A 72,089-nucleotide genomic window follows, 5' to 3' on the forward strand; every position below is an offset into this window, starting at 1 on the left:
AAGAGAGAGGTAGAAGAAAGAGGTGTATGGAGAGTAGAAGAGCTAATAATGGGTGTTAATCTTTTGGGGGCGTTGAGGACAAGAGAAACTGAAGTAATCATTATTTAATATTATATGATACTGGCTATGTATAGTATACATGTGATTGTATGTTATGAAAATGGAAATAAAAATGTATATACGAATATGTGAGATATCTTCCACTTCTCCTTTACCACATATACAAACCCATTCTGTTATTGTGTTTTCTTATACCTGCCCTGGTGGAGGTGCTGAAGGAAGAATGTTAAATCTGGCTCTGAAGAAAGCTATTCTTTGTTTTGGGAAGATCAGGTCATTTAGATATCTTGCCGATTCCCACACACCCTGTTTGATTCCGTCCCTACTGTGGAGAAGCAACCTATTTAGTTCTTCTTGGAACTCCATGTCCTTCATTCTATTGATTACTACTTGCTTTGCTTGATCAAAGCCTAGAGACATTAAGAATACCGGTGAGAGCCCATAAGAGCCCAGCTTGTGATCAATTGCCTGTTTCCAGGGGAGGGGAAGTTGTCAGTCAACACTAGTGGGGACATCTTGGTCCTCTGCTGAAGACCAACAGGTGGTCCCTGGGGGGCTGCGATCTCGTCAAAGGGAGTTCAACAAGGCTTGAAGAAATGTTGATTTAAATCTTGAGTTTTGGGAGTATGTGGCCATGGTATTTAAAGAAGTCAGTGGTGAAGAAAAGGTTAAGAACCAGTGGTAAAATCTTTTTTTTTTTTTTGGCCACCGGTTCTGTGGGCGTGGCTGGGGGGTCATGTGACTGGCTGGGCGCGGCCAACTTTTTTTCACCTTTTAAAGCATTTTTTTCCTGTTTATTCACCTGAACCGGCAGAGGTGGAAAAATGCATTAAAAAGCTGGGGGGAAAAAAGCTTCCGATGATTGCACGGATCAGCTGTAAGCCACACGATCGTTGGAAGCTCCCCCACCCGCATTTTTTAAAGCAAATTTTTCTTGCCTATTCGCCCGAACCGGCAAGAAAAAAATGTTTTAAAAAGCCGGAAAAAAGGTTCTGATAATCGCATGGCTCAACAGCTGCGCTGTGCAATTTTTTTTTATTTTTTTTTACTAACCGGTTCACAGAACCAATGACAATCACCCGTACCGGTTCGGCTGAGCCGGGCCGAACCAGGAGGCTTTCACCCCTGTTAAGAACCATGGATGTAATATAGGCAAGAGGTACAACATTTGCTTCAGATGCTTAACACCTCTGAACAGGCCATCTTTATCTTAGAAGATATGTTTTATTCTGAGGCACCAAATCTCGTTAGTACCTTGAGTTGCTTCTGCTGTCTCTTCTGATGATGATATTCCTCTTCCAATTTATTGAGGAGGCTATGTAAGAGAAACAATTCGTGGACTACCTTACTGAGCACTGTCTTCAAAGATGGATCTTGGTCTGCAAATAAAGAAGATTAATCAAAACATGGAAAAAGTGGAATGGAACAGAATAAGGGTTGGAAAAGACCTTGGAGGTCTTCTAGTCCAGCCCCCTGCTCAGGCAGGAAACCCTATAACTGTGATGGTGAACCTATGGCACACATTTCCGAACTTCCAGTTGGCCAGTTGGGCCTGTTTTTGGGGGCCCCCTCCAGGCTTCAGGAAAGCCTCTGGAGCCTGGGGAGAGTGAAAATTCCTCCGCTGCTTGTGGGTCACGCGTGCATGTGTGTGGGGTGTGGCTCTCTCTCATGCATGCGCAGGTGGGGTGTGTCTCACGCATGCGCAGGTGAGTGGGCACTTAATAGCCCCAGTAGGACTGGACCAGCCTACCTACAAGACAAAAGATCTTCAGCTCCAGGATGATGGGATTAAGACATGGCCCTTCAGGACATAATAGGACCATTTATCAGTAGACACAGAGCTCACTACATTGCATAATCTGCTAAGGACATTGCATCAAGAGTCCAAGCTTCAACCAAACTTATCTCAGACAAATATGACCCCATATGGGCCCTTGGAGTCTGACAACAGCTAATAGAATAATCTGAAATCTTTCATTCTTTCTACAACTGTAGTTGGCTATCCTCCAAACTTACGTCAGACTTTCGCTGAAACTTTTACAATATGGGTTTTGATGCCTGTCATTGAAGAAGAGCTTTATAGAATTAGCCAAAACATGAGCCAGCAATTGAGAGCCAGTTTGGTCTAGTGGTTAAGGCGTCAGGCTGGAAAGCAGGAGATCCTGAGTTGAAGTCCCATTTTAGGCATGAGAGTCATCTGAGTGGCTTTAGGCTAATCACATGTCTCAGCCCAAGACACCTCACAAGGATTTATTTAGTTATAAAATTTATAAATCAGAAATGATTGTAGCATTAATTCTCCATATAATTTTTCGGTCTCAATTGGCAGACACCACAACCTCTGATGCCAGTAAATTGCATACTTTTATGCCTTGTACAAAGGGAATGAAATAATCTGCAAGTATAATATTTATCAGAGTGCAAACACCAGATCTACCCTTAAAAAAAATGAAAATTTCTTACCTATTTTTCTCAACTGAAGTGACTTTTTGATATTTGAGATCTTGGAGTTGAGATGAAAGCATAAGTCATTTAAGTTCGAAGAAATTGTATCCCATTTTCTTGCTTTAAGGAGGAAGAAATAAAAATTGATGAATGTTCAATTTTAAAGATTACAATAGCTAATGTTTTTCTTACAAAGTGAAAATGTGTAAAACAAGTATTTTTATCCATCTGCAATAAATACAAAAATATTTACTATCATAGGTAGAAGGAACACACATAGGCAGAAATTGGAAAAATATTATACATTAAAAATTATTAGTATTAAAATAAAAACATTATAATGACATTTTACACATTTTCACGCTTTTCTAAGGATACAAATATTTTTACAAATCTGCCTACAAATAGATAGCAGAAATACTTAATATAATAAGACCAATTCCAAAATAAAAATGAAAGCTTTCTTTAGTTGACAAGGAAGAACAATTGGGCTCTTTACTAACAATAAAGTAGCTATATTTTACTACAACTATTATTAAATAATTTCCCAAAAGAATCATGGCCAATTCCAAAAATGCTAAAAGAGAACTATGCACACACACATATAATTAATTCCATATTATAAAAATAATGTGCTACAATAGCAATATAAAACGTAATGCAATAATTTTATAATAATGCAAAATATAACAATCATTAAATATTTAGTTATTTCAGTTAATGTAATATTAAACTTTATTATAATTTTGGAGTTTGAAGCCTCCCAGAGTCACTGATTGAGATGGGCGGCTAGAGCAATGAATAAAATAAATACAATTTAATATTATTTTAAACTGTGTTCGAAAGAAAGACTTAAAGGGCATCGTGATCTCACCGTCAGCATCACCGGGAGAATCAAATGCCGCCTCGTCCTCTTCCATATCCACGATCACCGTCTACACAAAACAAAAAACTTCCTTCCAGCGGCGACTCGCTCGCATTCAAACGACCCGCCCAAGCGGTTGAATATTTCAAATCGCGCGAGAACTCGGTCATCTCGCCGCGGAAGTTCGCCTGTTCATTCCCAATCTCGGAGGGAGGGACGAGTTTAGCAAGATGAGAAATATAGAACGGCACACAGTTCATCCATTTACAAATAGTGAGTTTAGCCATAGACGAGTAATACAGAGCGGCACACAAGTGTTGGGAGATAGAAATGCAGAGTCGCGCAGCACCGTCAAGGTTGAGGAATGCGGGGGAGAATAGAATCTACCATTGGAGAGAAAAGGACTAAGAACTAAATTTGAACTCAAGGGGATTGCCTCTGAATTGACAGACGTAGTGGAACTTTATCAATAGGATAGAGTTTAAAGTTTGGCTCGGATGGAGTTTTTCTTCCTGCACTTTGCAGACAATCAGTGATAGGACTGCCAAGCTTCAAAGATTTAAGACAAAAGGACTTCAGCTCCCAGAATTCCTCAGCAGAATTCTGGGAGTTGAAGTCCATACATATTAAAAACAACAACAGAGTAACAGTGTGGGAAGGGAGCCTGGAGGTCTTCTAGTCTAATTCCCAAATGCTGAGTTTGAGGAACAATAAACTGGACAACAGCAAAGAAATAGGCAATTCCTGTTCTCATACGGTTGCCCACATTTCTGCAGCCCAGAGTTAGACGACCTAGATGAAGGCAGAAAAAACCACCCAAAAGCCAAAAGTCTATTAAAAAGTATGGCTAAATAAAGTGTTTTTCAATCTTGGTGGCTTTAAGATGGGTGGACTTCAACTCCCAGAATTCCCCAGAGCCATGCTGGCTGGGGAATTCTGGGAATTGAAGTCCACCCATCTTAAAGCTGCCAAGGTTGAGAAACACTACCGTAATGAATCTATGAATTCTCTACACAAGGTGCTGGTCCTCTATGCTAATTGCTGTATGGTCAAAGTCTTGAATTCCATAAAGTGGAATGCAAGTGCGGGTAGTCCTTGCCTTACGACCATTCGTTTAGTGGACCGTTCGAAGGTTACAACACTTTAAAAAGTGACATATGACCAGTTTTCACACTTAGAACCATTGCCGCATCCTCATGGTCACGGTCAAAATTTGGCTACTTATGTGTTTGACAGTTGCAGGCCTGGAGACATGTGATGGCCAGTTGTAGTCAGATTTGCTTAATGACTGCATGATTCCCTTGACAACTTGACATAAAAGGCATAAAATGAGGCATAACTCACTTAACAACTGCCTCTCTTGGTCATGGTAAGTCAAGGACTACCTGTACTTCATGGCAGGAATTCTGGCCAATAACAGAATATCAGAGTTGGAAGGGATCTTGGAGGTCTTCTAGTTCAACCCCCTGCTGAAGTAGGAGACCTCATACCAGTGATGGCAAATCTTTTGGGCACCAGAATGTGCGTGCATGCGCTCACTTTTGCATGCACTGGAGCAGCAGAACTCCGAAGACCAGCTGGCCAGCGCGCATATGTGTCTGGCCAGCTGGCTTTTGGGTTTCCGGCACACACGTGCTCTGGCCAGCTAGTCTTTGCACACGCCAGAGCACCGGAAATATGACAATCAGTTGGCTGGTACATATATGCCTGTTTTTGGGGCCATTTTTCGGCCATTTACAGGTTGTGTTTTGGGCTTTGGGGGCCCGTTTTCCAGCCAGAAGAGCAGCTGACAAAGGTTCCGTGTGCCCACAGAGAGGGCTTTGTGTGCCACCTTCACGGTCCTATACCATTTCAGACAAGTGGCTGTCCAGTCTCTTCTTCTTAAAAGCCTCCAGTGATGGAGCATCCAGGTTGCTTCTCTCCTCAATTAATTTCTACCCACCATTTCTTGTCTTGCCTTCTGGTGCTTTGGAAAAGAGGTTGCCCCACCCACCCCCCTTCTTTGTGGCAGCCCCTCAAATATTGGAACATTGCTATCATGTCATTCCTAGTCCTTCTTTTCACTAGCCTTAGCCATGCCCATTTCCTGCAACTGTTGTTTATAATGGCAGCAACACTCAACTGGAAGTCTGAGCAGTAAAACCTGTGTTCAGCCTTAAATTCAGCCTTACAATGCAGCTATAGCTGAATGGAAGCCTCAAGTGAGCGGTGAAACTGGGAACACAACGATTCCAGTATTCAAGCAAAGGGAGTGCTGAAGTCTAGTGATCAATTGCTCGCAACCAGTTTTCAAGTTATTTGGAAAGCTTAGCAAAATCATTTAGCAGTTCTTAGGTGTAAACTGGATTTATCCAAACACATATAACGTAAAAAAAAATCTAGTCTTGCATTGAAACAATATTGTTCATTTTAACTGGGTCTTTTGTGTTTCTTGTGCCTTTGCAATTCATTGGATAGCTTGTGGTTTGATGTTTTATGCATAATACATAAGGACTGGTTCAAGCATGGGTTGTATGAATGCAACCTTAGCAAATAAATGAGAAGATCCAGGAATTTGCTGTAATATGATCATCTTGCTTCTCTTTCCTCATTTTCATCATTTATCCCTGGCAGATCTTGGCTGGATTCTGAAACTCTGAGGGATGGATCTGATTGGCACTTGGATGGGAGACCACCAAGTGATTCCAGAATTCAAAATTAGACTAGGATGTTTAAAGAAAAAAAATCAAGAAGATAGCAATTACATAGTACCACCATACTGCCAGCTCCATGGAAGTGTAAGTGGAGTCATGAGGACCTAAATTCATCTTGGAGACTTTATTGCATGTGGTAGGTGAATTCCACAGCAAATCGTTAAAAAGCCATTGAATATTTTGCCCTTCTATGTATGATAGAAACCCAGAAAATGCATTAAAAATTGCGGGGGTGGGGTGGGGTGGGAATAATTCCAGAACAGGACACTAGCAAAGTCCTTCTATATTTTCCAAGTTGCCTGTGAAGTCATCAGAAGTTTAGCTAAAATATCTTAGTGTCCTTGTTGTTACTATTTTACACTCTGGCTTTCTCAATTTTCCTTGTAGTTTCAAATGAAATAAAATACTGCACTTTTTTTTGAAATTTTTATTTAGGTTTTAGGAGGCTCTTTATGTAATCTAAGTAGCCATACAATACTCAAAATTTAAATATAAATGGTTTGAGAAACAAAAACTGCTGCTTTTTGCCCCAGCAACACATATGCTATGTAAGACGACAAAAAAATGAAGAATACATGCCCCAGCAAGTCAACATCCTTCATCTGGAGAAATTGTTTTAATGCCATCCAAAAACGCAGAATAATAATCAGCTGCTATTGGAATGAAAGTAGCATCATGTTTTTAATATATTTCCAGGCACATCCTGAAATTTTACTCAACTGCGTTGCATACTGGATTATTGGGATCAAAAATAGACTGTATTTAAACTGGACCATCCAGTGAATAAAGACTAAAAAAGTAAACCACATTCACCTATATCAGCCTTCTGTAACCTGGTATCTCTGGAATACATAACTACTCTGTGCAGATATGGCTGAGAATAAGTAATTAATTCATCACTTCTGAAGGATTCCTGCATTTCTGATTTTGTTCTGTAGCTCAACAAATTTATAGCTGGGAATTGTACTTAGTTTTGACAGAGCAGAACTAAGGATGGTAACAAAGCGTATTTTCCCCCCTCCAGAGATAAGGCTATGATTGATATTTAGAGCAGAGTAACTTCCTTTGCTTAAAACAGGGGTGTCCAACCTTAGCAACTTTAAGACTCAAGGACTTTAACTCCCAGAATTCCCCAGCAGGTATGGATGGTTGGGGAATTCTGGAAGTTGAAGTCCACAAATTTGAAAGTTTCCAAGGTTTGGACAACCTGAAGCCTATTTTAGGGATTATGTTATTGTGCTTCCCCTATATGAATTGTCAGTTTGGGGAACCCTTACGACCAGAATTCATCATCATGAGCTAAAAAATTGGAATCTTATATTCATTTCTAACCTAACACAACTTCTGAGCAAAAGAATTCATACAGTCAGAAATTTAATGGATATTCTGTTAGAAAAGCTGGTCCCTCTGAGATGAACTCTGCCTATGTCTAAATCTCCCAAGTTACTCTAGAGAATGTCAGTCTAGAGTAAAAGAAATTGTCAGCATTCAAACCTGCAATTTCTCTTGGGAGAAGAATCCAGCTTCAATCCAAGGCATGCTATGTTCTCAACATTTATCTCTGAGTAGATTTCAACATGTCTAACATTTAGCCATTCCCGCTGGATTTTTAGAGGTTTGCTATAAGCACCTAGCCCTTTACCATATGCCAATGGCCCAGCCAATCAGGGAAAAAGCGTGCTGTGGGTAAAAAAATAATTTCTTTAAGTCTCTTCAAGGCTGGATTCACAAATTATATCAGACACTGGAATTGCAAGTGTTGGTCTGCCTTTTCTGGTGAATGTCTCCATCTGCTGTTTAAAAAAAAGGGCACCTTAATTTCAACTACCTCAGACAAATCTCAGGTTTATCAGGATGTTAATGCCAACTATTTCACCTTTAATATTACTTATGAAAGCCAGTGTAAATCTCCTTTGGGACTTCATAAAAAGTAGGCTCAAAAGATCTTTCCATTTTTTGTTCATGGAGATCCCAAAGGGAAAAGTCCTCTATTTCTTGGTCAGGCAAACACTCCGGTGCTCAGGGACTGATACCCTTGGTTTTCCTTCTTGCAGGCTAACACGCAGATCCCAAGCATTCCAAAAAACTGAAATGAAAAAAAACAACAACAACCTTTAATTAATCTTTCAGTCTGCGTACATAGCATCGAAGAGAATATGTGTAGGTCAGGGTTGAGCTGTGAGGTCCTTGATCCTTTCTGTCCTTGGCAGCTTTTCTTGCAGACGTTTCACTGCCAAACTAGGTAACATCATTAGGGCTACTGGCTTTAAATATTCCTTCTAGAATTTTAGTGGATTAGCATCACCTGTATTGAAGAAGAAGCCTCTCTGTAAAATTTTGTGTTTTGCAGTAAATAGTGGATGACTGGACATGTTGATCATCCATTGAGACTCCTGTGCTTCTTCGATTCTGGGATTTAGTTTTAGATAACACTGATGATGTTACCTAGTTTGGTAATGAAACGTCTGTAAAAAAAGCTATCAAGCTCAGAGACCATAAAGACCCCAAACTTGGCAACCTTTACAGAATTTAAAGTTTGAAAGTAGACTGATCTTCTCTCAAATCTGAATCTTAACACTCTCTCCTCATCTATTAATTTTCATTTCTCGTATCAAATTCAGTTCTGCTCCTCTGTCCTCTAGATATTCTGGATTATAGGTAGTCCTCAATTTATGACCAGTTGCTTAGCAACCATTTGAAGTTCCAACGGACCTCCCTTGTGGAGATACTCACAACCTACATTCAAAGTTCCGATGCTCCCCTGAGGTCATGTGACCGCATGCTGGGTACTTAGCAATCATTTACTTCCAGTTTGGGGCTAAACTGGTTGAGAGCGAACCAATGGTTTGCTAAACCACCATGGTGTTCACTTATCTATCTTTGCATAAAAGATTGTAAAATCAGGCTAGTCATGTAAGTGACCTGTTTTATGACTATCATGACTGACAACCGTGATGGGCAGGCTCCATTATAGTTGTAAGGCAAGGACTCACTGCATATACAAATACAATAGCAGAGTTGGAAGGGACCTTGGAGATCTTCTAGTCCAACCCCCTGCCTAGGCAGGAAACCCTATACCGTTTCAGACAAATGGCTATCTAACATCTTCTTAAAGACTTTCAATGTTGGGGCATTCACTTCTGGAGGCAAGTTGTTCCACTGATTAATTGTTCTAGCTGTCAGGAAATTCCTCCTCAGTTTTAAGTTGTTCTCTCCTTGATTAGTTTCCACCCATTGCTTCTTGTCCTGCCCTCAGGTGCCTTGGAGAAGAGTTTGACTCCCTCTTCTTTGTGGCAACCCCTGAGATATTGGAACACTGCTATCATGTCTCCCCTAGTCCTTCTTTCTATTAAACTAGACATACCCAGTTCCTGCAACCGTTTTTCATGTTTTAGCCTCCAGTCCCCTAATCATCTTTGTTGCTCTTCTCTGCACTCTTTCTAGAGTCTCCACATCTTTTCTACATCGTGGCGACCAAAACTGAATGCAGTATTCCAAGTGTGGCCTTACCAAGGCATTATAAAGTGGTATTAACACTTCGCGTGATCTTGATTCTATCCTTCTGTTTATGTAGCCTAGAACTGTGTTCTCTTTTTTGGCAGCTGCTGCACACTGCTGGCTCATATGTTCTTTTTGTTTTCAGTTAGCATTCCAGTTAGAACAATCCTGGGTTTGCAACACATCAAGTGGAGAATTGAGTGGAGACTACCAAGGTACCGGTAGTTATAACTCGGGGCTAAACAACCTGGTGCTCTCCAGATGTTTGAAGCTTCATAATTAAACAACAGAAGTGCCCTGGAAATGCTCAATAGGATGCACAGACCAAAATGTCTGGAGGCGCGAAGGTTGTCTACCCCCTCTTCTTTAGAATCAATCAAAAGGCACTAAATTGGACTGCAAAATATTATGCAGTCATTTATTTATTTTTTGCTTGCCTGCAGGTCCAGGTTAACATCAGAGGATTGATGCAAAGAATATAATAGTGGAGTTGATTCCATAACTTGCTTAGCTTTGGCTTATTACATAGTAATGTCAGCTTTGGAAGTCATATTAACACCGGAAGCTTCCACGCTGCCACATTCTTGTGCTTGGGAAATTAGGAGTGGGGATTTAATAGAGGGAATGTAGTTAGACATAACAGCATTCTTCTTTTCGGTCAAAGTCATGGTATTCCTGCACTTGGGAGGAGGAGGGGCTGAAGTGATATCTCGAGTTGGGATGGATTGGACCATGTGATCGACTGATGGATGCAGGGGATGGTTTTAGACTTACTGAGGGAAAGCCCAGAAATCTGATTCGGGTTTTCCCAGATGTGCCTGTATGCCTGCTCTAATAAATGGGAGCTTTGAGAAAATGCCTGTCTTGGAGTTTTTCATTGGAGTTGGGGTTTTCCAGAACACTGACATAGTGTAGTTTCTAAGCAAGGTTTGTGGCCTGATGTACTGTTTGGATTCAGTCCATTACAGTTTACTCAACAACCAGGATTACTACCAGACATTTACCGTGTTTATCAGAGTATAAGACGCACCATGATTTTGAAGAGGCAAATTTAAAAAAAAAAAGTTTTTGCACTCTGCAGACTTCCCCCAAAAGGCCCATTTTTCTCAAAAACAGGCCTGCTTTTTTGTCAAAAAAAAAAAAAGGGAGCATGCATAACCTTTAGGAGGCTTATAAAAATCTCCTGGGGGCTGGGCAAAAACAAGCAAAACAATGACCCATTTTTCACTCATTTTTGCCCTCCCTAGCCCCCAAGAGCACTCTGGAAGCCTCCTAAAGGCTATGCACGGCCATTTTTGCAAGGGGGGGGTGGGGTTTCAGGAGGCCAAATATGCTGTATTCAGTATATGATGCACCGATTTTCCCCCTCTTTTTTGAAGGGAAAAGGTGCGTCTTATACTCCGAAAAATACGGGAGTATTATTCTGGGTGGCATGGTTTGTAAATCATGGTTTATAAAGTAAATACTGCATGAACCCTGTGCTTCTGGTTTTTTTAAAGAAACCACTGGCTATTTGTAGATTATGGCTATGTGTTATTACTCATAACGGAGGATCCAAGGAAATGATGAAACAATTTCCTAATTGGCCCTGAAAAGACACCTAATAGGTTAGAAAAGGCAGGGACAGAAATAGAATTGCATGATTGCTTAAACATACAAAGGGAAGAGAAGAGCCCTTGGAATGTTCCACTTAATCTGGAGCAGTTGTCTGAAACCTGAGGCTCTGGAACCGCATGTGGTTCTTTCATCCTTCCTCTCTGGCTCCCTGTCGCTCAAAATATGTGTCACAACCGCCAATGTGCGACACCCGTCAGCATGCGAGATTTATTGAGCTTTTTGACCCATCTTTTTTTTTCCCAAAGTGCAAAATGTTTTTGTTGCACGCAGAAATAAAAATGTATGTTCTCTGTAGCAGTACACTGATTTCATAAAATGCAATACACTATAGTTTTTTTTAATAAATAGCATAAAGATAAAAAGCGATTTATGAAGTGTTGATTTTAGATGGCAAAAGGGTTTTGTGGTTCCCGGTGTTTTCTTTTCTGTGGAAAACAGGTCCAAATGGCTCTTGGGTATTTAAGGTTGCCGACCCCCGATCTGGAGGGTGGATTTTTGTCTTTTCCAAAGAGCAAATGAAACGACAAAAACCTTTAGAATCAAAAGAACATTAGAGGACATTGGTAGGATCAGACCATGTTTCTTTAGTGACCATCAATGAAACTCTTGAGACTGCAGGAAGCCTCCAGGACCACTACCATTTGGACAGAAACAGCCAATTTTGGATGTTATTGTTTTTCCTTTTTTTAAAAAAAGAAATCAGGATGGGAACGGGGAGAGGAGGCCATTCGGATTGAAAGGTGGATTGGAACCATTTGGGGTCCGTCATGTAGTCATTTCTTTCCAGTCCCTGGAGGTCCTTTGAACAATAAACACAACTGAAAAACAGGCTCAAACTTGGCAATCACACATACCTTCACAATAGCAAAAGCCAAGACAATGAGCATCGCATAGTTGAGCAGCTGACCGAGATCCATCATCTTTTCACAGCCCTGAAGTGAGGGGAGAAGATGGGGAAGAACTGATTACATAAGTTCAAAGAGTGTTGTGTAGAAAAGTTCAAGGGTTTTGTACAAAACAAGAACTTGCTTTGCTTTGATAAAGACACAAAGGCCTCTGGAACTGCTCAGAGGTTTATCTAGTCTGGGGTGTGTGAAACTGGCGGCCTGTGGGCCAGATGTGTCACGCAGAGGCCATACCCACCCCAGCTCTGCGAAGGGGGGAAACATCACGTGATTACATGATGCTGTGAGTTTGACACCCGTGATCTAGTCTAATGTTTTCATCTTTGGCAACTTTAAGATGGGTGGACTTTAATTCCCAGAATTCCCCAGCCAGACAGGAATTGAAGCCCACCCATCTTAAAGTTGCCAAGGTTGAGAAACACCAATCTAGTCCATTCTATTCCTTTCAAACAAATTGGATGGAATCCTATCCTGAGGCAATGAATTCCACCAGTTAATATAACATACATTGGTTTCATCAACTCAATCTATAAACATGAGAGGACTGGTAGACAAGCGTTTTCCTCGAAGTAAATGTAGGGAGAGGACTCTCAAAGGTGTTTTTTCAAAAGGCAACTGGACTGTGTTTTTTCCTCTTGTGGAGGAAGACGACGTTTTGCTTCTCATCCAAGAAGCTTCATCAGTTCTGGCTGGATGTTAGGTGGGGGAGGGAGGGGAATGGAAGAATTAGTTCTGACATGAGATATTATACTTTGTACTCGTATATATTATATGACTGCAAAGAAATATAATCCTTCCACACACACCCAACATCCTGTTGGAACTAATCCTTCCATTTCCCATCACCACTGTCTAGCCAGAACTGATGAAGCTTCTTAGATGAGAAGCAAAGGGAAAAAACAGTAATAGCACTTAGATTTATACATCGGTTCACAGTGCTTTACAGCCCTAAGCAGTTTGCAGAATCAGCGTATTGCCCCCAATAATTTGGGTCCTTGTTTTATTAACTTCAGAAGAATGGAAGGCTGAATCAACCTGGTCAGAATCGAACGCCTGGCAGTGGGCAGAGTCAACCTGCAATACCAAATGCTAACCACTGCACCACCATGGCTCTTAAAAACATAGTCCAGTTGTCTTTTGAAAAACCGTCTTTGAGACAACCGTGGCTTGGATGACTGAGAATATCCACATACATAGGAAACAGGAAACAGAAAAAGTAAAGATAGCCAGCAAAGCAAAATAATAATAGTGGGAAGCTGGTTCATACAATTTAAATTCTCGTTTCCTACAACTTTGGCCAAACTCAAGCAAATTTTGAATGCTCTTACTTGTGTGTTGAAAAGATGCTTCTCACTTAGTTGTCCTGTGCAATTCTTGAAAGCCGGGCCTTGCTTGCAGCAGCTCAGAGGAAGAGTGTGGTTGCTGACAGTGTTGAACCACCGGGTCCCAATCCAGTCAGTGTAGTTTTGGACACCGCAACACTGAAGCTGAAAGAGCAACAATTGTGACTGAAGGAGGCTCATTCAAAATTCAGTTCATTTGTCTCTGCGACTTGGAGGGCTTATCCCTCAAGGTCACCTTCTCCAGAATGTGATGCCCTCCAGATGTGCTAGGATGGCAAATCCAGGAATCCCCCAAAATTCCATGTGTCTGGATAGTGCTAGGTAAAGAATGCTCAGTAAGAGCTGTAATAGCAATAGCAATAAGATTTATATACCACTTTACAGCCCTCTCTAAGCAATTTACAGAATCAACCATTTGGGTCTTCATTTGACCCACCTTGGAAGGCTGGAAGGCTGAGTCAACCTTGAGTCTGGTGAGATTCGAACTGCCAAATTGCAGGCAGCCGGCAATCAGCAGAAGTAGCCTGCAGTACTGCACTCTAACCACTGCGCCACCATGTCTCATAAAATAATATATCGATTCTCTTTCTCCTTGGGAAAACACTGCAATCAAGTTCTGAAATTGCCAACTATATGTTGTGGACACTCCTGCCCAGATACAGTGTGATGGAGAACTTTCCGGAAAAATGAAACTGGTTGATGGTGCTTTACAATGAAAAGAAAAAAAGTGCTTCAACTTGATCTTCCCTTGTGATGTTTATGTGGCCACAATTATGTAGGCAGCTCTTTTTTTTGGCAATAAAGTAGTTTTTCATTGCCTTGTCTAGCTTTAAAAAATAACCTTTATTTTCCAGGGCGTGACCCGTCAAAACCGCGCTCAACTAAACCGCGCCCGACTAAACCGCGTCGCTGACGTCATCAACAGGGCGACAACAGCCAGTGCGGAGAAAGAAGGGCGCTTTAAATAGCGCTTTGAAAGCAAGCCGATTCAACTTAAGGTAAGGGTTAGGTTTAGGGTTAGGTTTAGGTTTAGGGTTAGGTTTAGGGGGGTTAGGTTTAGGTTTAGGGTTTACAGCGTGCTTCTGTCTCCGCGCTGTTGTCGCCCTGTTGATGACGTCAGCAACGCGGTTTAGTTGGGCGCGGTTTAGTCGGGCGCAGTTTTGTGGGTGAACCTTTCCAGGGCCTCCCATCTAAGGGCCAAAGAGACATTCATCTTTCCACAGTTTTCTTAAAAGAGTCTCACCAGATTCTTTGTTATGTTCTGCGAAAGATTAATCCCTCTGGTGAAAACTCACTTCATACAATGACCATACGTTCTTTATTGTAAGGAAAGACCTTTATTTCAGAAGGCTGTCTTTTAGATGCTTATTTTTCACAACATCGCTTTTGTCCTTCCTTTTAGTCACTTATTGTTTACTGTACAAATGGTACCACAGTGCACAGTTTTTCCATATTCATGTGGGAAAATATGGACACTGAATTGCCCTTTTCATACATTTTATACATAGGGCTCAATTTTAGAGATCTTCATTACAATATGCATTTTTACAAAAAAATTTCTTGGTTTCGCTCTTGAATTTTCCTTTGTAAAGCAAAGTTATGAACATAAAGAATGAAAATATTTTATCCGCATGAATCTCATATTTGTCTCTTTTTCTGGTTTGTCCTTTTTTTCAAGAAAATATAGTCACCATAACAATAGATTACATTAAAGATATAGCTAATGTACTCCCATCAACAATCATAATGTAATGTTTCTGGGTTTTTGACAGCAATAACCCTTCCTTCCTTCCCTCCCTCCCTCGCTTTAGGCGAACTGAAAAAAGTGAGATTTAGGAAGAGAACTGGTGTCTAATCTCTTTAAATATAGAATCAGCACTGTATAACTAATTTTTGGAACAATTATGTACTGAGAATGTTGTGTTTTTTCCCCACATGATCAGGAAATACTTGTTTAAATGCAATCATTACTTAGGAAGCAAAATCATCTGCTTTGCCACACTAACAGATATGATCTTTCATACCGAGCCATCATCACGACACTGATGTGATCAACATTTCTGCTGAAAAAAAAATCCTAAAATGGAATATATTAGTTTTTAAAAATTACAAACAAAGCTAAACCTTATTGAATATTTTATACTGTTAATGTCAGGTGAATGTTGCCAAAATAAAGTGAAAAAAGTACCGTACTTTTCAGAATATAAGACACACTGTTCCCCCCCCCTAAAAGAGGGTGAAAATGTTGGTGCGTCTTATATACAGCCATTTTTGGCCTCCGGAAACCCCATCCCGCATGTCGCATTTTTGCCAAAAACAGGCTTGTTTTTCGCCAATACGGGGCGCGCAGAGGGTTTGGGAGGCCTGCGGAGTGCTCCTAGGGGCTGGGGAGGGCAAAAACGCAATGTGTAGGGGGTTTGGTAGGTGAAAAACAGGCCCATTTTTCACAAAACAGGGGCATGTTTGCCCTCCCAGCCCCCAAGAGCACTGTGCAAGCCTCCCAAACCCTCTGCGCGCCCCGTATTGGCAAAAAACAAGCCTGTTTTTGGCAAAAAATGCGACATGCGGGACGGGGTTTCCATTTTGGAAAAAAATGGGCAAAAAAACGGACCCATCTTTGGTCTCCCAAACCCCCCCCCCCGTGTCATTTCTGCTCTCCCCAGCCCCCAGGAGCACTCTGCAGGCCTCCCAAATTGTCTGTGCGCCCCATTTTTGGCCTCCCAACCCCCCATGTCACATTTTTTAAATTTATTTTTATGCCACCAATCGTATCTCCCCTACAAGGTGACTGACTGACTGACTGACTGACTGTCTGTCTGTCTGTCTATCATCTCTCTCTCTCTCTCTCTCTCTCTCTCTCTCTCTCTCTCTCTAATCTAATCTAATCTAATCTAATCTAATCTAATCTATCGATGGCAGGAGTGTCAAACTCTATTTCATTGAGGGCCGCATCAGGCTGTGCTTGACCTTGGAGGGCTGGGCGGGGGAGGGGGGAGGCATGGCCAAGGTGGGCATGGCCAGCTCCACGTCACTCATGTCAGGGGCTGGGGGGGAGGGGGTGTTTTCACCATCAGAGGCACAATGGGCCAGTCCTTTGCTGTTTCCAGGCTGGCCCTACGAGCCAGATCTAAGCACCCCGCGGGCCAAATCTAGCCCGCAGGCCTTGAGTTTGACACCCCTGACATACGGCATCTACCTACCTACTTACCTACAGCTGTTAAGTTAGTAACTCAGTTGTTAAGTGAATCTGGCTTTCCCATTGACTTTTGCTTGTCAGAAGGTCTCAAAAGCTGATCACATGACTCTGGGACACTGCAACTATCATAAATATGAGTCTGTTGCCAAGCATCTGAATTTTGATTACATGACTGTGTGGATGCTGCAACGTATGTAAGTGTGAAAAACGGACGTAAGCCACTTTTTTCAGTGCCACTGTAACTTGAAGAGTCACTAATCAAACTGCTGTAAGTCAAGTACTATCCATATTACTTTCTCCATTCACTTTACAGTAGATTTGCTCTTTTTCTTTCATCTAGGGATCACAGATCTATGTTTCTCTGCTATTGATGCTGATTGGCCACAGTTCAGTAATTCTTTCAAAATGTATATTCTAACCCAACTCCAATTCAAAATCCTGTTTTGTTCTTAAAAACAAAACCACCACCAAGGAAGGAAATCACAACCAGAATTAACGTACAGCAGGATAAAAATACACGCATGTTTCCAAAACCAATATCGTCGTTATCGGGAACCGAGACACAAATGCTAGCTCAGTTTTCCTACCTCCTGCTGCAGGTAATCTACCCTATGAGAGCTTTTCGATTGTCCATCGTAGGCTGCAAATTCTTTCGACATAGAGTCATGGACCTCAGTTATTATCTGTGGCAAGAAAAGAAAGCCACAGATTGTTATTACATCGCATCTTTTCATCCATCTGAAATGCAATGGAAAGCATTAAGCCTTAAAAAGGCAAGATTTGTGTTATCAAATAACAGCATCACTAAACAATGAGGTTTTGCTCTCCTTCTCTGCAGCTGCAAATAAAAGGGTTTAAGCACTGGTGACCCAATTTAAAAAGGCAACAAAAGATTATTTAACAACGAAGACTTAAGGTTCCAAAGTTTTCTGTTTGTTTGTCCATTTATGCACAGCATGGTGGCTCAGCGGTTAAGACACTGGGTTTATGGCTGGAATGCTGGCAGTACTGGTTCGAGACCTGAGCACCACGCAATGTCGTGAGATCCCGTCCCTGCCCCAGCTCCTGCCATCCTAGAAGTGTGAAAACATGAAAATGCGAGTAGATAAATAGGTACCACTTTAGTGGGTACCACAGGGATGCTGCAATGGTCAAGCGAGGACCAACTGCAAGTCACTTTTTTTAAGGGTCCTGATAACTTTGAGCGATCATTAAATGAATGGTTGTTAAGTTGAGGACTAGTGGTGTTGTTTCATTACCTGGATGATCTTTAGGTATTTTCACTCACCTTTCCTTTGTAAACAAATCCAAGCACAAAGGCTGCCATTTCTGCACTGAAGATCAGCACGATAATGACCAAGAACTGAAGAAAGAAAAGAAGATTTAAGCAGAGAGACACGTTTGATCTTCTTCAGATGTTGCCAACAAACCAACCTTTGGAAGATTTGACTGTTCTGTGGAAAGATCTACCCTCTTTCAAGATGTGTGGAATTCTGGGAGTTGAAGTCCACATTTTCAAATTGCCATAGTTGAGAAACACTACTGTAAGCAAAAGAGGTTTTTAGATATCTGTGGGCATGATGGGATCAACCCTCAAGCAAGTTACAAGTTTCAGGATCATTTGAATCCAATAATTTACTAATTATTACTAAATATTACTAAAAATAATTTACTAAAAATTATTATTATCCCTTCCTACTAGGCAACAGCAAGAGTCCAGGAATGGGGGACTGGGAATGGGATATTTTCTTTTGGACTTCAGGCCTGACACATTCTCTGCTGTCTACTTTATATTGTGGAAAAATGGAAGGGGTTGGGGTTATATGGAGTTGGGTGATATGTAGCCATAACAACATTCTTCTTAGAAACTCAAGGTCATCTTTGTCTCTGCACCTGTCCGGCTTTGTGGCAGTGGAAGATTGGACGATATGATGAACTTGTGGGTGTTGGGGCAGGATCTTGAATTTTCAACTGGGTGGGGAAAACCTGGAAGCTTTCAGATTTGGGTTTTCCCAAATGTGCCAATGTGGCTCTTTTAATAAGTTGGAACTTTGAGGAATCCTTTGCCTCGGACTCTGATTTAATTTTGGACGCAATTTGGAACCATGACACAGATATTTACTCATTGTGCCCAGAGAGAGAAATATCTGCCCCTACCTAGGATCGAACTCACACCCCGATTGTGAGGTGAGACCTACACCTCTAGGCCACTGCACCAATCTCCAGCATCACCTCCATATAATGATATTATTATAAACAAAACCACCAGCCACCAGGTCCTATTCTTACCACTCCGAGGCCAATCTTGGATTCACGAAGGGTGGCACAGCAACCAACTATGCCAAAGACCAACAGGACCACAGCAACGGCAATGATAATGATGGGAGGCAAGAGAGCATCTCGGTTATGAAGAAAGGGGTCGTATTCCTTGTAAACGTTGAGGACGTGTGCGCCAACATAGAAGAGTCCAGCTGATGCACCCTTTAAAAGATAAGGAGATGGTTTCAAAGTTTAATTCACTCTATCAGCTTAAGTTAGGAGATCTACCACCCTACCTCCTCTATAAACCCAATGGACTCCTTCCAACAGCGTCTGGTACAAGATTCACCCCAATTTCTATGTCACTGCCAGCCACCCAAACTGCAAGCAAAATCTAATTTATACTTATACTATTACGTCTGGTTTGGAGGTATTACTGTTTCGGAAAGGAAGGTTGTGCAGAGAGTGGTGAGGATAGCAGAAAAAGATTATTGGAAGTTCACTTCCTTCTATCCAGGACGCAGCATATAAAAAGATGCTTGACCAGAATCAGCAGTATTGTCTGGAGCGCTACAAATCCTCTCCATAACTGGTTTTCTTTGTTACCTTCTGGGAGGAGACTTTGCAGTATCTGAAGCAGAACAACTACATTCTGTAACATCAACTTTCAAGACTCGCTATGTATTCTAAATGTTCTGTGATTTATCCATCCATCCATCCACACACAAACACACACACATCCTGTTTCCCTGAAAATAAGATCTCCCCGGATAATAAGCCCAATCGGGCATTTGAGCGCATGCACTAAAATAAGCCCTCCCCTGAAAATATTGCAACACAGTAGCAGCCATGAAGGTGACCACGCTCACCTCCTGTACCCCAAAAACAATAAGATCTCCCCAAAAATAAGGCCAAGTGCTTATTTTGGGGATCAGAAGAAAATAAGACCCTGTCTTATTTTTGGGCAAACACGGTATATATGAATGAATGTGTATATGTATGAATGTATATGGAGAGAGATCATAATTCATTTTTATTGATCTTATTATAAAGAAGATTCTTAGTTATCTGGGTTGAGTTGTCTGGAAGTTGAGTGGACTTCTGGAAGCTAATCATTACCATGGCTCCATTTCCACACCTTGATATGAACTGAGCATGGGAGGAGAGATGTGGGGTTCCAATACATTAGCCATAGATCTCCCCACTTCTCTTGCTGAGAGCCAACACTACCAAAGAGCCACACGGAGCCACGTCTTTTGAATGACAAAGTGGTCAAATGCCCAAAGAATGATGGGACAGCAGAAAAAGGCTTACTCGACAGGCCTTTGAGACAGGAGCAGCGGTGAAATTCATTTTTTACTACTGGTTCTGTGGGCAGGATTTGATGGGCGTGGCAGGGGAAGGATACTGCAAAATCCTCATTCCCTCCCCCACTCTGGGGCCAGCCAGATGTGGCATTTGCCGGTTCTCTGAACTACTCAAAATTTCTGCTAACAGTTCTCCAGAACCTGCTGAATTTCACCCCTGGGCAGGAGGGGTGAGTGGTCTGCCCTTACCTGCTTCTTTCTAGGGCTAAGAGAAACTTACTGGCCCATGAGGTAGGACTCCCAGTCACCCAGTTTTATCAGGATATCTTAACCATAACAAACTGGCACTGCTAAGTTGAAATTCTGCACTTACACTGAATTTAAATCTATAATCCCTTTGTACTAACTCAGGAGCAGTAGGGATGGGCAACTCATGGCTCTTTATGACTTGTGGACTTCAACTCCCAGAATTCCTGAGCCAGCATGGAATTCTGGGAATTGATGTCCACAGATCATAGAGAGGCCACAGATGCCCACCTCTGGTCTACCACATACACTCTGGGAACCAGTTTTGAAAACTGGCAAAGCAGAGTGGAAAATAAAAGTATAAAAAGAAAGCCGGTGATATAGTCAGAATTGAAGTCCTGGAAAAAGGATGGGAAAAAGCCCGTTTTTCAAGTCTCCTCACAGCTATGGAAACTTACTAGGTGACTTTTGAGTCCACCAGAATTACAAGTTGGTTGTTGAGGAGAAAAACTGGTGAAGGGAATGTTACGCTTGTGCCTGATTTTTTTTTTTAACGAAAGGCATGATTTCATCTAATGAGTGAAGGAAGGCATGGATGAACAACAGATAAAAACACTTGACTATGAATCATATGCAAAATCAAAACTGAAAAGGCCACGTGAGACAAACTCATGCGATGCAAGTCGTAATTTGTCATGCCCTTAAAAACAGAACATTTTCCTCCCCTGCCTAGTTATCTTCAAAACTCTAGCAGGGGGTTGGACTAGACGACCTTCAAGGTCCCTTCCAACTCTGTTATCCTGTTATGTACATTAGCTTCACTGAACCCAAGGAGACTGGTACAATGTTTATTTGGCATATGAAAGACCAAATTATACCATTGGTTCTTCTATTTCACCTATCGTCCTTAACTTATGGCCATAATTGAGATCAGAATTTATGTTGCTATAGAAAGCGGTTGTTTGGTGACTTGCATCCAATTGCTTATCATTATTTGGAGAGTCCCTATAGTTGTTAAGTGAGTCATGCAATGGCTATTAAGTGATCCAGTCCCCCCCCCAATTGACTCTGCTGGGAAAGCCACAACGGCAATCACACGATCCCAAATGATTGTAAACACATGATAAACACATGCCTGTTGCCAAGTCCCACTGGATCGTGCCTGCCAACCTAGGGGGCAGGCCAGTGGTGGGTTGCCAATATTTTCAATACTGGTTTGGGTGCGTGCAACATTTCTGCGCATGTGCAGAAGCGTCAGGCGGGTGGAGGGAGCCAGGAGCAACCCACCTCTGGGGTAGGGGTGTGTGTGTGTGTGTGTGTGTGTGTGTGTGTGTGTGTGTGTGTGTGTGTAAAAGAGAGAAAGAAAGAGAGCACTACAATCAATAAAGTTTGTTACGTTAGATTCCCTGGGTCTCCAATGAACCCATTTGTGTCTGTGTTCTGACCCGGCCTTTGCAGAAGCAAGAAACAGAGTCCCCCTCTTTATTTACACCTTGGGAATTCACTGCATTCACCAACAGAAAGTCCAGGGATGAGTCCTACAAAGAGGTAACGTGTTTTTCGGAGTATAAGACTCACCAAGATTTTGAAGAGGCAAAATTAAAAAAAAAAAGTTTTTGCACTCTGCAGACCTCCCCCAAAAGCCCCCCCCCCCTTTAAAAGGGCATGAATAGCCTTTAGGAGGCTTGTAGAGTGTTCCTGGGGCTGGGGGGGAGGGAGGGATTCAGGGAAAAACGGGCCGTTTTTCACTCATTTCTGCCCTCCCCAGCCCCCAGGAGCACTCTATAAACCTCCTAAAGGCTCTGCGCGGCCATCTAGGTGAAGCAGGGTGGGGTTTCGGGAGGCAAAAAAATGCTGTTTCCCCCCAGATTTTCAGCCTCTTTTTTGAGGGAAAAGGGTGTGTGCTATACTCCGAAAAATACGGTAAGTGAAGCAATACTCCTTATCAGCTCATTAAGATAAATGCAGGGCCTGAGCAGCCAGCAGAAGGCTGCAAATTAAATCAGAGAAATAGACAAACCTCAGTTTTTGCAAGGCAGTCAATTGTCCCACGAAACACACAAGGAGTAATTTTCTAGAAATGTGAACGGTTGTCTGCAACAATCAAGCCACTCGCCTTTCCTCCTATTTACTCTCCAGCCAGGGAGGGGCCATTCAGCATCCACATTTCTTTTGCCTCCCAAGCCGACTCATTGTCCTCCATTGTTCACCTCTCCTATCTGCTCTGTGCATACATGCATCTGGAACAGGCTCCAGCTGTTCCTCTTCCTCACTCATCTCTGACTCCAAAGGCAGCTGCCTCTCCGGTGACTGGGAAATGCCGGACAGCCCTGGCTCTATCTCTGTGTCCAACGCTGAGCCTTCCCCAGGCTCCAGAACTGGCCCAGGTTCTTCCCCAACCTCCTACTCATCTGAAACTGATGCCAGCTCTGCTGGCAGCTGGCAGGCCACAACAATGTGTTTGGTTGAAAGTGATTTGAGTATGGCTGTTAACCAGAGCTATGAGCGAGTGACCACAAGCCAAATCGGGGAGCGAGTACTGTTAAACAACAGCTAAAAGATGTGATCTAATGACTGAGCTCACTTACAGGTAGTCCTTGACTTACAACGGTTCATTCAGTGACCATTTAAGGTTACAACGGCACTGAAAAAAACCTGACATGGTCATTTTTCACACTTATAACCGTTGCAGCATCCCCATGGTCACATGACCTTCTGACAAGCAAAGTCAATGGGGAAGCGAGATTCACTTTACAACCGTGTTACTAACTTAACAACTGCAGTGGTTCACTTAACAACTGCGGCAAGAAAGATCGTAAAATGGGGCAAAATTCAATTAACAGCTGTCTCGCTTAGCATCAAGAATTTGGGGCTCAATTGCATTGGTAAGTGGAAGCATACCTGTATTTCTTCTCCGCAGCCTAATTTTCATAAAATCTTACCTGATGGAAGAATCTCATACAGAGCTTGAAACTTGCACATTTCTCTCACTTTATAGTTCATTCAAATAAATATGTGATTAAGATTATGAATAATTTTTGCTCCCGTGATTATGATTGACTATTGGTAAATTTTACTGATGTGTATGTGCCAAAGAAAATGAAGTGTTAATGCAACTGGAGCATTAACATTCTTGACTGAAACAGAGACTTAATCATCTCATTTTTGGTTGCAAGATAGAAAACAATTCAATTCAATTCAATTTATTAGATTTATAGGCCGCCCAATCCCGGAGGACCCAAAACAAAACATCTCTGTACAGATAGTCCTCAACTTATGACCACAATTGAGCCCCAAATTTATGTTGGTAATGGAAAAATGTCTTAAGGGAGTTTGCTCCATTTTATGATTTTTCTCGCCATGTTTGTTAAGTGAATCACCGCTGTTCTTAAATTAGTAACAGAGTAGTTAAGTGAATCTGGCTTCCCCATTGATTTTGCATGTCAGAAGGTCACAAAGGGAGAACACATGACTCCGGGACACTGCAACCATCATAAATGTGAGTCAGCTGTCAATCAACTGAGTATAAATCACATGACCACGGAAATATTGCAACAGTCGTATGTGTGAAAAATAGTCGTAAGTCACTTTTTTCAGTGCTGTTGTAACTTTGAATTGTCACTAAATGAACATTCGTAACCTCTGTACGCTACTGAAATACAAAACTCATTTGCGTTTTATCATGCTACATTTTTCTACTGAAGCTTTACCCAACGTGTTGCAATCCTGCAGACTTTCCCAGCGTCCTTGTGGCTGGTGTAACTGACCGTCCAAACGTCTTGACCACATCAAGCAAAGTGGTCAATTGAACTGTTTGTTCATTTCTTGGTACTCAAGGTATTTCCTTGTGGTTCTTTACACAACTACGCTCAACATTTCTGGTACAATAAAAATGGGATCTTCATATCAAGAGGTTAATGGGGAACAAAGGGTTAGCAGGGCAAGGCAAATTTGATCAAATTTGATCAGGAGCCGAGGTGGCGCAGTGGTTAGGGTGCAGTACTGCAGGCCACTTTAGCTGACTGTGATCTGCAGTTCAGCGGTTCAAATCTCACCGGCTCAAGGTCGACTCAGCCTTCCATCCTTCCGAGGTGGGTGAAATGTGGACCTGGACTGTGGGGGCAAGTTGCTGACTCAATTTGCTAAAAAAAATTGTAAACCGCTTAGAGAGGGCTGAAAGCCCTATGAAGTGGTATATAAGTCTAATAAATAAATAAATAAATCACCCCAAGTTTAGAAAACTTCGTTCCTGTTTAACCCCGGAGATGAAGCAAGAAAAAGAAGGACTCTTAGCCTATCATTTAGCCAATTCCAACAAAGCGTTTTATCAAGTGTTCTGGCGAAAATCCAGACAATATTCTTACCCAAGAGAACTACAGTAACAGCTGTAGGGAGATCCTTGAGCATATGTTGGCGTAAGAATGACTTCAACCAATGGCTGAAATACTGTATTTCATATTTGTATCTTGCCTTTATTATACTTACAAATGCAGGCAAATCCTTGACTTACAACAGTTCATTTAGTGACTGTTCAGAGTTACTGAAAAGTAAGGCACTGAAAAAAGTGACTTATGATCATTTTTCACACGCATGTCTCCTGTGGCATTCCCCATGGTCACGTGATATATATTCGGATGCTTGGCAACCAACTCACATTGATGATGACGGTTGCAGAGTGCTGGAATCATGTGATCACATTTTGCAACTTTCTGACAAGGAAGGGGGAAGCCGGATTCACTTAACAACCGTGTTATTATCTTAACAACGGCAGTGATTCACTTAAGAAATGTGGCAAGAAAAGTCGTAAAACGGACCAAAACTCATTTAACAAATGCTTCACTTAGCGACACAAATTTGGGGCTCACGTGTGGTTGTAAGTCAAGGACTCTTTGTTGTTAATGCTTTAGAAGCCCTATAAAAGTACTCAGAAATCCTATCTTTACCACTTGCAATGAGGCAAAGGGGCTGGGCAGTGGTGGGTTCCGGATCCCGTTGCAACCGGTACGGTTCAACGGGGTCAGTTGCCCACCATGTGCATGTGCGCAGTGCGCACGTACATATGCACTGCCCATGACGCTCCAGCTGCTTGGCGGAGCGTCGTGCAGGTGCCGTATGCTCTGTGCATGTGCGCAAATGCCCCATCGGCTCAAATAGCGGTAAGGAGAGCGGGTGGGCCCTCCGGAGCACCATACCGGAATAGTACCTAGTGATCCCAACAGGCACCGGTACGCCCCTACCGGGGCGTACCGGTGGTATCCCACCACTGGGGCAGGGGAAAAAACATTTGAAGATGCTTACTCACAATTTCCAATTTCTATCGCAAGACAATGCACTGTAGAGTTATCTTCAGGCCACCCGCCAGGTTGAATACAAGAAATTTTTTCCGATTATAAATTAAGAATTTTTCAGCAGGGATAGCTTCCTGCGGTTTATACATTAATGTAGATTCCTCAAAGTCTTCTATCTGTTCTTATAATTACGGAAACTTTATGGGGATAGCGTGCTGCTGTGGAGTAATCATTTAGCTGCAAAAGCTCATTATGCAAATGCATTCAATATTTCTTGCTGTGAAATGGGAACATTCCTATTTGTAGGGTTATAAAATGTAATTTAACTGAGCTATACTACAATTTAATCAAACAGTTAGACAAAATAGAAGAATTAAGAAGAATTCCAATGCTTTAACCAAAAGATACCTTTTAACCGGATGTTGTGGCATGTTGCTTCCTCTCCCCAATCGAAATATTTAAGGGGGGGGGGAAGTAAAGACACCTCCACACATTGCTTTCCAAATGCAAAATAACTAATGCCAATTCATATTACAGGTAAACATGCACAGGTTCGGGCAATCCTCTAGGTAGGATTCTGCCCAATTCGGTGAACCCCCAAATGCCATCCCTGGCTGGCCACACCCACCTTTACCTCGCACCCTGCCCCACCCATCCCAGGAATCTCCACGCGGCCTGTTCAGGGAGGGAAACTGGCCTACTCGAGGTTCCGGGCTTGTTTCTGGCCTCCGGGGGGCCTCTGCAGCCCAGGGGAAGTAATTTTCCCCTTCTCAGAGGCTCCAGAGCTTGGAGAGAGTGAACCCCCCCCCCTGCCATGGTGCAGGAGGCTGACTAGGCCACACCCACCCTGGCCACGCCCGGGACAGCGAACCCGTTGCTGCAATTTTTGAAGCCCACCGCTACAGCTTATGACCATAACTGAGCCCACAATTTTGGTCGTAAGTCATAATAGTTGTTAAAATAGGTTGCCGCGTGTACTGTGTCTAATTTTATGACCTTTTCTGCAACGGTTGTCAAGTGAACACAGCGGTTGTAAAGCCAGCAATATAATCCTTAAGTGAATGCTGTGGTCGTTAAACAAGCAAACACCGCAGTGGTTACGCAAACTCAATGTTCACTATAGGACCTTTTTTTTTGCAGGAAATTGGAAATAGTGACCAGTTTTGGACAAAAACATTGTCAATTGTGGTCACATGACCACCGGGCATTGCAAATGCCTGTAAATGCGGACCCGTTGCCAAGTGCCCAAAATGTGATCATGTGACCACTAGAGTGAGGTCAGATATTGGGACCTGTTTTTTTTGGGAGGGGGGGTGTCCATCATAACTTTGAACTATTGTTAAACAATCCGTCATAACTTAAGGATTACTCATAGTGTTTAGAGCCGAGATGGCACAGTGGTTAGGGTGCAGTACTGCAGGCCACTTCAACTGACTGTTATCTGCAGTTCAGTGGTTCTAATCTCACCGGCTCAAGGTTGACTCAGCCTTCCATCCTTCCGAGGTGGGTGAAATGAGGACCCAGACTGTGGGGACGATATGCTGACTCTGTAAACCGCTTAGAGAGGGCTGAAAGCCCTATGAAGCGGTATATAAGTCTAACTGCTATTGCTATTGCTGCTATTCCAATACTGGGGCAACAGGTTGCCTTACTGTTCAGGCCAAACAATTTTCCTACTCTTAATTTTGATCTGCATACTGCAAATTCCTGCAGGTTTCCAATGTAATATTTTTCCTGTGATTGCCATTTGGAACATGACACCCCAGAGGTCCCAATTAAACTGATTTACTGCTAATGATTTATTACTAATCATTCTGTTTCTCTGTTTCACAATAATGGGTGTGTGGGTATGTGTGGATAAAATAGCCTCTTTCCAAATAGCCCTTCTTTCACAAACACAATTGGGACTGGCAATTGGTTAAACAAAAATGGTTACTAGATGAAAATTGTGACTGCGCTTATGATTTGACCTCAGCTTTCCTTTAGGAAAAGACTTGATAGGTGGATAAAAATGCCAAATCCAGTCAAAACATCTGGTTGGTTGGTTGCGCAACCAACCACAGCAATGTTTATATCTAAGGGGCTGCCATAAAATAGGAGGAGTCAACAAAGCAGGACAAGGAGCAATGGATGGAAACTAGTCAAGAAGAGAAGCAAGCTGGAAATAAGGAGAAATTTCCTGACAGTGAGAACAATTAATCAGTGGAATGGCTTTCCTTTAGATGTTGTGGATACTCCAACAATGGAGGTTTTAAAGAAGAAACTGGACAACCATTTCTCTAAAAGGGAATAGGGTTTCTTGCTTGAGCAAGGGGTTGGACTAGAAGACCTCCAAGGTCCTTTCCAACTCTTCTGTTATTCTATGAGCCGAGGTGGCGCAGTGGTTAAATGCAGCACTGCAGGCTACTTCAGCTGACTGCAGTTCTGCAGTTCGGCTGTTCAAATCTCACCGGCTCAGGGTTGACTCAGCCTTCCATCCTTCCGAGGTGGGTAAAATGAGGACCCGGATTGTTGTTGGGGGCAATATGCTGACTCTGTAAACCGCTTAGAGAGGGCTGAAAGCCCTATGAAGGGGTATATAAGTCTAACTGCTACTGCTATTGCTATTGCTATGGTGTGGAGGTGGGCGGACTAAGAGATTTCCAGAAGACCTTTGCTGGCAAGAATAGTTACAACTTCAGATATGAATGATCATCTTCAATTTCAATGTGCTGGCAATTATTTTAGCCCCACATTTATGAAATATATGCTACAGAGCATCAGGACAAGAACAGCTTCTAATAAACAAACAAACAAACCCTTCTTGTGGTCTTTCTGGAAGAAGCCTGAAAATCTAACCCTTTTGAACTTAGTTGACAGAACCGGAAAGATATGTGCAACTATTTGTGTAACCTCCTCCTCCTGTAGTTTCTTTTGAGTTTCGTTTTGTTTCATGTTTTGTGAGAATCTAGGCACCGTTCTTTGGGCAGGGAGGGGGAACAAAATAGATTGACCTTGGGATGCTGTGGGTATCCTGCCTGTTGTGGTTTCTTCAAGAGCAACTCCAAAGATTGTTTAGTTTTGTGGTGCTGTGATGATCCTAAAACACAGTTTTCTTAAAATTTGGCAACTTTGGCTGGGTGTTGGAAGTCCACACACTTTTAAGTTGACAAGGCTGTGAAATCCAGCCAATATAATAAAAGGGACCTCTGCAAGGATTACTATTATTGCTATGGGAGGCAATTAAACTTTTTCCAATTGAGTACAACTTGTTGTACAGGACAATTCTGTGTGTGTCAACCATTTGGTCTACACACACAAAGCTGGAGGTTGGTCTTGTTCTGGGCTTGGTTCCACTGATAGTCCTCAACTTATAACCATTTGTTTAGCAACTATTTCAAGTTACAATGGCACCGATTCACTTAACAACTGCAGTGACTGGCTTAACAACCTTGGCAAAACGGTCATAAAATCAGGGACAACTCACAAAACCTCCATTCTGGTCCCAATATTCTCCTAAGTTGAGAACTACCCATATTAGACTTATTGCCTTGCTCCTTCATTGTGTGATAATTGTTTAAACAATTATTTAAAATTTTCCTCCGATATAGGTAAACATTGACTTACGATCACAACTGAGCCTGGAATTTATGTTGCTAAGTGAGACATCTGTTGAGTTTTGCCCCATTTTATGACTTTTCTTGCCCCATTTGTTAAGTGAATCACTGCAGTTAAGTTAGTGACATAGTTGTTAAAGTGAATCTTGCTTCCCTATTGACTTTGCTTGGCAGGGGGTCGCAAAAGGTGAACACGTGACCCCAGGACACTGCAACCGTTATAAATATGAATCAGTTGTCAATCATCCGAATTTTGATCATCTGACCAAAGGGAGGGTACAGCGGTCACAAGTGTGAAAAATGGTCATAGGTCCCTTTTTACGGTGCTGTTGTAACTTTGAACGGTCACTAAATGAACTATTGTAAGTCGAGGATTACCTGTATTAAAGTCTTTATTTTCCACTTCAAATATTGCCCTAGCAGTGTCCTAAATCCAAAACAATGATGCAATCACATTCCTGTTAATAGAAAGTACACTTTGCCATTTACTTTTCTATTAGATAAAAGATTACTGATATATGTCACCTGCTTTTAACTTTCAGTGTCAAATATTGAACTATCAGGAATTAATTTAGCCAAAGAAAATTTCTGGATATAGACGATAGAAACATATTCTGGATGAGAAAAGTTAATAAAAAACACTAAACAATCATCAAATTAAATATAAACCTGTTGAATATGAACTATACAGAATCCATGGATTTAATTTCATGTTATGATTTTTTTTTTTTGACTAATCACACCAATATGTCCACTAAACTTACAGAGTCTGAAAGTAATTCTGCTTTTCTTCTAAAACATTTGTAGTTGGGCCATAAAAATTCAGAGTGCAACATGTAAATCACACATTTTGACATTATCAAGTGACATCCATCTGATATTTCTCCCTCAACAAGCAGCTTTAAAAAGCTAATAAATTAGCCAGACCTCTTGTATTATTTGGAAGTACCACTTGGAGAATTCTGATCCACCCAAACGTTGAATAATATGTTTGTTTTTTAGAACATGAATCTACAGAAAAACAAGAATTCTGAGAGCTGCAACTCATCTACAGCCTGCTGAATTGAAGAAATCTGGACTAGATCCAATTTTAATTTAACTTATTCAATTTAGGCACTGTCTGACTCGGGGCAGTGCACAATAAAACCAGAACAAAATAGAAAATAAAATGTAGCATTATAAAAGAAAAGAAAACCCAAAGGCTAGTCTACCTAACAATATGCACACCTTGAAAAAAATCTGACAGGTACCAAACCTAGGATAATGGCCTAGGTTGGGTAATTGATTTCCTAAAATTCCCTTCCTAAAATTCAGATCCTTTCCTTCCCTTCCCTTTATGGAATGTACATAAGAATGTATTCAAAATGCAATTTCAATTAGGAATCTGGGGCAGTTCCAACCCAAGCTAAATTTAACTTGCAAAAGGAGAAGTAGATATGGAAATGGCAGAACAGCTTCATTTACTTCCTTTAACTTAGGCAATTTGGCACCCGGATGCATTGGCACCGGAGAGGGCGGCTGTGCCATTTACACACCCTGACCGGCTTTGAAGATGAAACACTGCTGCAATTGTGAAGATCTTCCTTGCACCAGAATGTCAAGTGCAGAAGCTCCAAGGCCTTCAAAAGCTTTGCTTCAGGTGGTCATAAATCACAGTGAAGATCAGAGGAGGGGAATTTCTGACAGCTTCAGCCCTGCTCAACCTTCCTCTTAAGCGTGAACAATTCAAACCTTCAGGTCTGGCAGACTGTTCCTTCAGAGCTGATCTGGTCCTTCCTCCTTTTAGCAACCCTTCTCCCTTCCTGCCCTGCAGTGGCATCTAGATTAAACAAGATCTTCTTTGTAATGCCAGCCTGGAGGGGGAATTTTCAGCAGGGAAGAAAGAATGAGAAGAAAACAAAGAGGCAGTTGAATAGAAGCAAAGTGTCCCTAATTATGGAAATACAGTAGTGATTGTACTCCATCTGGCATTATCAGCCCTGACCTTGATCTGTGTCCTATTTGAAGCTACATAATTTAAGGAGGTCTTAGATAAACTGGAACAGACTCACTGAAAGAGAGAAATGAGAGGGACAATAGCAGGCTGGAAATTGAAAGGGGAGGATAGTTATCCTTGAGTAAAGAAGGAACATGATAGTACTTCGAAATTCCCTGAAGGGGTGTCCAGTTACAGAAAAGGTAATTCCCAGAGAAAAATCCAGTTCCTTAGGGAGGTGGCAGCTTCCCTAAATTTGGATTTCCTACACTGAACAAAAAAATGAACAAGAGGGAGTAAAACTCCATCCTAATTTTAGAACATTTATATACCCCAACCACATGTTGTAAGAGAGACCCTTCATAGCTAATGAACACAAACTTTCATTGACACCGTAGAGTTGTTTTTCTCAGCCTTAATTCTAAAACGAGTGGACTTCAACTCCCAGAATTCCCCAGCCAGTATGAGTTCTGGGAGTTGACCGGTGCATGAATTCTGGGAGTAAGATCCATGCAAGTTGCAAGGTTGAGAAACACCGATATAGACAAGCAACAGCAAATATGAGGTTCCTTTCAGTGTCATATGAAAAATAGTCCACGCACGTGTGCCTTATTAACCCAGTACAGGATTAAATTAACGTGTCCTTGGTCTCAATTCCAGAGAATTCATTCATGGAAGTCCCATCAATTCCCTGGCTCAGCTGATAACAGATCAGAGCCTGTGGCTTTGTGGTTAACACATCTGCCTAATATGTAATATAGCTCAGGTTCGAATCCCAGTAAGGGTATGGCTAGCTGATGAGAGCTAAATAGCTTGAAATAGATCTATACTAGTCTCCCTTTATTTATTTATTTATCAGCACAAATACTACACAAATGTAACAAAGGCAACAGTAAAATATTGGGCTTTCTGTCTGGATGGTCTCTTGTGACGAGCCATTGGACAGAGAATGGAAGCAGTTAGCTTCCTCCCATAATTGGGGTATACCAGGGGTTTTGACTTTATATATATATAAAGTCACAACCCCTGGTATATATATATATATATATATATAAACCAGCATATATATATATATATATATATATATATATATATATATATATATATATATATATATATATATATATATATATATATATATATATATATATATATATATACCAGCATATATATATGCTGGCATATATATATATAAACCAGCATATATATATATATATATATACCAGCATATATATATGCTGGTTTTGTTGTATTTGGGTGTTTTCCCGTGTAAGATTGAGATTGTCTTGGCAATGTTTCGGCAAGGTCTCACTCGCCATCTTCAGGCTGGTGTGTTTGGCTTAAAGCATGGTCGGAGCTGTCATCTTTCTATAAATCTTGGTGGAGGTGTTGTGGAGTGCTGGCTTTGTTTCAGTAAGTAGAATGATTGGTCGTGTGGTTGGACATGAAATTAGTTTTGAAGGAGTCAGGTTAATCTCCAAAACTGAACACTTCAACAAGAGAATAATTATGGAAGCTATCGAAATAGAGAAACACCCCCACAACATGAATAAACGTGACGATACCTCCCACCCTAGTCAACAAACTAGCCCTACCCACTACCCAGGCCGTTACAACATGAAACAACGGACACACAGCCAGCACCAATCAGCACCAATCTACCAATCATGATACAACCACACGACCAATCATTCCACTTACTGAAACAAAGCCAGCACTCCACACACCCACACCAAGATTTAGAGAAAGACGGCAGCTCTGGCCACGCTTTAAGCCTCAAAACACCAGTCTGAAGATGGCGAGTGAGACCTCGCTGAAAATCAATCTTACACGGGAAAAGACCCGAATACAACAAGCCCAGCATACCTACACCCGTGAAAATCTACGAATATATATGTGTGTGTGTGTGTGTGTGTGTGTGTGTGTGTGTGTATCTATATTAAGATGACGAATGAGACTTCGTCGAAACGTCGCCAAACATCTCCAATTTTACGCGGGAGAAAACCCGAATAACTAGAGACCTACATCTATATCTATCTATCTATATCTATATATAATTGACAGACAAAAGTCAGGTTCCAAAGATTAAAAAGAAAGCCTACTAACAATGGTTTTAAAAATTGCAATGATAATCTAGAGAAGAGAGATTGGCAAAGCATGTCTGGGGAATTCTGGGAGTTGAAATCCAGATATCTTATAGTTGCAAAGGCTGGGAAGCACTCTGTCAAGGCTCCGACTAATGAACCCAAGCAAAGGACTGGACTCCTTCTCCAAAATCTTCACTGAGTGCATCATTTCGGCACAGCTTCAAAGGACAACCAATTCTAAATCTTACTTGCCATTACAGTAATTAAACTGGGAAATAATCACCATCCCCAAGTGTCACAGGTCACCTTGGCCAATTGGGTTAATTGATAGGCTCTCCAGGCACTCCTTCCCCAACCTTATCTGTTGCTAGTAGGGATGACCTTGGTTCTCAGGAGAAAGCTCTCTGTTGTGCCTAGTAAGGCATTCTTACCTCCTTTCCCCCTTCCCCCTCTGTGTGGCAACTGAGGAATAGAAAAATAGTTCTGTTCGAAGTTGACATACAACTGTAAGGAATTCATGAACATCCCTTTTATGAATGTTTGTAGAAAAGTTCAGTTTTGAGGCACTTAACACACTTTTAAAGGTTATAAGGTTCAGCATAAGGCTAAGGTGCTCAGCTTGTCAATCAAAAAGGTGTGGCAGCTCGGTGGTTCGAATCCCTAGCACCGCATAACGGAGTGAGCTCCCATTCCTCCTCCAGCTTCTGCCAACCTAGCAGTTCAAAAGCATGTAAAAATGCAAGTAGAAAAATAGGGATCACCTTTGGTGGGAAGATAACTTTCTGTGCGCCTTCGGCGTGTAGTCATGCCATCCGCATGATCATGGAGATGTCTTTGGACAGTGCTGGTACTTCGGCTTTGAAACGGAAATGAGCACCGCCCCCTAGAGTTGGGAACGACTAGCGCATATGTGCGAGGAACCTTTACCCTACCGAAGGTTCAGCAAATATTTTTCCTCCCTGTGGAGAACCCTACATTTTTTTTTCCTGCCAAAAATGAAAACCAGCCCTTTGCTGAACCTCTGGGGTTTTTCAGGAATCCAGATTCTGAGAAACAGCCCCAATGCTTGCAGTTCTAAGAGAGCAGATGTGGTGTTCACCACTATTGTCAAACATGACGCAAGATGGTGTGGGCAGCCAGTGTGAGAAGATAGCAGCTAGTAAGATCAGCAACAGGTGGATCCTGTTTCCCCTTTAAAAGTCAAACCATTTTCGAGTTATGCTTGACTTCTGTGGATCACACTGGCATGCAATTTTCTTGGTAAGCGTGAGTAAGTGCTTTGCCACTGCCTTCTGAGATTTTTTTTTCCAACTTTCCAATCAATAGTTCTGGGATTTCCACCTCCAATCTCAAGAGTAAGTGGGTCCAACTCAGCTTTTTTTTTAACCCTGCCAAAGTCAACAATTTGTGAGCAGCCTTGGCAGAAATGAATCAGCAATCGTACCCAAATTGCGATTTCCTCTATGGTATTTTGAGTTTTTCACTCCCATAACTTACCGTATTTTTCAGAGTATAAGGCACACCTTTTCCCCTCAAAAGAGAGGGTGAAAATCTGAGTGCGTCTTATACACTGAATAGAAGCATTTTTGGCCTCCCGAAACCCTGCCCCCTTTGCAAAAATGGCTGTGCATAGCCTTTAGGAGGCTTCAAGAGTGCTCCTGGGGGCTAGGGAGGGCAAAAATGAGCAAAAAACAGGCAATTGTTTGCTCGTTTTTGCCCCCCTCAACCCCCAGAAACACTCTATAAAGCCTCCTAAAGCTGGTACTTTATTCGTTTTTTCCTGCCTCATTTGAGGAAGTTAAGTTGGCAAGGGATATCAAAAGAGGCATCAGTTCTTTCTGCAAGCTTTCAATCAGAGCTTGGCAAAGGAACCTATCCTAGAAGGTTATCTAGCCTGCTTAAAGTTCGAATCCCTAGCACCGTGTAATGGAGGTGAGCTCCCGTGACTTGTCCCAGCTTCTGCCAACCTAGCAGTTCGAAAGCACGTAAAAATGCCAAATAGAAAAATAGGAACCACCTTTGGTGGGAAGGTAACAGCATTCTGTGCGCCTTTACCATTTAGTCATGCCGGCCACATGACCACAGAGACGTCTTCGGACAGTGCTGGCTCTTCGGGTTTGAAACGGAAATGAGCACCGCCCCCTAGAATCGGGAACTACCACATATGTGCAAGGGGAACCTTCACCTTTACCTTACTTGTAGATTGATGATTTTCAATAAATCTGCTACCATTACTAATCTCATTTATTTCACAATAACATCCTTTTAAGATGCATTCCCAAGACACATAACACTTTGAGGGGGGGAAAACAGGATGGATGGATGTGGGAAAGGATTCAATTCTCCAGACTTCTTTTTGAAACCCAGTTTCTGAGAAACCATTGACTCAAAATCATTTTTCTTCCTCATTCCCAAAGTCATTTCTTCCACAATTGTGCTGTATGGCCTTATATGGTTTACTCCTTATGATAGACACTGATTTATCATCACAACGTCTCCAGGAATTCAAGGAAACATACACAATAGGCCAGAGGTGAGTTCCTACCAGTTTGCACCTATTCGGTAGAACCGGTTTGTCAAATCTACTGAAACGGTTAGAAGAGGTTCCACCAGTGGACCCGGAAAGCAGGCCACACCTACAGAAGAGGTTCCAAAAATGTTTGAAACCCACCACTGGCAAAGATCTTGTAACTTGACAGCTTTAAGACTTGCATGCTTCAATGCCAGAGTTTCTGAATAGCTACTTAGACCAACCTAAGTACTAATTCATAATTTCATATCCGGTCACATGGGCGGCAAGCCACTCCCACCCAGTCACATGGGTGGCACCCACTCCCACAAAGGAGGCCACACCCCCAGAGTAGGTTCCAACAATTTTTGAAACCCACCATTTCAATAGGCAGTATTCACTGTATTTTATCCCCACATCATCCCCGTGAGGTATATTTTTGGTTGGAAGATCCACACTCCCTGCATCAAAAATCCAAAATCATGATATATGTAATATCACAAAGGCTTAGTATTGTTAAATAGACTAACATGAGGCAACAGAATGATGTTGTATGTATGATTTTAATATCTAGAATATTTTGTTCAAAATGATGGAATAACAATTGGAGTTGAACAATTGATGTATAGTGATGCTATATGTATGAAGCCAATACCTTGAATATTTTGTTTAAAATGAAGGAAGAGCAATTACAGTGGAACAATTGATATATAACAATAATAATGTATTTATGTTTACCTAATGGACAATTTGTGATTCGTTATATAATTGTAAGTGGCGATAAAGGAAAGGATGCATAAAAATTTGTAACCAAACAACATGCTATATGAAAGAGTTGAAGGTTGTATGTTTTTATGTTTTGTTTGTTTTTTGTTTAATTTTTTTTTTAAAAAATCCAAAATCACCCAATGTGATGTACAGTATGGTCAAGAATTAGGATTTAATTTGGGATTATTTCTGTTCAATTCCTCAACGACATTGTGGTACTTTCCCCCCCCCCCAATGTTCTCAATTCTACAGCAAAGCTGGCTGGGGAATTCTGGGAATTGAAGTCCACCCATCATAAAGTTGGCTAGGAACTGGAAACTAAAAGCCATCTATCTTAAATTTGGCTGGGGAATTTAGCAGGTGAGCCCCGTCTATCTTAAGAGTTGGCTGGGAACTTTGGATGTTGAAAATCCACCTTTCCTAGAATTGCCACTGTTGGAAGAAATGTCCTTCTGGGTTCAGTTCCAAGGGAGGGAGAAAGACACTGGAAACACGGAGCCTGTTTGGAAAGATGATTTTAATGGTGGACAGGATCACATGGCTTGAGGCTCCTAGGTGAAAAGGGAAGATATGCTGAGAGTCCCTGGGTTTTATGCCCTCTCTCTGGGTTTTGAACTTCCTAGGGCACAGGAAGAATACCCTGATCGGTTGCTGTCAGAGGTTATAGCTACCTTTGTAGGTTATCTGTGTGCTAAGTTTGGTTGAAACTTATTGGGTGGTGCAATGAAGGGCAATGGAATGGGGTAATCTTTGTTATGTAGAATACACTCACCCAGACCTTAATGACCATTAACAAAGGTGGAGGGGCTGAGTTTTTACTTTTCTTTTTAGGGGTGAAAAATCTGCCTTTTTAATATTTCCTAAAATGTTGTATTTTTCTAGGAGTGGGGTGGGTGCTAACTTCCTGCACTACTAAACACTAATGTAGAAGCAATCCTTGATTTCAGACAAAAAATAAATTATTCCACCTAAATATTGCTGGTAGGGATCAGCAGGACCACCAAGGACTTTAGGAGCCTATCATCCTGTAACCTGGTTCTTTTGGAAGAAATCTTAAAACAAAATGGGCCTTACTTCTGAAAAGTAAGGAAGGCATCACAAATATTTCAGCTTCTTAACAAATATATATATATATATCTGACCCCTAAATGATTCCAGTTGTAACCGGAAAAAAAAAGCCAAAAATTGATATTTTAGAGATGTCAGACTGCATCTAAAGACTAATTTACACAATTGCACTAGATTATAATTTAACCTGGAACTGGGTTTACACAAACTAGAACAAACTATGGTTAACAAGCCCTAATGGACGTTCTCAAACAATATACCAGGCCAGAATCACACTTGAGGTTAGCAGACCGTATAAACCAAGCCAGTGCATAACCACCTTTTGAGGTTAACCCCGCAGTTCAAGTCGGCAGAAAAAACTTTCTAACTCTGAGCAAAATTTGGGAGTCCATCTTCCCTTCTTTCTAGCCACCATCCTGTTCAGTTTTCCTTGCAAAATACAGCTGGTGGTGCCCCAACCATCCTCCGGGCGGTTTTATTTTATTAATTTATTTGATTTGTCAAGCATGTATGAGAAAACAAGTATGAATATAACATATAAACATGTAAAGTATAAGCAGGTATAAGCATATACATAATGAGTACAAATAAATGGGAACATTAGGACAGGGATGGTAGGCATCCTGATTAAGCCCCCCTTACAGACCTCTTATGAATGGGGTGAGGCCCACGGTAGACAGTTTAAGCAGTGGTCTCTAAAGTGGGGTCCCCGTCCCATAGGGGGGGGATTTGATTTTTTTAATGGGGGCAATTTGAGCCTTGTTTAAACCAAGTTAACGGCCCTTTAGGCTTCCTCCGTGTGAGCAGAGTTCACTTTTTGAGTAAAGAAAGAATTCTAAGGGGGTGGGTCAGGATTTTGGAGATGCTTAGGTGGGGCATGCCCCCCCCAAGAAAAAGTTTGGGGACCCCTGGTTTAAGGTTAAAGTTTTATTTGGGGGGGGGGGGTTGAGGATGTTCATTTCAGAGGACAGATTTTGAGTAAGAAGGATGGGAGCTTCCCAGGGACTTACCCAGAAGATGAAACTGATAAACAGCAGCACGCTCTTGGAAACAATCACCCCAAAATCCATCTTTGCTCTTCCGACGCTTTACCAAAAAAAGAAAGAGAGAGAGAGAGAGAAGGGGAAAATTAGAAACGCAGCAGCTCGTTCCCCGGACCGAGAAAGTAACGAGACGCAGTTCGGACTCGCGCGAGGTACTTTTCTGGGACTCTCTGCCAGTTTATCACATGACGTCCTCGTAACATGCTAATTCCTGCACAATGCAAACCAACACCTTACTGTAACTTCACCGCCCCTCCCATCGCCATTATTTTTACTAACCAGGCTACCGCCAGCTTGCTAAAATAGCTGCAGGGAGGTACCGAAGAGTTCCTAGTAGCAGGCTTGCCAGGAAAATGATGATGACACCCCCCCCGCCCCCCTGCTGCTAAATAAGCCTGGTGCAAACGCCACAGGGCTGGTTGTGTTCACAAGACACGTTAACCCAGTGTTTCTCAAACCTTGGCCACTTGAAGATGTCTGGACTTCAACTCCCAGAATTCCCCAGCCAGCGAATGCTGGGGAATGCTGGCTGGGGAATTCTGGGAGTTGAAGTCCAGACATCTTCAAGTAGCCAAGGTTGAGAAACACTGGGTTAACCTAACTCCCGGTGCATTGTAGTTTTTCTGAATTAACTCAGCTTCCAGCAATTACAAGGCAAAATGGAATTATAAAGGGTCTTTGGTGCTCTCTGAACTTGGTTGTAGTTTTTTTTTTCTTGCAAGGAGTTTCATTACCCCAAACTAAATAACCCCATCGATGCTAGGCCTAGCATTGAGGATGTTACCCTACTTTGGGTAACTTTGTTTTTATTTCGTCAAGCATGATTTAGATAACAAGATATAAGTATAAACGTGACTATATGAATATATGAAATGAATTTGAATACAAGGGCATATTAGGAGGGAATGAAACCTCTGCAAGAAAACAAGACAGCACCAAGGACCCCACATTTCAACTCTGAACTACAAATATTCTCTTTTTTTTTTTTGAGACAATTATAAGCTAGAGTGTTAGCTCGGTCTAAATACTTATATTTTCTTTTTGCCTTCAGGTTTTACTCCTGACAGATACGAGGACAACAAGTCTCTGCAATGTTCTTGGCAACATTTTCAGAAATGGTTTACCCTTGTTTTTCTTCTTCCTGAGGCTGAAAGGAGGCTTGATATCTAAGGCAGATACTAGAACTCCCAGTTCCCTGGTTTTTAGCTGGTGTCTTTAACCGCCATGCTTCTTGTAACTCACTAATAGTCCTCCTACTGGAGGCTTGGCACTTGGCAGATTGTGGTTGATATTGTAGGAAGTTAAAACCCATCCCTCTGCTAGAAAGCTGAAATATCCTGGGAAATATTAACGAGGCAGAATACTATATTTCCCTGGATGTGAAAAGGGAGAATCATGTTTTTAAGTAGCTCCCTGCAGCTTCCTTCCCCCTCCCCCAACCTTTGTCAATGAGCCATTAAAGCTTGGGCTAGTCTACTCTATATACCAAAGGTAGGATTAGACTTCTACAGAAACAACTAATCAGCATACATTTCTTACACAGGAGCCGAACAAAAAGTATAAAAAAACCCAGGAACTCTCAGCAAGCCACATTCTTCTTTTTCTTCTTCACTCAACATCTTGAAGCATGTGATCACCTTTTTCCCCAGGAGTTCAAACCGTGTCACCCTGTCCACCATTAAAATCATCTTTCCAAGCAGCCTCCATGTTTCCGGTGTCTTTTTCCCCACTTGGAACTGAACCCAGAAGGACATTTCTTCCAACAATACCAACTTGGCACCAACATTAGGGCTGCTTGTGCATGGCATATTTGATCAGGGTTTCTATAATTTCCCCCGCCCCCTCTTTCTGGGACCACACAAAACCCTGTTCCATTTGATTAGCTAATCAAACTGGGATTCTATTGCATGTTAGATTAAAATGTGGCTAGATGGCTCATGGTTTAATTTGACATCAGAAACCCCAACTATAAAATATAAGAGGTTGAGGGATTCACGGCAAACCAGTGTAATTTATTTGGTTTCACCTGTGGTCTGCACACTACTTTTTGGTTCAATACAAATAGTCCTGACTTATGACCTGTCCTGTTGCTAAGCAAGGCAGTTGTTACATGAGTTATTCCCGATTTTACAACCTTTTCTGCCACAACTGTTAAGTGAATCACTGCAGCTGTTAAGTAAATCACATGGTCATTAAGCATGTCCAGATTCCACCCACATTAAGGTTTAATGAAACTAATGATCCTAATTTGAGTCTCAGTGCAAACGTATTTTCTGTAAGCATTGCTAATTTTAAAATTAACTAAGCTGGACAAAATTATTTTTCTTTATTTCTTTTCAACCATTTTTTTATTATTTTAAACTTGCCTGCTTTCCTGGAAGTAAAAAACAAAAGAAAACTTTACTGCTTTTCATCTAAATTATTGCATTTAATGAAACTAAACAGACACTAGAGGGCAGAATAGTCTTTTTTAAAAAGAATGACAGAATGGATGAAGAAAAAAATCTTTTCTTTAATAAGTAGAAAAGTCATGTTTATTTTATTGCTGCCCATCCTTCCATTCTATCTTTGAAAGGCTACAAGGAAGAACACCATTAAAATATCCTTAAAATTACTTTCTCCTTTCTCTTTTTTCACATTACAAAAGATCATGGAAACAAAACAGCTGAAGTCCGAAAGGTGCTTTTTCAAAGGACAACTGGACTTCGTTTTTCCTTGAAGATGTTTTACTTTTCATCCAAGAAGCTTCTTCAGTTCAGAACTGAAGAAGCTTCTTGGAGAAGAAGTGAAAGGACTTCAAGGTTAAACAAAGTCCAGTTGCCTTTTGAAAAAAGGACTTTAGGGGCAACCATGAGCTGGAAGACTGAGAATCTCCATAGATAAACAACTCAAGGCCATCTATTCTCACCTTGCGAGGCAAACTAACTTCAGTGCCAAACTTCCTTAAAGGGGACTTGATGAGCTGAAGACCCTCTTCTGAAGACAGTACAACCCAGGGAGATGCCAAGAGGGGAAAGCAGACTGGGTTTGTCAAATGACCAGGTCCTGAGTCATACAGGGCTCCATATGTCATAACAACCTTTTTGCATTTTACCTAGTAACAGACCAGCAGCCAGGGCACTGGTCTGAACAATCAAACTCCCCTGTTCCATATAACCAGCCTGTTTGTCCTGATATGTGGCATTCTGGAGCAGCTGAAACTATGTACAAGAAGTGTGTTCTAATACCACTGTAGGAAGTTAGCACCCACCCATCTCCTAGAAAAATGAAAAATTCTAGGAAATATTAAAAAGCCAGAATATTATATTCCCCTGGATGAGAAATGGAGTTACGTGTATTTTAGGCAGGAAACAGACTCACTCTTAATAGCCCCCATCCTCCTCAATAGCCCACAGCAGATGTTCCCACTTAAGAGATTAAGAGATAAAGAGATAGCTAGGTCTATTCATAGGCAAATGCCCTCACCCAAGATCCAAGGAAGGTTGGATTAGCCCTCTACTCATCTCATCACATGGCACCTGGGAAGATTACACCACCCAGCAAGGCTCAACCAAGCCTGGGACTCAGGACAACCTACAGAGTTGCTCCTGCATGGCCCCATGGGAGTCTGACAACCAGTGGTGGGTTTCAAAATTTTTTGGAACCTACTCTGTGGGTGTGGCCTCCTTTGTGGGAGTGGCTTGCCGGCCATGTAACCTGGTGGGAGTGGTTTGCCGGCCATGTGTTTTTTCTCTCTCTCTCTCTTTCCTTCCTTTTGTCTCTCTGTTCCTTTTTTCTTTTTTCTTTCATCTCTCACTCTTTTTCTTTCTTTCTTTCTTTCTTTCTTTCTTTCTTTCTTTCTTCCTCTTTCTCTCTCTCTCTCTGTCAGTCTGTGTGTGTGTGTGTGTGTATGTGTGTGTGACAGTGGTGGGTTTCAAAAATTTTTGGAACCTCTTCTGTAGGTGTGGCCTGCTTTCCGGGTCTACTGGTGGAACCTCTTCTAACTGGTTCGGTAGATTTGACGAACCGGTTCTACCGAATAGGTGCGAACTGGTAGGAACCCACCTCTGCTGACAACCAATCAGAATACCAGCTGAAATTCGAAAACTCAAGAGAGGGTATAAAACTGAGGAACTCTCAGCATCTGTCCCCTTTTTTTACTTCACCCAACATCTTCAAGGCATGTGATCCTGTCCACCATTAAAACCATCTTTCCAAACAGCCACTAGGTTTCCAGTGTCTTTTTCCCCACTTGGAACTGAACCCAGAAGGACATTTCTTCCAACACCACAAAGGGATGTCATAAAGATGATTAAGGGACTGGAGGCTAAAACATATGAAGAACAGTTACAGGAACTTGGCATGACCCATCAAAACCGCGGAGGACAAAATCACGCTCGACGAAAGCGCGCATTTGACGTCATCACAGCGCGACGAAAAAAATTAAAAATTGAAATAAAATTAAAATTAAAGCAAGCCGATTCACATAAAGGTAAGGGTTAGGTTTAGGGTTAGGGTTAAGGCTAGGGTTAGGTTAAGGGTTAGGGTTAGGTTTAGAGCGTTAGGGTTACGTTTAGCGTTAGGTTAAGGGTTAGCGTTAGGTTTAGCGTTAGGTTAAGGGTTAAGTTTAGGGTTAGATTTAGGGTTAGGTTAAGGGTTAGGTTTAGGGTTAGGTTTAGGGTTAGGTTTGGGGGGGTTAGGGTAAGGTTTTCGCTTTATTTTTACATTTTTCGATCACAGCGCGATGTTTTCGTCGCGCTGTGATGACGTCAAATGCGCGCTTTCATCGAGCGCGATTTTGTCCTCCACGGTTTTGTGGTGGAACCAAACTTCGCACGACTAGTCTAGTGAAGAGAAGGACCAGGGGAGACATGATAGTAATGTTCCAATATTTGACGGGCTGCCACTGAGAGGAGGGGGCGGGGTGTCAACCTATTTTCCAAAGCACCTGAAGGCCAGACAAGGAATAATGGATGGAAACTGATCAAGGAGAGCTTCAACTTAGAGATAAAGGAGACATTTTTCAGCAGTCAGAACAATCAACCAATGGAACATAAGTTACCTTCGGAAGTTGTGGTTAGTAATTGGTTAGTAATTACATCATTGGTGTTCGGGAGCATATACATGTTTTCTCACACAATGAAAGAATCAAGTATTATACATTCAAAGCAGCAAATGTTACAGGTTATGCATTGTTTCATCCTCTGTCCTTGCACATGCCTGGGAACACTGCAAGCAAAGAATTGCTGAAGTTTGCAATACGTGTAACCACAGTTACAAGAACCACCCAGATGATGCATTGTAATAATCCTACATTGGGGGCTTCATCGCTGGAAGCTTTCAAGAAGAGACTGGACTGCCATCTGTCAGACATGGTGTAGGATCTCCTGCTTGGGCGGGGGGTTGGACTAGATGACCTACAAGGGCTCTTCCAACTCTGTTAATCTGCTACATGTCACCATGGCTGTCTTTGAGGTCCAATATCTTTTTTTTAAAAATATTTTAATTTTTAGATCCATCTTATCTTACAACGGTCGTGCTTCTTCTTCCCTCCCTCCCTCTTTCCTTCCTTCGTTTCTTCTCTCCTACTCCCCTTCCTTCCCTCCCTCCTTCCCCTTCCCTCCTTCTCTCCTTCCCTCCTTCTCTCCTTCCCTCCTTCCTTCCCTCCTTCCTTCCCTCCTTTCTTTTCTCCTTCTCTCCTTCTCTCCTTCCTTTCCCCCTTCCTTTCCTCCTTCCTTCCCCCTTCCTTCTCTCCTACATTCCCTCCTTCCTTCCCTCTTTTCTTCTCTCCTTCTCTCCTTCCTTCCCTCCCTCCTTCCTTCCCTCCCTCCTTCCTACCCCCCTTTCTTCTCTTTCTTCTCTCCTTCCTTCCTTCCTCCTCTCCTTTCCCTTCTTTCCTTCCCCTTCCTCCCCTTTACCCTTCCCCTCTTCTTCCCATTCCTCCCCTCTTTCCTACTCTTACATTCCCTCCCGTGATATTGGTCCGATATCAATATATTCAGAGACATGCTCGATACATACACTGTGGTCCGGGGTGCCCTGCCAATCCAGACATTGTCTTTGCAGATTGTGAGAACCAGCCTCTAATACAGCTTGTAGAGCTGGAATGATGAACCTATGGCATGCGTGCTGGAAGTAGAACACAGCCATCTCTCCGGGCATGCAAGCCATCGCCTGTTGCTCTTCCGGGTTCTGGCACGCTGGCCTTCACACACGTCTTCACACACGCAAGAGTGCCAGAAAACAGAAAAGCAGCCACACCGGGAAGATTATCTTCCAGTTTCTGGCGCACATATGCGTGCCAGCCAGCTGGTCTTTGCGCGCATGAACAACAGAAACAAGAAGACCAGGTGGCCGGTGTGCTCGCACCTGCTTGGAAACCAGAAGATTATTTTCCCAGCGTGCACATGCGCACCAGGCAGCTGCTTTTCTGGTTTCCGGCACGCACACTTGTGCGTGCCAAAAAGCTTTGCCAACACTGTTGTAGAATCATTGGTATTCTCTGAATTTGGTTGCTTATAGATAATCCTCAATTTATGACCAGTCGCTTAGTGACCAAGGTTACAACGGACCCAGAAAAAGGGATTTATGATCCGGCTTCAAAGTTCTCAAATCTGCATCACATTTGGGATAGCAATAGCAGTTATACTTATATACCGCTTCATAGGGCTTTCAGCCCTCTCTAAGCAGTTTACAGAGTCAGCATATAATAACAATCCGGGTCCTCATTTTACCCACCTCGGAAGGATGGAAGGCTGAGTCAACCCTGAGCCAGTGAGATTTGAACAGCCGAACTGCAGAACTGCAGTCAGCTGAAGTACCCTGCAGTGCTGCATTTAACCACTGCGCCACCTCGGGATGCTCAGCAACCAGTCCATATTTATTGCCATTTGCAGCAAACCTGCAGTCACACGACTGCAATTAACAACGGTGTTTACTTCTGGCTTTTGGCAAAAACTGCCCCATGGCGAATATTGTTCGCTTTGCAACTGACATTTTGCTGCCACAAAAAGTTGTAGAATCAGGTCCAGTCACATGGTGATCTTCTTTACGACTGTCACGATTTATAACCGGGCCTTCAATTACAGTTGTTACTAGAGGATTAACTCTATTTGCAAATGTTTCATTACCTGACTAGGTAACATGGTAGCAAGTGTGAAATTTGCTCCCTGTTTGCTTGTCCTTCTAGTGTGGGTGAGGATGTTGCTTTCTCCTTGGTAGTTCCTTGATGAGAATATTGTTTTCTGTTTGCTTGTTTGTCTGGTGTTAATCCCTGATTATCTGGGTGCTAACTGCCACAGTTAGATCAGATCAGAAAAGTTCTGATCTTTTCAGTTCCTTCTTAGCTTTTTGATAGCTTTTGAAAGAAGTGTAAACATAGTCTTATCTCTGTTTATCTAATATTTCCTATGCACATCTATTCTCTAATCTGCATGTATCTAATAATATTTCTAATGTGATTTCTTTGGGCATAATAGCCTGTGTGAACTTTGAATATTTCACTAATCAGTGTTGTATGAACCTGCATAATTCTTTTCACAATTCTGCATAATCCTCAGCCAATCCAACATCTTTTTCCTTTTCAACCTGCCTATGACTGATACCCAAGATAGTTCTACATGATGATTGTTAGGTAAGCTCCCCGTTGGGAGAGCGAGTACGTTCAGCGAAGTGTTGTGAGAGTTATGTTGGAGAACACACAAACCAGCATACACACACACTGCAGTTTAAATAGGCTTTTACTTTCGTGGAAATAGAGGTATCAGAGTCCATCAAACAGTCCAAGTCATACACGGATAAGACAGTCAGTCATCAAAGTCTTTCAGTTAAGGGATAATCTAAATAATATAGTCCAGTCTTCAGACAATCAGTCCGGTACACAAAGTTTGCTAACAGTTGCAAAACTTACAATAACTCAAGGCACTCAGATCAGATCAGCCCAGCATCTATCGAACAGAGAGAGAACTAACAGGCATTCCGGCTCCCTCTTATGGTGGATTGAGGAAAAAGCACCCAATCACATTTACAGTATGATTTAAAGAAACAGGTATAGCATTGTTACATGATTTATATATTTCCAACTCAACCGTTAGAATTATATTCCTAATGATGATGATGATTATATTTTTCTTTAGGCATAAAACTTCCCTTGAGGATTTTCCGCAAGAGGAAGAAGAGCTGACCACCTACCTGTTGTTCAGGTCCAGTAAAGTCAGAAACAACAGACTCACCTTCCCTCTACTTCTCTCTCTCTCTCTCTCTCTCTCTCTCTCTCTCTCTCTCTCTCTCTCTCTCTCTCTCTCTTTCTCTCCAATCTATTTCAATTCAGAATAGAGCTAGAAAGGACCTTTGAGGTCTTCTAATCCAACCACTTGTTCAAGCAGGAGATCCTATACCATTCCAGACATGGGGCTATCCCATCTCTTTTTAAAAGCATCCAATGATGGAGCCCCTATAACTTCTGAAGGCAAGTTATTCCACTGGTTAATTGTTCTCATTGTTATTATCAGAAGTTTCTCCTTACTTGGTTAGTTTCCATCCATTGTTTCTTGTTTTGTCGTCTGATGCTTTAGAAAATAAATTGACTCCCTCTTCTTTGTGGCAGCCCCTCAAATACTTCAGAAATTGTGGGCGCTTCATCACTGGAGGTTTTTAAGAAGAGACTGGATAGCTACTTGTCTGGAATGGTATAGGGTCTCTGCCAGAGCAAGGGGCTGGTCCCTTTCAACTCTATTTTATTCTATTCCATTTCATCCCGTTTTCTATTCTATTCTATTCCATTCCGCTCAACTCCATGTTTTCTATTCTATCCCATTCTATTCTATTCTATCCTATCCCATTCCACTCAACTCCATGTTTTCCATTCCATTCTATTCTATTCCACTCTATTCCATTCCATTCAACTCCATGTTTTCTATTTTACTCTATTCTACTCTACTCCATTCCATTCCATTCATCTCCATGTTTTCTATTCTATCCTATCCCATTCCACTCAACTCCATGTTTTCTATTCTATTCTATTCCATTCCGCTCAACTCCATGTTTTCTATTCTACCCCATTCTATTCTACCCTATCTTATCCTATCCCATTCCACTCAACTCCATGTTTTCCATTCCATTCTATTCTATTCCACTCTATTCCATTCCATTCCCTCAACTCCATGTTTTCTATTCTACTCTATTCTACTCTACTCCATTCCATTCATCTCCATGTTTTCTATTCTATTCTATCCTACCCCATTCCGCTAAACTTCATGTTTTCTATTCTATCCCATTCTATTCTATTCGACCCTATCTTATCTTATTCCCATTCCACTTAACTCCATGTTTCCCATTCCATTCCATTCTATTCCACTCTATTCCATTCCACTCAACTCCATGTTTTCTATTCTACTCTATTCTACTCTACTCCATTCCATTCCATTCATCTCCATGTTTTCTATTCTATTCTATTCTATTCTCCATTCCATCTATTCTGTTCTTTTCTGTTCTTCTAATATCCCTCGTTCTTTCATGAATTTGCTGCATTTTTTTTTTTGCATTGCAGTTTTTAACAAGGAAACTGTTACGATAAGTGAAAAAAGAAAAAGAAAGAAAAAGAAAAAAATGTGGCTGCAAATACCTTTCGCCCTCCCTCCCTTCCAGCCAGGGGGAATCCCGACGCAAAGCCCCGGCGGGAATCGCCCTTGCGTGGTGACGTCACCGCCCCTCCGGCGTTGGTTGCCGCGGCAACTGCAGCGCGTCGGAGTCAGCGGCGAGTCCGAGAGGTAGCCGGCAAGATGATGGACGATCGGGGCCGCGTGTATCGGGAGGTGAAGGGCCCCAAGCCGTACGTCGTGGCCCTGGTGAGTCGCCGTTGGGAGATGGGATTCCCTTGGTGAAGAGGGAAAGTGGGGGGGGGGGGCTCACGGGAGGTTCCCCCCCTTTTCTTTTAACCCAGCCAAGCAGCTAGTCCTTAAGGAGGTTCTGCTGCGCGTTGCTTTCCAAGACTTAGTCCCCCTTTGCTCGTCGCGTCTACCAAAGCTAGCACTGCCCCCCCACCCCCCGCCAGAGGTTGGAGCTGCAGCCCTGGACACGCATTTTCCACGAAGAAGGCCCAATAGCAACAGGTCCCTCCCTGCCGGATGTGTAGCTGGCGAGGACAATCCTTGTGCTGTTGTTTTCCGGGTTTTGTAACTCTCCAGAGCAGTGTTTCGCTGGCTGGGGAATTCTGGGAGTTGAAGTCCAGACATCTTCAAGTGGCCAAGGTTGAGAAACACTGCTCCAGAGGCCAATATGCTACAACTACTTTAATAAATTGAGCATTCTAGATATATAGTTCTCTCCCCCCATCCCAACATCAGTCTTGTAATTCCCACAATACTGTCTTAATGCCTAAAGATATTTACCCATGTAGTAGCCTCCATCGGTACTACCCTCTCATCTTTCTCATCTTTGCTACTATCTTCTTTCCCTATTTACATAGGCAGCCTTGAAGAGTATTTGGAGACTTCAACTCGTCCAGAACGCAGCCGCGCGAGCGATTGTAGGTGCACCTCGGTACACCCACGTTACACCTATCCTCCGCGAGCTGCACTGGTTACCGATCAGTCTCCGGATACGCTTCAAGGTGCTAGTCGTAACTTATAAAGCCCTTCATGGTATTGGATCTGGGTACTTGAGAGACCGCCTGCTGCCAATTACCTCCCACAGACCCATTAGATCTCACAGGGTTGGCCTCCTCCGGGTGCCATCTACCAGCCAATGCCACCTGGCTATTACCCGGGGGAGGGCCTTCTCTGTGGCAGCTCTGGCCCTTTGAAATGAACTCCCCGCAGGGATTCGGACCCTCATCTCTCTCCAGGCCTTCCGAAAAGCTGTCAAAACCTGGCTTTGCCGGCAGGCCTGGGGGTGATGAGTTCCCTCCCCTCTCGACATGTATGGTTGTGCGACTGTTGTTTACTTTCATTATTTGTATTTTGTCTTTTTATGTTCCTCTTTTTTCCCCTTGAATTGTTCGCCGCCCTGAGTCCTCCCAGAGAAGGGCGGCATACAAATAATACAATACAATACAATACAATACAATACAATTTTACCTTATGGTTTATCCCTTGTTTGTACCTTATGATTAATTATTGTAAGTATGATTTATAATCTATGACCTACCACTTTGTTGTTTGTATACTATATACACTGAGAGTTTATGCACCAGAGACAAATTCCTTATGTGTCCAGGCACACTTGGTCAATAAAGAATTCTATTCTGTTCTTTTCTGCTCTGTTTTGTTCTGTTCTGTTCCGTTAACCTAACCCTAACCCTAACCCTAACCCTTATTCTACTCCACTCCACTCCACTCCACTCCACTCTACTCTATATTCTCTACCCACAATAGAATACCCTATGCCACCAGGCTTGAAATTTTGGGCTTGGAGAACCTGGAACTAGGCCGCCTTCGGTGTGACCTAAGCGTAGTACGCAACATTATCCGCTACAACGTTCTACTGTCAATGACTACTTCAGCTTCAACCACAATAATACACGCACAAACAATAGATACAAACTCAAGGTAAGCCGCTCCAAACTCGATTGCAGAAAATACGACTTGTTAGGTAAGCTCCCCTTTGGGAGAGCGAGTACGTTCAGAGAAGCGTTGTGAGAGTTGTGTTGGAGAACACACAAACCAGCATACAGAGACACTGCAGTTTAAGTAGGCTTTTACTTTCGTGGAAATAGAGGTATCAGAGTCCGTCAAACAGTCCAAGTCATACACAGATAAGACAGTCAGTCATCAAAGTCTTTCATTTAAGGGATAATCCAAATAACATAGCCCATAATCATAAAGTACACAAAGTTTGCTAGCAGTTGCAAAACTTACAATAGCTCACGGCACTTTCTAACAGCCAGCTTCCAAAACACTCAGATCAGATCAGCCCAGCATCTAACAAACAGAGAGCTAACAGTCGTTCTGGCTCCCTCTTATGGCCGATTGAGGAAACAGCATCCAATCACATTTTACAGTATGATTTAAAGAAACAGCTATAGCTTTGTTACATGATTTATATATTGCCAACCCAACCGTTAGAATTATATTCCTAACACGGCAGCAGAATGGTCAACGCCTGTAATGCTCTACCTAACTCTTGTTGTTATATCCCCTAAACCCCCATAATTTTAACCTCAGACTCTCTACTGTTGACCTCACTCCATTCCTAGGAGGTCTGTAAAGGGCGTGCATAAGCGCACCAGCGTGCCTATCGTTCCCATCCTACTGTCCCCATTTATTTGTATTCATTTCATGTGCTCATCTCCATGTTTCTACTTACACTGTTACCTTTTACATGTTTGACAAACTAAATAAATAAATATTCTATTCTACTCTATAGTCTACTTTACTGTATGAAGCTGCTTGCCTCTATTAGCACTGTGCAGTGAGTGCGGGATTACAGGATAGAGTGCTTCTGAACATGGAGGATCAGCATAAGGGGAGTGGCTGCAGCCTAGGGCTTTGTGTTGAACTACCTCCTTAAAAGGGGTGGGTGGGTGATTTTTATCTTGGTGATTACAGAATAAGAGAGTTGAAGGTCTTCTAGTCCAACCTCCTGCTCAGGCGGGAAACCGATAGTATTTCAGACAAATGGTTGTCCAATCTCTGCTTAAAAACTTGTGTTGGAGCATTCATAACCTCTGGAAACAAGCCGTTCCACCGATTCATTGTTCTACCTATCAGGAAACTATCAGGCTTCTCTCCTTGATTAGTTTCCATCCATTGCTTCTTGTCCTGCCTTCAGGTGCTTTGGAGAATAGCTTGACTCCCTCTTCTTTGTGGCAGCCCCTCCAATATTGGAACACTGCTGTCATGTCTCTCCTAGTCCTTCTTTTCATTAAACTAGACACACCCAGTTCCTGCAACCGTTCTTCATATGTTTTAGCCTCCAATCCTCTAATTATCCTGGTTGCTCTTCTCTGCACTCTTTCTAGAGTCTCAACATCTTTTCTACATCATGGTGACCAAAACTGAATGCAGCATTCCAGGGCTGTCAAACCTGTGGGCCGCAGGCCATGCCCATGCCTGATTTAGCAAAGGGGGTGGGGAGTCGCAATATGTCACATGACACCACCATGCAGTGGTGGGTTTCAAAAATTTTTGGAACCTCTTCTGTAGGTGTGGCCTGCTTTCCGGGTCCACTGGTGGAACCTATTCTAACCGGTCCGGTAGATTTGATGAACCGGTTCTACCGAATAGGTGCGAACTGGTAGAAACCCACCTCTGGTGGTATTTACCAGGTTCTGACCAGTTCTGGAGAACGGGTAGTGGAAATTTTGAGTAGTTCCGAGAACTGGTAAATACCACCTCTAACTGGCCCCACCCCCATCCATTCTTTGCCTCCCAAGTCCCAGCTGATCGGGAGGAAATGCGGATTTTGCAGTATCCTTCCCCTTCCACGGCCATCAAGCCGTGCCTTGCCACGCCCATCAAGCCACACCCATAGAACCAGTAGTAAAAAAATTTAATCCCACCACTGCTCTGCAGTACTTCAAGTGTGATCTTACCAAGGCATTATAAATTTATATTAACATGGTGAATTAATATGGTGAACCGGGCAACTGTTTGCAACAGCTTGTTCGGAGCCAAGGGGGCAGCCCCCCCCCTTTCTTCTCTTCTGCAGTGGTAGCTGGATGCTTCGATTAAAATCACTTTCTTCCTGCAGAAAGCCAAGTTGCCCAATACAAGTGAGGATAGCCAGAAGCAACTGTTTTATTGGAGGGCTCAGGAAGCAAAGCGCCATGAATATGCCCGCTATGCCAAAACCCACGAAGTTGGGATCGTTAAGGGTAAAATGGAGGAGATCAGCGAACAGAAACGACATCACCGGGAGGTTCAGAAGAGAATCGGCATAGAAATGCAGGCTTATCTGGCTGGTGAAGAAGAAAGGAAAGAAAGGTAACGAAGAAGAATTACTGTATTTTTCAGAGTATAAGACACACTTTTCCCCTCCCCTAAAAGAGGGTGAAATTTTGGGTGCATCTTATACACCAAATGTAGCCCTGCCCACCCGCTGGCCCCCACCCTTTGGCCTCTGCCTCCCAGCAATTTGCCTCCTTGCAGCTAACAGCAAATAGCCTGTTTCAGTTTCAGTTTCAGCACAGCCTGATTAACACAAGAGAGCTGATTGCCAGTTAGATCGGCCTTCCGACAATCAGCTGTTCAAGTTGCAGGGATTGCCATAGCCTATTGCCACATCCGTTCGCCCCATTTTCCGCCCATTCCGATCCCCACTGCCCGGAACTGACGGAAAATGAGGCACACAGAGGCGGCAATAGGCTATGGCAATCCCTGCAGACTGAAACGGCTGATGGCTGATCCAACGGACAATTATTTGCTTGTGGTAATCAGGCTGTTCTGAAGCTGAAACTGAAACAGGCTATTTGCTGTTTGCTGCAAGGAGGCAAATTGCTGGGAGACAGAGGCAGATTTACCCCCCCCCTCCCCTTGTTTTCCTCCCCAAAAGCTAGGTGCGTCTTATATTTTGCAGCATCTTATACTCCGAAAAATACGGAGTATTCCTTTTTTAAAGAAGATTTCAATGTGGGGGTTTGTGGGTTTTAATTTTTGCCAACTAAGCCTAAGGAGAGAATAACTGACCCAAAACCACTTATTGTCTGAGCAATACAGGTAGTCCTCGACTTACAAACATTTGTTTAGTAACTATTCAAAGTTACAGCAGCACTGAAGTAACCTATATGACCATTTTTCACAGTTACGACCATTGCAGCATTCCCCGTGGTCACGTGATCAAAATTCGGACACTTGGCAACCGGTTCACGTTTATGACGGTTGCAGTGTCCCAGTGTTATGTGATCGCCTTTTACAACCTGACAAGCTAAAGTCAATGGGGAAGCCAGATTCGCTTAACAACCATGGTACTCATTGAACGACTGCAGGGATTCACTTAAAAACTGGCAAGGAAGATCATAAAATGGGAACAAAGTTCGCTTAACAACTGTCTTGCTTAGCAACAGACATTTTGGGCTCAATTATGATTGTAAGTCAAGGACCAACTGTAACTTAATCAGAGGTGGACGTTAGGTACTTACAGTCACAGAATGAGGACTATTGTAGTACCTTAGCAGACTGCATGCATTTAATCTCCAGGTCAAATAATCCTGGAAGGCCTTAAGCCACGTTCACCTAAAATGTAGAACCACAAATTACAATTCATAAACCACAGGGGAAGAAACAAGCATTAAAGCATTTGCTTTGGCTTAATTAACAACAGGGTGTTGAGATGGACCAGCAGGTTCTTTATCTGAAAATTGGGAAAACTTGGGAATTCTGGGAGTTGAATTCCAGCCATCGTACTGCTAAACATTTGCAAAATCTTTTGTCGCTTGATTTCAAGACAAAACCCAATTGCATCGGTCTCTTTTCAGACTTCGGGATCTCCTGGAAGCTGAAGAGAAGGGCTTCATTGCCGAAATGGAATCGCAGGAAGAAACCATCGAGGGACAGCAGAACAGCATGAGAATGAGAGCCAAGGAGCTGAGGGAGAAGCGGGAAGAGGCTCGGCGGAAACTAGTGGCAGAGAAACGGGAACTGCAGTTTCGGTAAGTGAGCCAAATCTAGGAACGTCCCTCTAGGAATATCTGTGGAGATTCTCAGTCATCCAGGTCACTGTTGTCTCATATCTGACTTGATATTTGACATGTCTTGGACAGTTCTCTATCCAGGAAGATTGCACAGCCAATTGCACCTTGAAGGCACAGATAAAGGCCAAGTGGCCTCAAGAGCTCTCAGGGAGAGTGTTGATTCCCGCAATGGATTAATACCTGCAAACGTTTATGGAGCTGGCAGAGATGGCTCAATTGATTGCATTGGTCAAAGAAAATAACACAATTTATTTTGTTTCTACTTGGAAACTGCTTCTGGACTTTGTGCTTGAGATGGAAAAAAAAATGAAATGCAAAAGAAATACAGGTAGTCCTCAGCTTGAGCTCAACATTTATGTTGTTAAGGAGACGTTTGCTCGATTTCAAGACTTTTCTCGCCCCATTTTTTAAAGAGAATCACTGCAGTTCTTAAAATTAATAACAGGGATTCTTAAGTGAATCTGGTTTCCCCATTGGCTTTGCTCGTCAGAAGGTCGCCAAAGGGGATATCACATGACTCTGGGACACTGCAACGGTCATACATGTGAATCAGTTGTCAAGCATCTAAATGTAAATCAAGTGACCACGGGGGATGCCACAGAACGGTTGTAAGAATGAAAAACGGTCAATTCACTTTTTTCAGTGATGTAACTTTGAACAGCCATTAAATGAACTGTTGTAAGTTGAGGACTGCCTGTACAAGAGTTGCCATTTTTTCCTGGGGGATGCCTGGGACCCGACTCTTTGGAATACTTTCAGTAGTAGTGAAGGTCTCTCCCTGCTTATTTTTTAAAAATAAGTGAAACCATTGCCTCTAAACATTCTTTTAGCCCTTAGTTGTTCTTGTTCTTAGTTGTTATGTATGTATTTTCAGTTTATTGATGGGGGAGAGGCATCAGACAGGCCACAAGGACTAAGATCTCCAGAGAATTAAGGTGGTCCTGGGGGTTTAGGCTTATCTGTGCAGAAACTTTTTTTTCCATTTTTAAAAAACTTTTATTAAATATAAAAAAATCCAATTTCTAAATAAACAGTGTGTTATCTGCGCACAACTAATTTTGAGAAATAATAATCATAAAATCTACAGTAATATTCATCACATTAATATTGATCTCATAATAATAGTAGCCTTTGATTATCCGTTTTAATGAACCTTCCTTATAAAATTAATCCTTCTCTTATATTTCCATATTTCTATCTTCTGTTTCTTTTTTTTTTATAGAAATTTTTTAAATTTTTGTTACATAGACAACATATACACACAACAATAGAAAAAGAAAAGCAGAAAAGAAAAAAGAAAAGAGAGAAAAAAACCCCCAAAAAACAAAGCCCATCATCACATACAGTATGTCGGGTGTTTTAAAATTTATCATTCTTATACATTCATTGTTTCATTTAATAGATTATAATTTAGTATCATTTCTTATTCCCCTACCTGTGGCAATCCATCTCTACTGCGTTTCCCCCCACACACACACACCGTATCTCTCTGTTATATATTTAATAGACACAACAATGAAATAAAATTTAAAAAAAAAACCATCATCACATGCAGCATGTCGTTTGGTTACAAGTGTTTTTTTCTATCTTCTGTTTCTGTTGGTTAGCCATTGATAGGAGTCCCATGTTAAAAAGCATTCAGTTTCTTCCTTTTCCCTAATTTTAATCTATCCATTCCTGCACATTCTAGTATTTTCTTAATTGTGTTTTCCTCTGTAGGGATCTCTTCATGTTTCCATTGTTGTGTAAATGCAATTCTAGCTGCAGTTAGCACATGTAAAATTAAGTATCTATTCCCTTTATTATATTTCCCACGTAAGATGCCCAACAAAAATATTTCTGGTTTTAGATCTATGTGTGGCTTTGTCATTTTTTTCCAATCTTTGTATGTATTTTTGTCCAATATTCTTTTGCCTTTGGGCATGTTCTCCACATATGATAATACAAACCTGGTGTCTGATTACATTTCCAACATTTAGTGGACATGTCCTTAAACATCTTGGTCAATCTTGTGGGTGAAAAATGCCATCTATAAAACATTTTATAAAGATTTTCTTTATATGCAGTTGACATAGATAATTTATAATTGCTGTGCAGAATCTTGTACTCCCCCTTTCCCCCCCTCTATTACAGTGATGGCTAACCTTTTTGTCATTGCATGCCAAAAATGCGCGCCTGCGTGACAGCACACCTGCGTGCCCGCACCCGTAATGCATTGTGCGCTCGACCGCCCCCCCTGTGCACCCAACCCCGCACATGTGTGCAACAGCCCCCATGTATGCCCCCCCACATTCCCCTGTGTATGTGCCCCCCAGCTCATTTTTCGCTTCCAGGTTGGTGCAGGAGGCTTTCCAGTCCCAAAAACAAGGCACGGGGGGGGGGGGCTCAGTGCCCCCGCACTGTCTTTTGGGGGAGCATTGTGCAAGGCTCCAAAATGCAATGTGAATTGCCCCATGCACATGCACCCCACCACATGTATGCATGCATCCCTCGCATGCGCCCCCTGTGCATACGTGCTCATTCCATGCATGCAGCCCACTTCTGTGCATGCGTGGCAGAGACCCGAAGACCAGCTGGCCGGTAGGAAGTGCGCGCACATGCACAGTGGACCTGGGTTGGGGCTATGCCTGGCATGCCAGCGGAGAGGGCTCTGTGTGCCACCTATGGCATGCCTGCCATAGGTTTGCCATCACGGCTCTATTAGCTTAGGAGAGGAGATGAAGATTCAGGGGAGCAACAGAAGGGTTCACCAACAAATGCGCGCCTGACAAATGCGCGCCAACAAAACCGCCGCGATGAAACGGCGACGTTGAAAGCGTGCTCACTAAAGCACGTTGACTAATGCGCGCCAACAAATGCGCACCATCGAAAACAACGCAAAAACAACGGTAACAACATTAACAACCCTAACCCTAACCCTAATCCTAACCTAAAAACCCTAATTGCGCTTTTGTGGGCGCGATGGCGCAGTGGTTAAATGCAGCACTGCAGGCTACTTCAGCTGACTGCAGTTCTGCAGTTCGGCTGTTCAAATCTCACCAGCTCAGGATTGACTCAGCCTTCCATCCTTCTGAGGTGGGTAAAATGAGGACCCGTATTGTTGTTGGGGGCAATATGCTGACTCTGTAAACCGCTTAGAGAGGGCTGAAAGCCCTATGAAGCGGTATGTAAGTCTAACTGCTATTGCTATTGCTATTCTGAACTCTATGGTTAGAAGGGCAGCTATACTCCTATTATACCATTCCACCCTCCCTTCCCATCCACCCCCATCTCCTATGCTTGTGATGGTGAACCTATGGCACACGTGCCACAGGTGGCACTCGGAGCCATTTGTCAGGGTACGCGAGGTGTTGCCCTGTCAGTTGGCCAGAGCGCATGTGCACGCTGGCCAGCTGACTTTGGCCTTCTTTTGAGTCCCTTTTTTGTCCTCCAGAGTCTCCAAGCACTTCCCTGAAGCCTCCGAAGTGTGAAAAACTGGCCCTACAGGCAAACCGGAAGTTCGGGAGCGGACTTCCGGTTTGCTCATGGGGCCAGTTTTAACCCTCCAGAGTGTTCAGAAGCCTTCAGGAGGCTTCCCTGAAGGCTCCGGAGGGCAAAAAACGACCCTATGAGCAAACCAGAAGTCACCTATAAAGCCTCTGGAGACTGGGGTGGGTGAAAAAATCACGCAAAAAACGGGGGGGGGGGGGGAGTGCTGGTCCTGCGTGCATGTGCGTTGGGGTCATGCGCATAGCATTATGGGTGTGGCATGCCCGCACGTGACCCCCCTGCATTCCCCCCCACTTTTGGCACGCGAGCCAAAAAAGGTTCGCCATCACTGTCCTATGCCCATCGTCTCTCCTGACGGGCAAAAGTTCTCTTTTGCCAGCTGAATTAATCTCTTCTAGAGATACCAGCCTGCATCCCAAGAGCCAAGTGAATTTCTGACAGAATTCTTTTCAGTGACGGTTTGTTCTCAGACTGTCAGTAATTTACGTTGTGGTTGCGGTTGTTTGGGTTTCTCATTTGGAGAGCGACAAAGCCAACATGCTGAAAATATATTCACAGATGTCCTTTGACAGTGGCACAAATCAACCACAGAGACAGTCAGAGTCCGGTTAATAATTTTGTTGGAAGGATAAAATTGGGCAGGGAGCATCGTGTAAACGCAGAGGAGCCAAATGGTGTTTGGCTGGCCACAAATGCCAATAACAGTCCCTTTCTTTTCTTTATTTTTTTTTTCTTTTGGCGGTACCCGTTCAGGGCCACTTTGGAAGTTTTCCAGATGTGGCAAGAGAGAGAAACGAACACATTGAATTTCTCCTCTCCAGACTTTGAGTCCCATTTGAAGGAGAACTTGGGTATGTTCCTAGAGAACACCTGGAAGGGTTTCACTCTCATTCTTGTGGAGCTTCTTCTGTTGATCTTCTGGAACTTAGCATCACCCAGATTGGTGCCAGGAAGAAACAGTTGTTTATTCAGATACGGGTAGGCCTTGGCTTATAACCATTCATTTAGTGACTGTTCAAAGTTACAGCAGCACTAAAAAAAAAGTGACTCATGATGCTTTTTCACACTTATGACCATTGTGGTCACGGGATCAAAATTAGGACGCTTAGCAACTGGTTCCTATTTATGATGGTTGCAGTGTCCCAGGATCATGCAATCTCCTTTTGCGACCTTCTGACAAGCAAAGCCAATGGGGAAACCAGATTCACTTAAGAACCCCTGTTATTAATTTTAAGAACTGCAGTGATTCTCTTTAAAAAATGGGGCGAGAAAAGTCTTGAAATCGAGCAAACGTCTCCTTAACAACATAAATGTTGAGCTCAAGCTGAGGACTACCTGTATTTCTTTTGCATTTCATTTTTTTCCATCTCAAGAACTGCAGTGATTCTCTTAACAAATGGGGAGAAATGAAAGTCGTGAAATGGAGCAAACTCACAACAAGTTTGTCCCTTAATAACATACATTTTGGGCTTGAATGTGGTTGTGGACTACCTGTATTTCCTTTGCATTTCATTTCTTTTTCCATCTCAAGCACAAAGTCCAGAAGCGGTTTCCAAGTAGAAACAAAATAAATTGTGTTATTTTCTTTGACCAATGCAATCAATTGAGCCATCTCTGCCAACTCCGTAAACTTTTGCAAGCATTCATCCATTGTGGGAATCAACACTCTCCCTGAGAGCTCTTGAGGCCACTTGGCCTTTGTCTGTGCCCTCAGGGTTACCCGAAAGCCAGGTTCTTTTAACGATCATGTTACTAACTTAACAACTGCTGGGATTCACTTACCCGTATTTTCGGAGTATAAGATGCACCAGCGTATAAGACGCACCAAGGTTTTGAAGAGGCAAATTTTTAAAAAGTAGATAGGTAGATAGAGGGATAGAGAGGGAGGGAAAGAGAGAAAAATACAGTAAGTAGGTAGGGAGAGAGACAGAGTAGGTAGGGAGATAAAGGGAGAGAGAGAGTGGGGGGAGAGAGAGAAATATATAGGTATGTAGGGAGAGAGAGAGAGTAGGTAGGTAGATAGATAGATGTTTCCAGGTGTATCCATGTTCTGGAGAAGGAAACCGCTGACAATCTGCAGGACCTAAGACTTTGTTTCTGCTGGCACAGCACTTGATCAATCTAATTCTCATCAATCAGTTAAACAGCTTTCCAAACAGAAAAAAAAAAATTTTTGCACTCTGCAAACCTCCCAAAAGCGGCCCGTTTTTCATGTGATGAAAGAAATGGGCCTGGTTTTTTTTCAAAAAAAAAAAAAGAAGAAGAAGAAGCATGAATAGCCTTTTGGGGGGCTTGCAGAGAGTGCTCCTGGGGGGATGGGGAGGCCAAAAACGAGCAAAAAATGGGCCCATTTTTTGTCAAAAAAATTGCATGCATAGCCTTATGGAGGCTTATAGAGTGCTGCTGGGGGCTGGGGAGGGGGCAAAAAACAGTCTGTTTTTTGCTCATTTCTGCCTTCCCCAGCCCCCAGGAGCTCTCTGAAAGCCTCCATAAGCGTATGCACGGCCATTTTGGTGAAGGGGGCGGGGCTTTGAGAGGCAAAAAATGCTGCACCCAGATTTTCAGCCTCTTCTGTGAGGAAAAAAGGTGCGTCTTATAATCTGAAAAATACGGTAATAACTCTGGCCAGATTGTAAAATGGGGCAAAACTTACTGAACAGACCAAATCTCTGTTTCCAGCCACCGATCCAGATTGGATCTTGCAACCCAGAATGAAAATTTCTCTTCTGCACTGTGTTTCAGAGAAACCTGCGAGGAGTTGCGGAGGTTGCTAAGCCAGCAGCACCTGAAGGAGGTGTGTAAAGACCGCGTCACCCAGCTGGCCCTGAAGGAGGAGCTGAACAAGCAGAAGGAGATGGAGGAGGCCATGTACATCGCTCTCTGGGAGGAGGACCGGTTAGCCAAGGAGAAACGAGCCTCTGAGGAGGCCAACAAGCGGTCCGGTTGGAGGGAGGAAATGATTAGTGCGCTCAACGCCCAGAGGGCCATCGCGGATGCTCAAAGGGACGAGGCTAGGCGACTGAAGGAAGAAGAGGCGAAACTGATGGTAAGGTAGCTTCTCACTTCCTGATGACAGGGTGTCTTTGAGTTACGACTGTAGTTGAGCCTGGAATTATGGCCGCACATCATGCTGGTCATCGAGGGAGGGGGTCGCCCTGTGACTGTGCCCCATTTTATAACCTTTTTCCCAGTGGTCATTAAGTGAATCCATGGTGCGCAATGGGTGGGGTTTTTTTGCCAGAAATTAGAAGTAAATGTCATTTTTGAGCAAAAATAGCCATAAATAGTGGTCATGTGACTGCAGGATGCTAGAAATGTCATAAGAGCCGAGGTGGTGCAGTGGTTAGAGTGCAGTACTGCTACTACTACTTCAGCTGACTGTTAGTTGCAGTTCGGCAGATCAAATCTCACCGGCTCAAGGTTGACTCAGCCTTCCATCCTTCCGAGGTGGGTAAAATGAGGACCCAGATTGTTGGGGGCAATAGGCTGACTCTGTAAACCACTTAGAGAGGGCTGAAAGCCCTATGAAGCGGTATATAAGTCTAAGTGCTATTGCTATTGCTATATGGGTGCCTCGAGTTATGACTGTAACAACTTACGGCCATAATTTCGGGATCAGTTGTGGTTGTAAGTCAGAGACTATTGGTGTTGTTCAGACATCAGCAAGAAGACTTAATGCCTGAATTGGAGGAAGGGTTAGGAACATGTTAGGAACATCCAATCCTTCTTTATTATGTGACCATGAGCCGCGGTGGCGCACTGGTTAGAGTGCAGTACTTCTGTTGCCTGCAGTTTGGCAGTTCGAATCCCACCAGGCTCAAGGTTGACTCAGCCTTCCATCCTTCTGAGGTGGGTAAAATAAGGACCCAAATCTTTGGGGGCAATATGCTGACTCTGTAAACCGCTTAAAGCTGTATATAAGTCTAAGTGCTGTTACTATTGCTACTAATGAGCTCCTTAATGTCCACAAGCTGCTTTCTAAAAGGCTTCAGGGTGTAATTCAGGGTGTTGGTTATCAACTTTAAACCCCTCCATGGTACAAGTAATTCTTGACTTAGGATCTCAATAGAGCCCAAGGTTTCGTTAAGTGAGATCCTGCGTTGGTTGCAAGCATGAAAAATGGCCATGTCACTTTGTCCAGTGCTGTTGTAACTTTGAATGGTCACTAAACAAATGGTTTTAAGTCGAGGACTAGGTGAGCAGGTTCCCAAGAATGTCTTGCCTTGCTTCGGTCAAGACTTGGTGTCAAGTCCAGTAAGTTTGGTTTTGATTGGCAGTGATTCTCCAGAGTCCCCGGTTAAGAGAAATTATGATTAATCTTTCTACCCTGATGCTTTCCCTTCTGATGGAAATGCCACACTTAGCTACGGATCTCCCTTAAGATCATCACTGTTTCCCACAGCAGCTTTACTCCAGGTTGCTTGGCAGAGATGAGTAGCTATTCCCTGGGCTGCTCTGTGGTGCCAGCATTTTCCCAGAGGTCTCTGACATGTGTTTTCTCGTTTTCCAATCAAGCATGGCTCTGTTGTCGGGGTCCTTTTCAGTTTTTTTTTTAGCATCCTCTTCGCATCTTTCCAGGACTTTGTCTGTCTTCTATTTTGTGGACCCAATTGTGGGGTGAAGGAAGTGGGATTGTAGCCCATGGATCAGGCCCTGCTACAAAGGCTCTACAAGGCAAATTCTTTGTAGTGCCCAAAAATCTGAGATTTATATCTCTCTTCTTTGTACATACTATTTTTAATCCATAAACATTTTGAATACAGTGTATTGTCAGGGTATATCATTTACAAAAGAAAAACAAAGAGAGAACAAAAAAATGTTAATACATATGCTAATAGCAAAAGTAATAATATAACAGGAGTAGGGTGGCATACAAATTAAACATTCAAACATTCAACAGAATATCTTTCGCTCAGTTTCTTTTTATATTAACTTATTCATAATTCTGTTAATTATATTGGCATACTTATAAATATAAACCATCTTTCTATTTAATTCATACGTAGCAATAATCTTTCTTCATCCATTTTCACCTCTTATCTCTAACCATTCATAAAATCTATTCCATGTCAGATAATATTCTGTGTCTTCTTTTGTCTTTTATTTTTAAAGTCAATCTATCCATCTCTGCACAGTATTAATATTTTCCGAATTACATCCCCATCTGATGGAGTATTCTCATTTTTCCAATATTGTGCAAATACAATCCTTGCTGCTGTCAGTCCATGCAAAATTAAATATATAGCCCCTTTATTATAACCCTCCGGCATTATGCCCAACAAAAATATTTTTGGTTTCAGAAATATTCAGGGAAAAACTCATGGAAAGTTTTAGTTATTACCTGTTTTAGAAGAACGCTAAAAGCAACCTCATCTATTCTAGTGCCTTTAGAGGTCTTTACTTATTTGTTTATTTTTGGGATTCAAAATGCTGCCCTGCGCTGGATAAGTGCACTGCATAAAAACAGTTCACCGACAAAAGGGCGAACGACAAAACGCACGCCCGACTAAACCGCGTCGCTGACGTCATCAACAGGGCGACAACAGCGCGGAGACAGAAGCACGCTGTAAACCCTAAACCTAAACTTAACCCCTAGACCTAAACCTAACCCTAAACCTAACCCTAAACCTAATCCGAATCCTAAACCTAACCCTAAACCTAACCCTTAACCTAACCCTAACCCTAACCCTTAACCTAACCCTAAACCTAAACCTAACCCTAACCCTAACCCTTAACCTAACCCTAAACCTAATCCTAACCCTTAACCTAACCCTAAACCTAACCCTAAACCTAACCCTAAACCTAACCCTAAACCTAACCCTAAACCTAACCCTTACCTTAAGTTGAATCAGCTTTCTTTCAACGCGCTATTTAAAGCGCCCTTCTTCCTCCGCGCTGGCTGTTGTCGCCGCGTTGATGACATCAGCGACGCGGTTTAGTCGGGCGCTGTTTTGTCGTTCGCCCTTTTGACGGGTCACGCATAAAAACAGCCAAAATGAATCAAAAAAGAAAATGGTTAATCACAGTAACTATACAATGTTGACCAAGCACATAACAAGGAGACTCCCACTTAGCCATCCTCTAATGCTGGTTTGAACAGCTTTCTTAAACAGGAGGAGAATCGGGGGCCTGTTGTAGATTTGTGACAACCACCAAAAAGACACACTTTCCCGGTTTCATAAGATGAAAAAAGATTTAAAAGAAGGAAGCTGGAGCCTGGCTTCCCTCTGGGGATGTGTAGAGTGAGGAGATTTTCCTAGGACAGTGTTTCTCAACCTTGGCGACTTTAAGTCCTGTGGACTTCAACTCCCAGAATCCTCCAGCCAGCACAGCTTAAAGTCCACAGGACTTAAAGTCGCCAAGGTTGAGAAACACTGTGACCTAGGAGAAGGTGGACGCTCACATAACTCAGTCCTACAAAGGTAGTCCTCAACTTACAGCCATTCATTTAGGGACCGTTCAAAATTACAACGGCATTGTAAAAGTGACTTATGACTGACTATTTTTCACGCTTACAACTGTTGCAACAGTCCCATCAGAGGTGGTGCTGACCAGTTCTGGCAAACCGGTAGCGGAAATTTTGAGTAGTTCGGAGAGCCGGCAAATACCGCCTCTAGCTGGCCCTGCCCCCATTATTCGCTGCCTCCCAAGTCCCAGCTGATGGGCTGGGTCTTCTTCTGTTGCCCTGCACAGGAGAAAGGAGCTGGAAAGCAGGTTAGTGGGGTGGGGAGGGAATGCGGATTTTGCAATATCCTTCCCCCAGGAGTGGGGAGAGAATGGGGATTTTTCAGTATCCTTCCGCTGGCACACCCACCAAGCCAAGCCACATCCACCAAGCCACGCCCAAGAACCGGTAGTAGAAATTTTGAATCCCCATGGTCATGTGATCAAAATTTGGAAGCTTGACAACTGTGGTGTCCAGCATGTCATGTGATCTCCTTTGTGACCTTCTGACAAACAAAGAAACCAGATTCACACAACAACCGTGTTGCTAACTTAACAACTTCAGTAATTCACTTAACAATTGTATCAAGAAAGGTCATAAATGGAACAAGAGTCACACTTAACAAAAGTCTCACTTAGCCATATAAATTTTGGGCTCAATTGTGGTCCCAAGAAGAAGACTACCAGTAGCATGGATGGAGAGGTTTAAAGTTGATAACCAACACTCTGAATCACACCTGAAACCTTTGGAAACCAGTTTGTGGACATTAAAGATTGGATGTTCTTAACCAGATCTGGACCTTCCATCAGTTCGGACATTAAAACTTCTTATTAATAGCGCTTGGCAATTAGACTTATATACCATTTCATAGTGGTTTTACAGCCCTCTCTAAGCGGTTTACAGAGTCAGCCTCTTGACCCCAACAATCCGGGTCCTCATTTTACCCACCTCGGAAGGATGGAAGTCTGAGTCAACCTTCAGCTGGTGAGATCTGCTAGTAGTCAGCTGAAGTAGCCTGCAAGATTGCATTCTAACCACTGCGCCACCTCAGCTCTAAGGTCCATATGATGCAAATAGTTCCTGACTTACAATCATAACTGATCCCAAAATTATAGGTGTAAGTTTTTACAGTCGCATCTCAAGGCACCTACATGACAGGAAGTAATTCCTTTTTGAGGGGCATTTTTTTGCTGGAAATTAGCCAAAAAAATGTATCTCAGAAATTGTGGCCATGTGACTACAGAACATATTGGCCAGTCCTAAAGTTGACCCACCTAACATGCAGTCACATGTCCGTGGTAGGTGGCATGTACATTTAAAACAGTTGCTTTATGGGCAGTGTTAGGTAAACTTCCCGTTGGGAAAGCGAGTGCATTCGGAGAAGCTTTTTTGAGAGTTGTGTTGGAGAACACACAAACCAGCATACAGAGACACTGCAGTTTAAATAGGCTTTTACTTTTGTGGAAATAGAGGTATCAGAGTCCATCAAACAGTCCAAGTCATACACGGATAATTCAGTCAGTCATCAATGTCAGTTAAGGGATAATCCAAATAACATAGTCCAGTAACATATAATCAGTCCAGTAATCAAGGTTTGCTAACAGTTGCAAACCTTACAATAGCTCACGGCACTTTCTTACAGCCAGCTTCCAAAACACTCAGATCAGATCAGCCCAGCATCTAACAAAACAGAGAACTAACAGTCATTCTGGCTCCCTCTTATGGCCGATTGAGGAAACAGCATCCAATCACATTTACAGTATGATTTAAAGAAACAGGTACAACATTGTTACATGATTTATATATTGCCAACCCAACCATTAGATTATATTCCTAACAGGCTGTATAAAACCCTTGTCCTGGGGCTCATAAAACAACCAAATGCTGAATGATCATAATCATAAATAATATATTATAAAAAATAATAGTCATAAATAACAACCTTCAAAACGACGCTGTAGTATTTAGTATTTTAGTATTTTATTAATATTTATAGGCCGCCCTTTTCCCTGCGGGGACTCAGGGCGGCTTACATAAAATAGGGAGGGGGGTATAAACAATAAACATAAAACAATACATAAGAGTTAAAATAGTACTCAACATTCATTCTTCATTCGGGTGGGGACAGATTGTGATCTTATCCCCAGGCCTGACGGGATAGCCAGGTCTTGAGGGCTGTGCGGAAGGTCTGGACGGTGGTGAGGGTACGAATCTCCACGGGGAGATCATTCCAAAGGGTCGGAGCTGCTACTGAAAAGGCCCTCCTCTGTGTAGTTGCCAGTCGGCACTGACTGGCGGATGGTATTCGGAGGAGGCCCAATCTATGTGATCTTATAGGTCGCATGGAGGTAATTGGCAGGAGGCGGTCTCTCAAGTACCCAGATCCACTACCATGGAGGGCTTTAAAGGTGGTGAGTAGCACCTTGAAGCGCACCCGGAGATCAACAGGTAGCCAGCGCAGCTCGCGGAGGATAGGTGTTATGTGGGCGAACCGAGGTGTGCCCACAATCACTCGCGCGGCCGCGTTCTGGACTAGCTGAAGTCGCCGGATGCTCTTCAAGGGCAGCCCCATGTAGAGCACATTTCAGTATTCCAGCCTAGAGGTCACAAGGGCCCGAGTGACTGTTGTGAGAGCCTCCCGGTTCAGGTAGGGTCGCAACTGGCGTACCAGGCGAACCTGGGCAAATGCCCCCCTGGTCACAGCCGTCAGATGGTGGTCGAAAGTCAGCTGTGGATCCAGGAGGACTCCCAAGTTGCGAACCCTCTCTGAGGGGTATAAAATTTGACCCCCCAGCCTGAGCGATGGAACACTGGTCGAATTTTTGGGAGGGAAACACAACAGCCACTCGGTCTTCTCGGGGTTGAGTAAAAGCTTGTTAGCCCTCATCCAGTAGGGCACTGCACACCAGAACAACTAGGCATAAGGACAGTTTTTCCCCGAATGCCATCACTCTGCTAAACAACTAATTCTCACAACACTGTCAAATTATTTACTGTATTATTATTACTGTTCTCACCCTTCCTAGTACCTATCTCTTCCCACTTATGACTATAAGCATGTTGCTTCTATCTTTACAATTTATATTGTTTTATTTGTTTGCTAGTATGGTTTGATTGCTTATTAGTAACCTATGACTATTACCAAGTGTTGTATCTTATGATTCTTAATGAATGTATTCTATTTTATTTTTCTTTATGTACACTGAGAGCCTATGCACCAAAGACCAATTCCTTGTGTGTTCAATCACACTTGGCCAATACAGAATCCTGTTTTATTCTATAATACAGCCAGTGTTGTTAAGTAAGGACTATCTGTACTTGCTTTCTTGATTGTGCCCTTTAATATGATGCTTGACATCATATTTATATGAAAGAGAAAGGAGAGATTAGCCAATTCTCACTTCTCTGACTTATTTATTATGCTTCTCTGTATCTTGAAAATCTCCTTATCAGGCACTGCTTAGCACAAAGTCTGCGGTTCCTATCCAAGGTCCAATCTGTTCTTCTTTCTTCAAAAGAAAAACTGGTAGCCCATCAATTTGACAGTGGCCTATAATTAAACCTTGAGTTATTGTGGCTTGCTATAATTTGCTGTGCATAATTATCTCCCTTCTGCAGTCCTTGCCCTCAGGTTTAGATTGGATGATAATTTATGGTGGTTGGCTATAACATTGGTTATATGGATTTTCCCTATAGATCACAGATGGGCAGCCTCTTGGTGTAAATGTGTTTTATTTTCCATTTTCGTACAGTCACACATATACTGTACAGAACCGGGGCCATATAACATTAAACAATAAACACAGCCATTCTCTTGTCAATAATACCCCCCAAAATAGAAACCCAATGTACCTCTTCGACCCTCCATACACCCTTTCTTTCACCCCCCTCCAACTTTCCGTCTTCCCACCATCATTCCCCTCTACCCTACTTCCCCTCCCCCTCTACCACACCTCTCTCCCAATACACTCCCTCCCTTCCTTCTCACCCTCCCTCCAATCCTCTCTCCCACCCTCTCTACCCCTCTTTCTTCTATCCCTCTACTCCTCCCTAGATGGGCAGCCTCTTATGCACAGGGGTATCCCAATAATTTTGGGAAGTACATGGGCTGTAGACACAGAGGTAATAACAGGAAGGGAAGGACATAGGAAGAGAAGGGGAAGGGAAAGGAAAACGTCATGTGTGGTTGGAGCCAAGATTTTTCATTCTTCCTTAGATTTTAGAGGGGAGTTTGAGGGTTCACAGAAGACTTTAAACAATATTAAACCTCTGTAGAATTAACACTACAGTTTCTTTGTTGTCCATCTCAAAACAATGGAAATTGTGCTGCTGATTCTCATCCTCTGATGAAGTCAGCCTTCCATATTCCCACCTACTTCAGATATATTATGCCTACAACTCTTTCTAGCATGTTGTGGGCCATTATGTCTCAACTTCTGCTCCTACAGAACTTACCAGGTGGAAAGTGATGAGTAACCAACTGCTATACTCTTGTGCAGGAGGAAGAACGGCAGCTGATCAAACTGGAGAATGAACAAGCCGAGATAGAAAGGCGACAGAAGCTGAGAGATTGCAGAGATATGTTGCTGGATGCCATGAAGAGGAAAGCATGGCGTCTCAATGAAGAAAGACAAAATGAGCTTGCTTTAGAAAAGAAGATCTTGGATCACGTCCTGCAAGAATCCCTGGAGGACACAGAGAGCCAAAAACAAAGGAAGGTAAAGCCAAAAGTGAACCTGGTTTTAAATTTAATGATATATTATGCAATTATCATTTATCTATCTATCTATCTTTCTATCTATCTTTCTATCATTCATCTCTCTTTCTTGTCTGTCTATTATCTCTATTTCTGTAATTCTGTTCTGACCTAGGCTTCACAAAATCACAAAGCGGACTCCTTGTCCCGGCAAAACCCCTTTTTATTAAGCTAATGTGAATTCCTGTCATTCACATCCAGCAAAACAGTCTTTCAAGAGTGATTTTATAACCACAGACCTTATCAGGCTTGGAGAACTACCAAGCCGATACCTTCCAAACACAATGCTATACAAGAAAAGACTTGGCAAGGAGTCTCTGAGAGTCACAAACAAATCTTCACACTAATTAATCGAACTAATTGTCTCCTGCAAACTCCACTCCCCTTTCGCTCCTCTTTATTCCCTCCAGGAGGGGCCATTCACCGTCCACCTGTGCCTTTACTCCTGAGTCGGCCCTTGTTCCCTAACTGTTCCCTTCTCCTGGCAGTTCTGCACAAGCGCACATCGGGAACAGGCTCCAGCTGTTCTTCTGCCCCACTGATCTCTGACTCCGAAGGCAGCTGATAACTGTTGGACGGCCCTGGCCCCCTCTCTGCCTCCGACACAGAGACCTCATCAGAGCCTTCTCCAGACTCCAGGACTGGCCCATGTTCCTCCCCAACCTCCTCACTGTCTGAGTCAGCCACTAGCTCCACTGGCTGCTGGTGGCCACAACACATCTATCTTTCTAACTACTATCTATATCAGGGGTGTCAAACGTGCGGCATGACAGCGGTGTCATATGACATATTGGGACATTTTTCCCCTTCGCTAAACCGGGTTGAGGTGGGGCCAGCATGTGACGTCCGCGGGTTGTGAATTTGACACCCGTGGTCTATATCTACTTCTCTATCTCTATCTACTTATCTATTTAGTGATCATCTACCATTTCTATCTATTTACTATCAATCATTTATCCTCTCTCTCTCTCTCTCTCTCTCTCTCCCTGCCCCCTTCCCTCTATCATCTGCCTGTCTGCCTGCCTATCTATCTACCTGCCTGCCTGTCTATCATCATCTGTCTGTCTGTCTGTCTGTCTGTCTGTCTGTCTATCTATCTATCTATCTATCTATCTATCTATCTATCTATCTATCATCGTCTATCTATCTATCATCGTTTGTCTGCCTGTCTGTCTATCATCGTCTATCTATCTATCATCTCTGTCTGTCTGTATGTCTGTCTGTCTATCTATCATCGTCTGTCTATCTATCATCATCTGTCTGTCTGTCTATTTATCTATCATCGTCTATCTATCTATCTATCTATCTATCTATCTATCTATCTATCTATCTATCTATCATCTATCATCTGTCTGTCTGTCTGTCTTCTATCTACTTACCATCCATCCATCCTATTCCCACATGACCCCCCCATAGCCACAATTGGAAGAGTGATTTGTGCCATTGGAGCTACAATGCCACTAAGTGGGAGATACTTTTATACTTCAAGCTTTGAAGATTGTTGCATTAATTGCACAAACATATATCTGGGGAAAAACTGGTGGAACGTAAGTTATACCTGGAATGTTCCTTTTTAACTGTGTAGTTATTTCATCTTTCCTTTCCCCGGGCCTTTGCTTTGGGCAAGGATGGCAATACTGTTGTGAAAGCCTGGTTTGAGCATGATGAAGCCAGGCAGCTGCATAAAAATAGGCCTCATGGGGAAATGCGTGCTCACCCACCATGTGAGGGGTTATTTCAGTGGTTTTCAGACGCCTTGACCTAAAGCAGCCTTTCACATCAACCACTACATTTCCTCTGCAGGTTGGTTGAATGGTGGCCTGAAAGATTCTCCGTAGCTCCTGAAGTTACCCAGCTGTAGGAAAACGTATTTCAGTTTGCCAGTTATGAGATATAGAAGACTAAGAGGATAAAAGTCAAGAAGGGGATGGAAAAAATGTCAGAATTCCAGAACTTGCAGGATTTTTAAGCAGGGATGCTATCAAGTACTTCATAGAAATGGAGGTTCTACCCTTCTTTTTCTCCTCCTCCTCTCCTCCTTCCTCCTCCTCCTTCCCCTTCCTTTTTTTCTTTTCTCCTCCTCCTCCTCTTTTCTCCTTCTACTCTTTCCTCCTTCCTCCTCCTCCCACTTCCTTTTCTTCTTTTCTCCTTCTCTTCCTCTTTCCTCCTTCCTCCTCCTCCTCCTTTCTTTCTCCTCCTCCTCCTCTTCTTTTCTCTTTCTCTTTCCTCCTTCCTCCTGTCCTTTTCTTCTTTTCTCCTCCTCTGCCTCCTCCTCCTCCTTCTCCTCTTCTACTACTTCTTTTTTCCTTCACCTCCTTTTCCTCTCCACCTCCTCTTCCTCCTCCCCCCCCCTCTTCTCTCCCTCTTCTCTCCCTTTTAAAATCTCTGCCTTTTTTTGCGTTTTTTCAGAGGGAACTCTTTAACGAGCAGCAGATGTATCAGGCCTACCTGGCTCAGCAGCGGGAAGAAGACAAACGACAGGAAAGGGAGATGGACCTGTTGAGGGCCGAGGATGCTGCAAAAATGTGGGCCAAGAGAGCTGAGAAGGAAAGGGCCCTGAAACTAGCCAGAGATCGGTTACTCAAAGAGGTCATGGACACAAGGAAGCTTCAGATTGAGGAGAAATGTAAGAAACTGTTGGGACAACTGATTTTCTGCGAGTCCAATTTCTCTCCCGCTTGCCATCAGATAGAATAGCTGGGTAATAAATACAGGAGGTGCATCTCTCTCTCTGGTTTTGGGACACAAGATGGATATTCTGTCCGAAAGGAAGATGTTTCTGGGAGAAACCATGTAACTTGCTGGCAAATCTTCAAATTAGCTTCATTTGTATATTGCACACAATAAGTTCTGTTTTAATCAATTAACGGGCAGGGTCAAGGGATGATGTAAACCCCCTGAAGATTCACCCATGGGTGGGCTGCTGGGGGCTCGCAGGGGTTCAGGAGAATCTCTAGCTTAGATTCTGTGCAATTTGGAGAACCCCCAAATCTGACTCCTGACTGGTCCCGCCCACTCCGCCCC

At 42.7% G+C, this 72,089-nt stretch overlaps 3 protein-coding genes across 3 annotated transcripts in view; 1 reads left to right on the top strand and 2 right to left on the bottom strand.

Annotated features, from left to right (window-relative positions):
* The window catches only part of SKA1 (spindle and kinetochore associated complex subunit 1), a 22,611-nt gene extending 19,116 nt beyond the window's left edge, over nt 1-3,495 (bottom strand). The window contains exons 1-3 of the mRNA XM_032214646.1: nt 3,380-3,495; nt 2,524-2,625; nt 1,315-1,439 (exon numbers count right to left, since the gene is read on the bottom strand). Coding sequence (XP_032070537.1) covers nt 1,315-1,439; nt 2,524-2,625; nt 3,380-3,425 — 273 coding nt within the window. The 5' untranslated portion in view covers nt 3,426-3,495. The remainder of the gene's footprint in view (nt 1-1,314; nt 1,440-2,523; nt 2,626-3,379) is intronic.
* Nucleotides 3,496-6,989: 3,494 nt separating this feature from the next.
* On the bottom strand, nt 6,990-39,044 carry LOC116506752 (tetraspanin-36-like). The gene is made up of 7 exons (XM_032214647.1): nt 38,736-39,044; nt 18,912-19,103; nt 17,911-17,985; nt 17,210-17,305; nt 13,412-13,570; nt 12,033-12,110; nt 6,990-8,149 (listed from the first exon to the last, which is right to left on the bottom strand). The coding sequence occupies exons 1-7, from the start codon at nt 38,793-38,795 to the stop codon at nt 8,063-8,065; spliced, it is 747 nt and encodes a 248-aa protein (XP_032070538.1). The 5' UTR covers nt 38,796-39,044; the 3' UTR covers nt 6,990-8,062.
* A 9,482-nt stretch (nt 39,045-48,526) lies between these two features.
* CFAP53 (cilia and flagella associated protein 53) overlaps nt 48,527-72,089 on the top strand; it is a 27,423-nt gene continuing 3,860 nt past the window's right edge. The window contains exons 1-6 of the mRNA XM_032213905.1: nt 48,527-48,592; nt 52,437-52,669; nt 54,160-54,333; nt 60,607-60,910; nt 68,809-69,027; nt 71,475-71,691. Coding sequence (XP_032069796.1) covers nt 48,527-48,592; nt 52,437-52,669; nt 54,160-54,333; nt 60,607-60,910; nt 68,809-69,027; nt 71,475-71,691 — 1,213 coding nt within the window. The remainder of the gene's footprint in view (nt 48,593-52,436; nt 52,670-54,159; nt 54,334-60,606; nt 60,911-68,808; nt 69,028-71,474; nt 71,692-72,089) is intronic.

This window comes from Thamnophis elegans, chromosome 3 (genome assembly GCF_009769535.1).
Source record: "Thamnophis elegans isolate rThaEle1 chromosome 3, rThaEle1.pri, whole genome shotgun sequence".
Taxonomy (NCBI): Eukaryota; Metazoa; Chordata; class Lepidosauria; order Squamata; family Colubridae; genus Thamnophis; species Thamnophis elegans.

Excerpts from the sequence above, each read along its gene's own strand:
- LOC116506752 (XM_032214647.1), bottom strand. The coding sequence starts at position 38,795 with ATGGATTTTGGGGTGATTGTTTCCAAGAGCGTGCTGCTGTTTATCAGT. Across the intron at positions 17,986-18,911 it reads CCAAGATTGGCCTCGGAGTG|TTCTTGGTCATTATCGTGCT; the intron begins GTAAGAATAGGA and ends TTCTTTCTTCAG. Across the intron at positions 8,150-12,032 it reads TGGCTTTTGCTATTGTGAAG|TTTTTTGGAATGCTTGGGAT; the intron begins GTATGTGTGATT and ends TTTTCATTTCAG.